The 72,089-nt window shown below is 43.3% G+C and overlaps 1 protein-coding gene and 1 long non-coding RNA gene across 2 annotated transcripts; one reads left to right on the forward strand and one right to left on the reverse strand.

Annotated features, from left to right (window-relative positions):
- Positions 1–7,317: 7,317 nt before the first annotated feature.
- Positions 7,318–56,919, forward strand: efr3b.S (EFR3 homolog B S homeolog). The gene is made up of 23 exons (XM_041565120.1): positions 7,318–7,428; positions 13,153–13,229; positions 14,054–14,181; positions 22,454–22,604; positions 31,408–31,529; positions 31,625–31,774; positions 33,309–33,443; positions 34,939–35,017; positions 35,191–35,326; positions 35,913–36,074; positions 37,997–38,108; positions 38,214–38,265; positions 41,058–41,230; positions 42,123–42,198; positions 42,444–42,605; positions 42,680–42,811; positions 45,870–45,937; positions 47,438–47,565; positions 49,662–49,753; positions 52,798–52,846; positions 53,971–54,077; positions 55,864–55,913; positions 56,522–56,919. The coding sequence occupies exons 1-23, from the start codon at positions 7,422–7,424 to the stop codon at positions 56,625–56,627; spliced, it is 2,454 nt and encodes an 817-aa protein (XP_041421054.1). The 5' UTR covers positions 7,318–7,421; the 3' UTR covers positions 56,628–56,919.
- On the reverse strand, positions 31,374–35,971 carry LOC121394328. The gene is made up of 3 exons (XR_005961670.1): positions 35,837–35,971; positions 33,110–33,190; positions 31,374–31,512 (listed from the first exon to the last, which is right to left on the reverse strand). It is a non-coding gene; the product is annotated as an uncharacterized LOC121394328 (long non-coding RNA).
- Positions 56,920–72,089: the final 15,170 nt, after the last annotated feature.

A 72,089-nucleotide genomic window follows, 5' to 3' on the forward strand; every position in this document is an offset into this window, starting at 1 on the left:
GCCTTGTTTCGCCGAAAAAATGACGCCCATAGACTTGTATGGTGTTGTGCGTCAAAATAAAAAGACATGTGTCCAAAAAATTTCCATCAATTTGCCCATCCCTAATTAGTAATGATACTTTGTATACTATTCCCCTCGTACAGCAGCTCAGACACCAGGTACAGGTGGGGAAACTTACTACATTAATGGGCTTTTATGACTGATCCTATAAATAACTCTTGCACCATATCCCTGCACTACACTGTGTGATCTGTGTATATACTGTGTATATATTTATAGATGGTGTAGTAGTAACGCACTCCCAAACAAAAAACAAGAGCCCAGGATATTTTGCTGGATGCTCTGATTTTTAATGTATGGATATATATTTATTAACACACATTATTAAAGTGGCAACATATTCAGTAGCGCTGTACAATAAATGGGTGTATACAGTGAGCATACAGGTTTACATACAAAGTGGCCGTTCCACTGAGCCAGTATCATTGCCTCTATGAAGTATCACTCAGGAACAATCTGTCACCTCTCCCCAACCCTCTTGCCGAATGTCACACATCATTTTCTCCCCAATGCCTCCCTCACTGCCCTAACGCACACATTCTCTGCTGCTCTATAATAACCCTACATACTCCTCTGCCCCCAGATACATACACAGCTACTCATCTCATTCTCTCATCTCTATAATAACCCCACATACTCCTCTGCCCCCAGATACACACACATCTACTCATCTTATTCTCTCCTGAGCTATAATAACCCCACATACTCCTCTGCCCCGAGATACACACACATCTACTCATCCCATTCTCTGCTGAGCTATAATAACCCTACATACTCCCCCTGCCCCAGATACACACACAGCTACTCATCCCATTCTCTCCTGAGCTATAATAACCTTACATACTCCTCTGCCCCCAGATACACACACAGATACTCATCTCATTCTCTCATCTCTATAATAACCCTACATACTCCCCCTGCCCCAGATACACACACAGCTACTCATCTCATTCTCTCATCTCTATAATAACTCTACATACTCCCCTGCCCCCAGATACACACACAGCTACTCATATCATACTCTCATCTCTATAATAACCCTACATACTCCCCCTGCCCCGAGATAAACACACAGCTACTCATCCCATTCTCTGCTGAGCTATAATAACCCTACATACTCTTCTGCCCCCAGATACACACACAGCTACTCATCCCATTCTCTCCTGAGCTATAATAACCTTACATACTCCTCTGCCCCCGATACACACACAGCTACTCATCTCATTCTCTCCCGAGCTATAATAACCCTACACACTCCTCTGCCCCCAGATACACACACAGCTACTCATCCCATTCTCTCCTGAGCTATAATAACCCTACATACTCCTTTGCCCCCAGATACACACACAGCTACTCATCCCATTCTCTCCTGAGCTATAATAACCCTACATACTCCTCTGCCCCCAGATACACACACAGCTACTCATCCCATTCTCTCCTGAGCTATAATAACCCTACATACTCCTCTGCCCCAGATACACACACAGCTACTCATCCCATTCTCTCCTGAGCTATAATAACCGTACATATTCCCCCTGCTCCAAACACTTTACTTTAGCTGTAGTTCTGCAACAACTTTACCATAAAGTTGAAAAAAGACACACGTCCATCAAGTTCACCCTTTTAATTCTGTTTTAACCTGTCTAACTGCCAGTTGAAGGTGAAAACCCCTATTTGAAGCCTCTCCAATTTGCCTCAAAGAGGGAAAAATTTCTTACTTAGCTTAGTTAATGTCAGTTTAGTTATTTTTTGCGTTATGACAAGCGGCACCATCTGCTGTTTGTATCTGTGCCGTTGGCAGGAGCCAGTTTACTTTCCTTGCCCAGTGCCAGGCCCAGTATCTGTAGAGCTTGGCCATTCAGTAGTATTGGCTGGTACAGCAGAAGGGCATCAGTCCAAACTACAACTTGGCATCAGCTCATATAGCAAGATGAACAGAAGCTTTATGAAGAAGAAAGGAACAATGTCAGGTGTCACCTCTTATATGCAGCACTTTATTAATATACATCCTTCCTAATAATAATAATACTAATAATGCTAATAAATGAGCTCTCTAATATTATCACTGGCTCTTTGAGCGACAGGGCAAGGGAACACAATGTGAGCTCTGTGCAACATAAAGTATTTAATGTATCCCAGCAGGAAACACAAAGGGCCAAAATACTTCTATGTCTTTAATGGAAAGTTCATGTACAAATTTACTACTAAGGAGTAAGTTATACAGTAACAGACGAGTAGCTCACAGCAGCCAATCAGTTTGCTATTAGTAGCAGGGAGAATAATAAGGACAGAATCCCTCTCAAATGGCACATTAGGGGCTGTAGCCCAATGACCGGTGCTTTTATTCTGATCCCTCCCAATGATTATAAATGACAAATGCTGCTATTTGCCGGTTGTTATGTCTGATCCGATTCCTCTCCCTAGAATCTCAGCTGCCATAAAGCAGGGCAGGACAGTTTCTTACAATGGGGATCAGATAGGATCTGTGCAGCCACTGGGACAGAATGTTCTGTTATACAGATAGCTAGAATCTCAGCTGCCATAAAGCAGGACAGGACTGCTGCTTACAATGGGGATCAGATAGGATCTGTGCAGCCACTGGGACAGAATGTTCTGTTATACAGATAGCTAGAATCTCAGCTGCCATAAAGCAGGACAGGACTGCTGCTTACAATGGGGATCAGATAGGATCTGTGCAGCCACTGGGACAGAATGTTCTGTTATACAGATAGCTATTCACCAGGCGGTAATTTCCGGCAAATTCCCGCTATTTGCCACCAGTGAATAAATTTGCAAAACTGACGTGAAAATTCAGCAAAGGAAATTCACCCGCTTCAAAAAAAAAATGGACACCAGTGCATTTTTGCCGGCAAATGAGCTCCGGCGTCCAAAAAATCAGGCGCTGGTGTCAAAATGAGACACTGGCGCCGTTTCGCTAATTTTTCGCCGTTTCGAAATTTGCTAATTTGACAGCGAATCAAAATGCCGCAAATTCACCCATCACTAGGCAGGGGAAGTAAATTTGGTTCCATTGACTGGTCCAATGAGTAACTCTCCTGATGTACATTTATAGTATCTGGGTTACTATCAGCCACTAACACACAATGAGAATCATGTATTGCAAGAATATGTTAACTAGTGATGGTGCAGAGTTTAACATTTGGATGTTGCACCCTCTCCTATATGTTACACCACTTATTGTCCTTCCACTAATGCCTTAGCCCTTATATGTTATATCTCACCCCAGGCAGCCAGAATAAAGCTAACGATACTCAGCTCTTACAATTGGCCTCACACTGTCATTTGTTGGTACATAGTTCCTATGGACAATTCAGTATAACTATATGTATATATAATACTGGTAATAGAGATAATAGGGTCAGGCCTGGGAGTCTGTGTCATAGACAGTCACTATGTATTGGGCTAGTGGGGGGCTCTTTGGGCCTCTGTGTTCCTACAAATGACAGGGCCTGTATTGAATCCCAGTCCAGACCTGTAGTAGTAAAAAGTGATGGGCGATGGCAGCAGATGGGGCAGTTATTGTACAAGTGGGTGATGTGGCAAGAGATAGAGACGAGCAGGTTTATAGAGAGTTTGGGGGAGCAGCAGTAAATACTTTGTATAGAGACACTGATCAATGAGGTACCAGCACTACATATAGGACAGAAGGGTTGGGGCACCAGTAGTAAGGGGGCAAGTACAGGTACAAAGTCTTATCTGGTTGGTCACAGGGGCAAATAGATTTAACAAGTCTGCATAGACCCATGTTATGATCCAGTTGGTGGCTTGGAGCCGGAGGCCAAATGATCTGGTCAGTTTGTCCCAGCAAGTGGTGCCCAGGAGAGTTGACCAGTGTTTCTGAACCCACTGTAATGTGACTGGTGATTTGCTGCCCCTCAAAATCTTTACACAAATCCGGGTCTGGGGGGCACCAGGAGTAGTAGAGACAGGTAGGGACAGAAATAGCTTCAGTATGAGACATTAGTTAGGGGCATAAGTCATTGTAGTAGAGATAAGTGGAAGTCAGTGCCAGGATAGGGGTGTGTGGGTTGTACCATTGGTACATTTAGTAAGGGGGTAATTGTAGAGAGAGGGCGGCAACAGTGATAGAAAGGGGGCAGAAGTACAATGGGTGGCAGAGATGGGAATGGGGGGATCAGAAGAGAGGGGAATGGGGGATCAGTAGAGAGGGGAATGGGGGGATCAGTAGAGAGAGGAATGGGGGGATCAGTAGAGAGAGGAATGGGGGGATCAGTAGAGAGGAATGGGGGGATCAGAAGAGAGGGGAATGGGGGATCAGTAGAGAGGGGAATGGGGGGATCAGTAGAGAGAGGAATGGGGGGATCAGTAGAGAGAGGAATGGGGGGATCAGTAGAGCGGGGAATGGGGGGATCAGTAGAGATGGGAATGGGGGATCAGTAGAGAGGGGAATGGGGGATCAGTAGAGAGAGGAATGGGGGGATCAGTAGAGATGGGAATGGGGGATCAGAAGAGAGGGGAATGGGGGATCAGTAGAGAGGGGAATGGGGGATCAGTAGAGAGAGGAATGGGGGGATCAGTAGAGATGGGAATGGGGGAATCAGTAGAGAGGGGAATGGGGGATCAGTAGAGAGAGGAATGGGGGGATCAGTAGAGATGGGAATGGGGGATCAGTAGAGAGGGGAATGGGGGATCAGTAGAGAGGGGAATGGGGGGATCAGTAGAGAGGGGAATGGGGGATCAGAAGAGAGGGGAATGGGGGATCAGTAGAGAGGGGAATGGGGGGATCAGTAGAGAGAGGAATGGGGGGATCAGTAGAGAGGGGAATTGGGGGATCAGTAGAGATGGGAATGGGGGGATCAGTAGAGAGTGGAATGGGGGGATCAGTAGAGAGAGGAATGGGGGGATCAGTAGAGAGGGGAATGGGGGATCAGAAGAGAGGAGAATGGGGGATCAGTAGAGAGGGGAATGGGGGGATCAGTAGAGAGAGGAATGGGGGGATCAGTAGAGAGGGGAATGGGGGATCAGTAGAGAGGGGAATGGGGGGATCAGTAGAGAGGGGAATGGGGGGATCAGTGGAGATGGGAATGGGGGGATCAATAGAGAGATGAATGGGGGGATCAGTAGAGAGGAATGGGGGGAGCAGTAGAGAGGGGAATGGGGGGATCAGTAGAGAGGAATGGGGGATCAGTAGAGAGGGGAATGGGGGATCAGTAGAGAGGGGGAATGGGGGATCAGTAGAGAGGGAAATGGGGGGGATCAGTAGAGAGGGGAATGGGGGGATCAGTAGAGATGGGAATGGGTGGATCAGTAGAGAGGGGAATGGGGGGTTCAGTAGAGATGGGAATGGGGGGGATCAGTAGAGAGAGGAATGGGGGGGATCAGTAGAGAGGAATGGAGGGAGCAGTAGAGAGGGGAATGGGGGATCAGTAGAGAGGAATGGGGGATCAGTAGGGAGGGGAATGGGGTATCAGTAGAGAGGGGGAATGGGGGATCAGTAGAGAGGGGAATGGGGGGATCAGTAGAGAGGGGAATGGGGGGATCAGTAGAGATGGGAATGGGGGGATCAGTAGAGAGGGGAATGGGGGGGATCAGTAGAGATGGGAATGGGGGGATCAGTAGAGAGAGGAATGGGGGGGATCAGAAGAGAGGGGAATGGGGGATCAGTAGAGAGGGGAAATGGGGGGATCAGTAGAGAGAGGAATGGGGGGATCAGTAGAGAGGGTAATGGGGGATCAGTAGAGAGGGTAATGGGGGGATCAGTAGAGAGGGGAATGGGGGGATCAGTAGAGAGGGGAATGGGGGGATCAGTAGAGAGGGGAATGGGGGGATCAGTAGCGAGGGGAATGGGGGATCAGTAGAGAGGGGAATGGGGGGATCATTAAAGAGGGGAATGTGGGGATCAGTAGAGAGGGGAATTGGGCTAGTGGAGATCAGTAGAGAGAGGAATAGAAGGATCAGTAGAGATGGGAATGGGGGATCAGTAGAGTGGAGAATGGGGGATCAGTAGAGAGGGGAATGGGGGATCAGTAGAGAGGGGAATGGGGGGATCAGTAGAGATGGGAATGGGGGGATCAGTAGAGAGGGGAATGGGGGGATCAGTGGAGATGGGAATGGGGGGATCAATAGAGAGATGAATGGGGGGATCAGTAGAGAGGAATGGGGGGAGCAGTAGAGAGGGGAATGGGGGGATCAGTAGAGAGGAATGGGGGATCAGTAGAGAGGGGAATGGGGGATCAGTAGAGAGGGGGAATGGGGGATCAGTAGAGAGGGGAATGGGGGGATCAGTAGAGATGGGAATGGGGGGATCAGTAGAGAGGGGAATGGGGGGTTCAGTAGAGATGGGAATGGGGGGATCAGTAGAGAGAGGAATGGGGGGATCAGTAGAGAGGAATGGAGGGAGCAGTAGAGAGGGGAATGGGGGGATCAGTAGAGAGGAGAATGGGGGGATTAGTAGGGAGGGGAATGGGGGATCAGTAGAGAGGGGGAATGGGGGATCAGTAGAGAGGGGAATGGGGGGATCAGTAGAGAGGGGAATGGGGGGATCAGTAGAGATGGGAATGGGGGGATCAGTAGAGAGGGGAATGGGGGGGATCAGTAGAGATGGGAATGGGGGGATCAGTAGAGAGAGGAATGGGGGGATCAGAAGAGAGGGGAATGGGGGATCAGTAGAGAGGGGAAATGGGGGGATCAGTAGAGAGAGGAATGGGGGGATCAGTAGAGAGGGTAATGGGGGGATCAGTAGAGAGGGTAATGGGGGGATCAGTAGAGAGGGGAATGGGGGGATCAGTAGAGAGGGGAATGGGGGATCAGTAGAGAGGGGAATTGGGCTAGTGGAGATCAGTAGAGAGAGGAATAGAAGGATCAGTAGAGATGGGAATGGGGGGATCAGTAGAGAGGAGAATGGGGGATCAGTAGAGAGGGGAATGGGGGATCAGTAGAGAGGGGAATGGGGGGATCAGTAGAGATGGAAATGGGGGGGATCAGTAGAGAGGGGAATGGGGGGATCAGTAGAGAGGAATGGGGGCTCAGTAGAAAGGGGAATGGGGGGATCAGTAGAGAGAGGAATGGGGGGGTCAGTAGAGATGGGAATGGGGGATCAGTAGAGAGGGGAATGGGGGGGGGTCAGTAGAGATGGGAATGGGGGGGTCAGTAGAGATGGGAATGGGGGGGTCAGTAGAGAGGGGAGGGGTCGGTAAAGACAGGAGGAGATGGAGCCGGTGCCGGTAGAGAAGTGTGGGGGGGAGAGGAGGGAGAGGGGAGAGAGTTACACAGAGACCTCCCACTCCCCGGGGACACAGCCGCTTCTCTCCCTCATTCCGCACAGTCAGACCGGGATGTGATGTTGCAGCGGCACCGGCTCCTTCTCTGACACTCGGGAGATGTACGGTAAGTAGATCCGTGTCAGTACCGGGCGGTATCGGCTCCGGGGGATGATGAGTCTATAGACGTGTCTGTGCCCCGGGTCTCACTTCCATCACTAGAGAGGAATTGTCTGTGGAAAATACTCGGAGTGTCCGGGGAGTGAGGGACAGTCTGGGTCAGTGGAGATTATAGTGAGACAGTCTGAGAGTGCTGAGTATAGAGACGTGCAGTGTAACTGGAGAGTACAGGGTGCAGGGAGTGTGTGTAACTGGAGAGTACAGGGTGCAGGGAGTGTGTGTAACTGGAGAGTACAGGGTGCAGGGAGTGTGTGTAACTGGAGAGTACAGGGTGCAGGGAGTGTGTGTAACTAGAGAGTACAGGGTGCAGGGAGTGTGTGTAACTGGAGAGTACAGGGTGCAGGGAGTGTGTGTAACTAGAGAGTACAGGGTGCAGGGAGTGTGTGTAACTGGAGAGTACAGGGTGCAGGGAGTGTGTGTAACTGGAGAGTACAGGGTGCAGGGAGTGTGTGTGTAACTAGAGAGTACAGGGTGCAGGGAGTGTGTGTAACTGGAGAGTACAGGGTGCAGGGAGTGTGTGTAACTGGAGAGTACAGGGTGCAGGGAGTGTGTGTAACTAGAGAGTACAGGGTGCAGGGAGTGTGTGTAACTGGAGAGTACAGGGTGCAGGGAGTGTGTGTAACTAGAGAGTACAGGGTGCAGGGAGTGTGTGTAACTAGAGAGTACAGGGTGCAGGGAGTGTGTGTAACTGGAGAGTACAGGGTGCAGGGAGTGTGTGTAACTGGAGAGTACAGGGTGCAGGGAGTGTGTGTAACTAGAGAGTACAGGGATTGTGTGTAACTGGAGAGTACAGGGTGCAGGGAGTGTGTGTAGCTGGAGAGTACAGGGTGCAGGGAGTGTGTGTAACTAGAGAGTACAGGGTGCAGGGAGTGTGTGTAACTGGAGAGTAAAGTGTGCAGGGAGTGTGTGTAACTAGAGAGTACAGGGTGCAGGGAGTGTGTGTAACTAGAGAGTACAGGGTGCAGGGAGTGTGTGTAACTAGAGAGTACAGGGTGCAGGGAGTGTGTGTAACTGGAGAGTACAGGGTGCAGGGAGTGTGTGTAACTGGAGAGTACAGGGTGCAGGGAGTGTGTGTGTAACTAGAGAGTACAGGGTGCAGGGAGTGTGTGTAACTGGAGAGTACAGGGTGCAGGGAGTGTGTGTAACTGGAGAGTACAGGGTGCAGGGAGTGTGTGTAACTAGAGAGTACAGGGTGCAGGGAGTGTGTGTAACTGGAGAGTACAGGGTGCAGGGAGTGTGTGTAACTAGAGAGTACAGGGTGCAGGGAGTGTGTGTAACTAGAGAGTACAGGGTGCAGGGAGTGTGTGTAACTGGAGAGTACAGGGTGCAGGGAGTGTGTGTAACTGGAGAGTACAGGGTGCAGGGAGTGTGTGTAACTAGAGAGTACAGGGATTGTGTGTAACTGGAGAGTACAGGGTGCAGGGAGTGTGTGTAGCTGGAGAGTACAGGGTGCAGGGAGTGTGTGTAACTAGAGAGTACAGGGTGCAGGGAGTGTGTGTAACTGGAGAGTAAAGTGTGCAGGGAGTGTGTGTAACTGGAGAGTACAGGGTGCAGGGAGTGTGTGTAACTGGAGAGTACAGGGTGCAGGGAGTGTGTGTAACTGGAGAGTACAGGGTGCAGGGAGTGTGTGTAACTGGAGAGTACAGGGTGCAGGGAGTGTGTGTAACTGGAGAGTACAGGGTGCACAGGGAGAGAGAGAGAGACTTGCTGATGTGCTGGGGAGAGTACTGGGAGACAGGCTGGAGACTATAATGAGAGACAGCTCTGGATAGTAGGAGTTTGTAGGTGGGAGCTGACAATGCAGGACCAGTTTATCTCCCAGTATACATCACAGTATATCTCCCAGTATATCTCACAGCTAATGGTCGCATTATTATTATTACAGTGGTGTGTTGCTGCCAGTGATGCAGTGTATGGGCAGGTGCCAGTATTTGGGATCTGCAACTTGTGCCCAGTATAGAGCCAAACTCATTTATAGGAATGTGCTGAGGTTTGGGAGGTCTCCTCTGCTGGACTGTGCTGTACTGATACTGACCTGCAGGTGGTGCTGTCACTCCCCATTGTGTGGGATCACTGGCTGGAGCTTGTGCTGAGTGATTGGGAAACACGTTTAGTGATTACTCTGAATCTGAACAACTCAACCCAGTGGGGTCTGGAATGTGGTCTCTGCTGTAAGATGAATATGTTGATATAACAGGACCCCCCTCTCCCCCTTCTCTGCCTGCGGTTGCTGCTTTGTGTTGTAAGGAGCTTAACCCTTCACTTTAATGGCTCAGGTGAAAAGATTGTTTGATTGCTAAACTACAACTCCCAGAATCCCCTGTAAATAGCGATTCCCCTGTATCTGTATAAATTAAAGTACATGGAGCTATAAAAGTACAATACGCAGAGAGTACAGGCATGTTGGAAGGTACAGGGGAGCTGCTATAATTCCTGTATTGATTCCCATTCAGAAGGGAATTCTGGAGTCAAAGTAGTTCGGGAAGTTCCGGTTTTTTATTTAAACGTCCCATATGCAAAATGCACTGCTGGTTCCCAGAGTCTTGATTCAGCCTTTGGGTACATGTTTACTTGAATAGAGATGAATAGAGATCAATGGCTGTGATTGAGAGGGCTCATTACTCAGTGTAAGGTGCATCTGCTGCCAAATTGGGGACAGCGGGTTTATTTATTAATGCAGAGAGTGTGAGTGTTGCAGTCATGCTGTGCTTCGTTACTGTACTGATTGCACCGTGAGCTTTATAATGAAGGGCCCCTGCTGGGACACAGGGCTGATATAAATATATAAATATAAACATGTAGTGATGAGTCTGGCTAAATCCCCGCAGAGCTCCTGCCTTCCACCCTGACAGTGACCTTTCCTACTGGGACTTATACCAACACAGAAACAGCCAGAATAGGAACAGAATTTCCATATGTTGCTGAACTACAATTCCAATAACCCCCCCCAGCAACACATTGTGGAGAGATGCAGGTTGCTCATAATCCAAAAAATACAAATTAAATGTCACATTGAGGATCATTTTATCCTGCTAAAAGTGACTTGCAATTGGTCAGTTTCTTGTTCTTGGTAACCTTGTTTTCACCCGCTAGTTAAAGGAAAACTTTACCCCCAAAATGAATATTTAAGCAACATATTAAAGAATCTTACCAAACTGTAATATATATTTAAGTAAATATTGCCCTTTTACATCTTTTGCCTTGAACCAACATTTTGTGATGGTCTGTGTGCTGCCTCAGAGATCAGCTGACCAGAAATACTGCAGCTCTAATTGTAACAGGAAGAGATCACCTGACCAAAAATACTGCAGCTCTAACTGTAACAGGAAGAGATCCCCTGACCAGAAATACTGCAGCTCTAACTGTAACAGGAAGAGTTCACCTGACCAGAAATACTGCAGCTCTAACTGTAACAGGAAGAAATCACCTGACCAGAAATACTGCAGCTCTAACTGTAACAGGAAGAGATCACCTGACCGGAAATACTGCAGCTCTAACTGTAACAGGAAGAGATCACCTGACCAGAAATACTGCAGCTCTTAAGGTGGCCATAGACGCAAAGATCCTATCATATGAATCGAGGATTCATACGATTTTCAGACCGTGTGTGGAGAGTCCCGTCATTTTTCGTCTGGCGGAGATCGGTCGTTTGGTCGTTCGGACAGGTTTGATTTTGTCCCGACTGTCCCGTTGGAGACCATTGCGCTCGCATCATAATCTGATCATTCGGCCATAGGGCCGAATGTTCAGATTACCCCCGACATAGCCATGCCCGTTAGTGGCATATCGGGGAAAGATCGGCTCGAAAGATCGGCTCTCAGGAGCTGACCAGAAATACTGCAGCTCTAACTGTAACAGGAAGAGATCACCTGACCAGAAATACTGCAGCTCTAACTGTAACAGGAAGAGATTACCTGACCAGAAATACTGCAGCTTTAACCGTAAAAGGAAGAGATCATATGACCAGAAATACTGCAGCTCTAACTGTAACAGGAAGAGATCTCCTGACCAGAAATACTGCAGCTCTAACTGTAACAGGAAGAGATCACCTGACCAGAAATACTGCAGCTCTAACTGTAACAGGAAGAGATCACCTGACCAGAAATACTGCAGCTCTAACTGTAACAGGAAGAGATCACCTGACCAGAAATACTGCAACTCTAACTGTAACAGGAAGTGTGGAAACAAAAGACAGAACTCTGTCTGTTAATTGGCTCATGTGACCTGACATGTATGGTTTGTTTGTGTGCACAGTGAATCATACGATCCCAGGGGGCAGCCCTTTTTTTTTTAAAAGGCAGTTTTCTATTTATGATTACCCAATGGCACATACTACTAAAAAGTATATTATTATGAAAATGGTTTATTTACATGAAGCAGGGTTTTACATATGAGCTGTTTTATGCAATATCTTTTTATAGAGGCCTACATTGTTCTGGGGTATAGTTTTTCTTTAAACATTAACTTTCTGGGAATTGTTTTGTAATCTTCCCATTTTGGAAATGGAAGTTGCCAGGCAGGAGTGTTCTGAAGTCATAAGCCCATAAGTGTCCCTAGTTCTACCCTAAGTCATGAGCCCATGTTCATAAGTGGTTTAGTTGGAGTCCTGATTAATACTGAAAGCTGTGTGTTCATTGGTGGTTCAGTTGGACTTTTGATTTATACTGAGAGCTGTGTGTTCATTGGTGGTTCAGTTGGACTCTTGATTTATACTGAGAGATGGGTGTTCATTGGTGGTTCAGTTGAACTCCTGATTAAAGGATAAGTAAAATTTAAAAACAAATGAATGTAAAATTGATGAGGGGGCTATTCTAAGCACTTCTACAATGTACATTCATTATTTATTTCTTTTAATTCCAAGATATTAAGGGATACATGTACTGTTAATATGAATGAATTTTGTTACAATAGCGCCACCTGCTGGTCATTTAGCCATCAGTCTGACCAGCAAGTAGTCAAGGAAGTTGTCAGGAGAAAGAAAGAGGCTGATGTTCTTCTGCTTAGGAAAGATGTGAGAAAAGATATCTGAGTTTTCTCATTTTATTCCTAAGCAGAAGAACATCAGAGCAGCCTCTTTCTTTCTCCTTTGACTACTTTCCCTACTGTCTTCATCTTGCCCTACTGTTTCCATCTTGACCTATAGTCTCTATCTTGACCTATAGTCTCCATCTTGACCTATAGTCTCCATCTTGACCTATAGTCTCATTATTGCCCTCTACTGTCTACATCTTGCCCTGCTGTCTCGATCTTAACCTACTGTCTCTCTCTTGACCTATAGTCTCCATCTTGACCTATAATCTCAATATTGCCCTCTACAGTCTCCATCTTGCCTTTCTGTCTCGATCTTGACATACTGTCTTCATCTTGACATACTGTCTTCATCTTGACCTACTGTCTCTATCTTGACCTATAGTCTCCATCTTGACCTATAGTTTCACTATTGCCCTCTACTGTCTCCATCTTGAACTCTACTGCCTCCATGTTGTCCTATTGTATTTATATTTTGTCCACGTCACCTGTAACCCACCATTGATATCTTACTCTAGTTTTTGCTCTGCAGATCCCCACTATGTTCTGAGCCCGTTGTAGTGACCCCTATACGCACCCCATGGAGGCAGTTATGGCCGTAGATTGCTCATCCCTGATGTTATCACATTTTTCTTCATTGCAGGGATCTTTTGCTGCTGTGGGGCGCTACGGCCTCGTTACAAGAGACTGATTGATAACATTTTTCCAGAAGATTGCGAGGTAAGACTTCCCTATAAAAACCCTACACATTGCTAAATGAGCACTGCAACTAGAGAAAAGTCTATGAAGTGATGGAAAATGCAACATTGTATCATATTCCTTGTCTACTTTCCTGCATTGTTACCTTTTTGCTCGTCTGTCACGGGGTAACCAGAAATTAAGCATAGACGACCGTTTCACCACTGCCAGATCTAGAGTTTAAAGGGGGCTGGGAGTTGCAGTGTGACAATTGGCAGCTTGTAGCTCCATGCAAAGTGCCCCAAACAAAGCTTTCCATGGCAACTGATACATGATAGGCATAAACAGTTCCTGCCTGTAATCACATTACACCTCAGGGAATAGGGGGAGATACCAACACCTCTGGGGTCTCAGTGATGCCCCTTGTCAGCTGTTGTAGGCCAGGGCAGTAGTGCCGGTTGAATGGTGCCCTCTAGTGGATTTGTGGGCCCAAGTGGTCTATACATAACTGCTTTTACTGTATGTTGGCACACAGAAGTCTTGTGTGTTGGATAATTGCCCCACCGGACTAGGGTAGAGAATTCTAGTACCCCATAAGTGGATTAAATGCCAGGCTACTTTTTCCTCCCTTTATGTTCCCCATCTCATATTTAATTCACTTGACTGGTAATTTAAGGGAAGTTCACTTTACAATTAATGTTATTTATTTTTTAAATGTCAACTAGTTTCTGGATATACGACTCCAAGCAACCAGCTCGCCATTGTAACCACTGTCTGGTTGCTAGGGTAAGAGGTATCCTAACAACCAAGTATAAAAAATGAACATCCCCATGAGTGGAAACTCTGACTAATCTCCCCATTCGCAGGATGGTCTAGTGAAAGCAAACATGGAGAAGCTGACCTTCTACGCTCTCTCGGCACCAGAGAAATTGGATCGGATCGGTGCCTACCTCTCCGAGCGGCTGAGCAGGGACGTGGCCAGACATCGTTACAGGTAAGTAAATAACGTGATTGGCCCTTACTTACCTTGAGGCCCCAACGGGAGAGATGGATGAATAAACGTGGCCAGTGGCGTAACTACAGAGTTAGCAGATCCTGCAGCTGCAGGGGGCCCAGGAGGTATAGGGGCCCTATGAGGCCCTAATTCATATACAATTTCAATGAATATTGGTAAAACCTCTAGACATTTTGAGGGCCTGAAAAACAATTAGCTGTGGGGCCCTGTAATATCTAGTTACACCACTGAACGTGGCCTTTAAAATCTGAACTTTTTGGCAAAATGTCAGCGCAGAGAAGAAGTGAAGCTACTCAGCAGTAGGACTAATGATAAATAATTACACTTAAAAGCTTTTAGCTTGTCCCATGAATAACATTAGTTATTGCAGGGGCCCCAGACACAAAGCCCAGATCTCTCAATGGAATTATCCATTGCACTGGCACACAGCCTGCAGTCATTCTGCTGGAGCCCCATCACTTACTGCTTATACAGTAGCACAGACCAGCCTGTAGCTCCTTCTGCCTTTGTGGTACCACAACTATAATAAGTGCAAGATTTCAGGGTACAGAAGGCTGCTTCTAGTGCCATCTATTGTCTCCATCTTGCCCATCTGTCTCTATCAAACCATACTGTTACCCTCTTACTCTACTGTCCCCATTTAGTCATACTGACATCATACTACCCTTCTGTTCCAATTTTGCTCTTTTATCTCCATGTTACTTTGCTGTCTCCATCTTGCTGTATACGTCCTCTGTCCCCATCTTGATCTACTGTCTCTAACGCTACTGCCCTCATTTTCCTCTACTGTCCCCATCTTGTTTTACTGTTTCCATCTTCTTCTACTCTCTCCATGTTACCCTGTCATTCCAATCTTGCTCTATATTGTCCTGCTGTCTCCACTATTGTCTTCATCTTGGCCTACTGTCCTTATTTTGATCTAACCTCCTCATTATGTCCCTTTGTTTCCATCTTGCCCTACTGTCTCCATCTCGTCTTATTGTCTCCATCTTGCCCTACTGTCTCCATCTTGTCCTACTGTCTCCATCTTGCCCTACTGTCTCCATCTTACCCTACTGTTTTCATCTTGCCCTACCGTCTCCATCTTGTCCTACTGTCTCCATCTTGTCCTACTGTCTCCATCTTGTCCTACTGTCTCCATCTTGCCCTACTGTCTCCATCTTACCCTACTGTTTTCATCTTGCCCTACCGTCTCCATCTTGTCCTACCGTCTCCATCTTGTCCTACTGTCTCCATCTTGTCCTTCTGTCTCCATCTTGCCCTACTGTCTCCATCTTGCCCTACTGTCTCCATCTTGCCCTACTGTCTCCATCTTGCCTTATTGTCACTATATTGCCCTATTTTCTCCATCTTGTCCTACTCTCTTCAACTTACCCTACTGTCTCCATCTTGTCCTTTTGTCTCCACCTTACAGTACTGTCCATGTCTTGCCCTACTGTCTCCATTATATCCCACTGTCCCCATTTTGCCCTTCTGTCTACATCTTGTCCTACTGTCTCAATATTGTCCTACTGTCTCCATCTTGCCCAACTCTCTATGCCTTACATTACTTTCATGATATACTGCACTTTGGTGCAACTGAATAGACTACAGAAGAGTTGACCTAAAGCATCAAGCAGAGATAACTTAGGTGTAGTATCTGGTGGATGAAATTAAACAGTTGTGGGAAGAAATATGCTGTAGGCAGCTGACCCACCATATTCCTGCCTATAATAGAGTATAATAAAAAGTTTGCTCTCCTACAGAAAACACTGCTGCACCCTTTATCCTTCACTCTACAAAGTCAGGCTGTACAAAAAATATTAATAATTGCAATAACAGACTAAACTGGGACAGAGAAGAGGATTTGCTTCCTAACTTGCTGCAGGATGCTATTTAACCCCTGCAGTACCATACTATAAAACAAAGCACGGTCAGGGAATACCTATGCTGCCATTGTTTTATGGGATCTCTCTGTACAGACTATGAGCAAACTTAGGGGCTGTTCCTGCTGAATTGTGCTTAGTACAAGGAATACCTATGCTGTCATAGTTTTATGGGATCTCTCTGTACAGACTATGAGCAAATTTAGGGACTGTTCCTGCTGAATTGTGCTTAGTACAGGGAATACCTATGCTGCCATAGTTTTATGGTATCTCTCTGTACAGACTATGAGCAAACTTAGGGGCTGTTCCTGCTGAATTGTGCTTAGTACAGGGGAATACCTATGCTGCCATAGTTTTATGGGATCTCTCTGTACAGACTATGAGCAAATTTAGGGGCTGTTCCTGCTGAATTGTGCTTAGTACAGGGAATACCTATGCTGCCATAGTTTTATGGGATCTCTCTGTACAGACTATGAGCAAACTTAGGGGACTGTTCCTGCTGAATTGTGCTTAGTACAGAGGAATACCTATGCTGCCATAGTTTTATGGGATCTCTCTGTACAGACTATGAACAAACTTAGGGGACTGTTCCTGCTGAATTGTGCTTAGTACAAGGGAATAACTAATAGCATCCATATACAGTAGAACCTCCCATTTTACGTTTTTCAGGGAACCAGAAGAAAAATGGTGTAAAATACAGGAAAATTTAAAATCATCATCACCATCATGGAGTGACTGGATGTGGAACAGAACACTTCTGGCTGTTCAGCTCTCTTGGTTTCCACTGATTGATTACCCGACAGTAACCAATCAGAGACTTGAGGGGGGTCACATGGGACATATCTGTTGCTTTTGAATCTGAGCTGAATGCTGAGAATCAATTACAAACTCAGTGAACAGTTATGTCCCATGTGGCCCCCCTTATAGTCACTGACTAACTCAGAGTTAGAGAGCTGAAAAGCAGGAAGTAGTGTTCTGACTATTATGTTACACATCCACTCACTCCAGCCTTTATACATTACATTTTTGCCTTACTGACTATATTAGATACATTTTTTATTTTGCACAGCCAATCTATTTACCCAGTTTTATTTGGACACTGAACTATTCCTTTAAATAATAAAGGAACCTCTCAGGTTTTGGACCCCTCCCCCACACACATAAATATGCTTTAAAGGACAACTTTATCCTAATCTAATTTCTGGTGCGTTAGTGCTTTTCAGCCCCTTCTGAATACCCAGTGCATGGCAGTGTCAGATGTGCAACCCATTTGCAGGGCTTATGCTCTGAGGATTAGGTGGCTACTTTACTGGGCTCTCACTTGGCACATCTGCTCGGCCCAGTGAAAAGGAAAGAGCTGATCCTCCTGCTCAGGCATTTGCATCCATTGCTGGGGGAGAAGCTGATGCCCATTGCTGCTGCTGACAGAACGGATCCTTTTCTTGTTCGGTGCCCAACAGAGAGGACAGGACTGGGAAGATGACTTGCGGGTGCAGGTATATGTTATATAGATGCAGAGCATGCAGAGGACGGTTACTCTGTGCTACATTCCCACAGTCTGCTACTTGGCAGGATTCCTGCATTGCAGCTCGTTCTGCTCTTCCCACAGGGTCTGGTGGATTATTTGGAGCAATTTACTGATTCAGTTTTTTTGTCTTTTAAAGGAAAACTATACCCCCAAAATGAATACTTAAGCAACACATAGTTTATATCAAATTGAATGACATATTAAAGAATCTTACCAAACTGGAATATATATTTACATAAATATTGCCCTTTTACACCTCTTGCCTTGAACCACCATTTCGTGACTCTATCTGTGCTGCCTCAGAGATCACCTGACCAGAAATACTACAACACTAACTGTAACAGGAAGAAGTGAGGAAGCAAAAGGCAGAACTCTGTCTGTTAATTGGCTCATGTGACCTTACATGTGGTTTGTATGTGTACACAGTGAATCTTACGATCTTAGGGGGCGGCCCTTATTTTTTAAAATGGCAATTTTCTATTTATGATTACCCAATGGCACATACTACTAAAAAAGTATATTATTATGATAATGGTTCATTTACATGAAGCAGGGTTTTACACATGAGCTTTTTTACTCAGTATCTTTTAATAGAGACCTACATTGTTTGGGGGGTATAGTTTTCTTTTAAGAATGGCCTAGTTCTGTCTAAGAGCATGGACCCTATTTTAGACTAAGAGCATGGGCCCTTCTTCTGGTTAAAAGCATGGGGTCTACTTCAAGCTATGAGCATGGGCCTTACTTCTGACTAAGAGCATGGGCTCTACTTCAGGCTTAGAGAATGGGCCCTACTTCTGACTAAGAGCTTCTGATTAAGAGCATGGGCCCTACTTCTGACTAAGAGCAGGGGACCTACTTTAGACTAAGAGCATGGGCCCCCAATTCAGGCTAAGAGCATGGGCCATACTTCTGACTAAGAGCATGGACCCTATTTCTGGCTAAGAGCATGGGCCCTACTTCAGGCTTAGATAATGGGCCCTACTTCTGACTAAGAGCATGGGCCCAACTTCTGACTAAGAGCATGGGTTCTACTTCAGGCTAAGAGAATGGGTCCTTCTTCAGTCTAGGAGCATGGGCCCTGCTTCCAGCTATATGCATGGGTCTAGTTCTGAATAAGAGCATGGACCCTATTTAAGACTAAGAGCATGGGCCCTTTTTTTTTGGTTAAGAGCATGGGACCTACTTCAAGCTACAAGCATGGCCCTACTTCAGGCTAAGAGCATGGGCTCTACTTCTGACTAAGAGCTTAGGCCCTACTTCTGACTAAGAACATGGGGCCTATTTCAAGATAGGAGCATGGACCCCACTTTGGGCTAGTAAAGTACTTTACTTTCAACAGACATCATGTATGCAGTATATAGTTATTTCCAGTCAGGCCAGGAATTTATGATCTGCAATGTCCATGATCCCAGAACCTGTAGTACAAATTATATAAAGGCTATATAGTAGAACTGTACATGTTACTGTAGAGCAATCCTCATAGAATTCAGTGAAAGTGGATGTATATTCTATCAGGGAATCAGGTGTATCAGTACTGGTGCATACTTCATATGTAGAGGGAGGTGGGTGTACAGATGATAGTTCAGTAGTGAAGTAGTGAAGGGGGTGTAAAGGTACTGTAGGTAAATATTCTCTTAATAACAAGTTATACATCTCTATTTGACCTCTGAGATGTGCTTTCAAAACTATCCAGAACAACAAAATGGCCGTTCTACACAAACATTTTCCTAACTTGCCATGGGCTGCCCCCAACCAAGGCTTTGAGCCCTGCTAGTAAGGGCAACCACCTCAATTTGGGAACAAATGTCCTGAGAGAATTCATTTGATATGAGGGAAGTGGGTGTGTGGATAGATAGGTGCTTTCTTCCAGAGTAAAAATGTATCAGGAGAAAAGAAGTAATTTACAATTTTATGTGTATACTGTAGATCTCATCTGGCATACGTAGGTATGTAGGAAGGTAGGTGTCTTCTGGCAAAATAACAATGTATCAGGAGAGAAGTGCTACTGTACATGTAGATCACCCTAAGAGAACTCATTTGAAAAGAGATGTGGGTGTGTAGGAAGGTAGGTAGGAGTCTTCTGTATAAAGAATTGAGAAGCTACTTCTGTCTATTTACCAGAGATCACCTTAGGAGAAGTTTTCTAACAAGGGAGATGTGGGTGTGTAGGTAGGAGGAATAATTAACCAAAGTAACAATATCTTATCTAACAATGAGAGAGTTGCTTCTGAACATATTACCTGGAGAAGCCATCTGACAAATGGGAAGTGGGTGTCAAGGTAGGTGGGTGTCAAGGTAGGTAGGTGTCTTTTTAGTAACAATGTATCAGGAGAGAATCAGGAAGCTACTACTATATGTTGTATGGAGAACGTACCTGACAAATGGGAGGTGGATGTGTAGGCAGGTTATACCACGTGTTGACAACAGGAGCTGGGACTAACTATTGTATTTTGGAAGAGGAGATCAACAAGAGCAGCAGATGGAGGGGCTGGTTTAATATGCCTCAGATGATGTAGCAGTGAGGCAAGGAGCAGATGGGGGTTGCTAAGAGGATACAAATTCTATATTACTGGTGCAGTCACAGAAGGGAATGGGGTGTGAAGATACTTGTACTGGTAGCGGCAGTACGGCCATACTGTTTGCCCAGTATACTGGAAACCTGCAGTTACTCCATCTGTATTACAGGCACTCCAAACAGCCAAGGGGAAGTAAAGCATAAATGTTAAACTCATGGCATGGCATTTAATGTTCAGCGTATATGTATAAAATATACCCACAAGTTGATTGCTCTCTCTAGAATCAACTATCCTGATGTCAAGGCTCTGGCATCTCACAGCTGTTGCTGGGCATCAATGCCATCTTGAGAGGATGTTATAGTTGGTTTGATGGGCTTTAGTTGCTATGCAGGACTATGGTAGAATTCCAGGGTATTGTGCTGGGATTTCTACTTATATCATTTGCTTTAGAATACTCTCTTTATGCAGGTGATACCTATCCCTCTACCTCCATTCCAGAACTCAAGACTGAAACATAAAAGAGGGACTGAAACATCTTACTTCCAAAATCACCTTGTTCCTTTAGCTCCCAATTCACCTCCCAATTCACAACAGCCACCAGCTCTGGCAGCATCATAATAATACACATAATACACATTCCCTTCTCCAAGGACAAACTCTTCATGTCTCTCATTCTCTCCAATCTAACTACTGTTACAATTACCCTCTATCATCCTTTCCATTAATGGAGGAATTCAGCCTAAATCTAACTTTTTATATGTATGTATGTATATTTTTATTTGTAAAGCGCTCCTCGAGGGCAAAGCACTGTACAGCAAAACAATAAATTAGTAGTAACAAACAAGGGGTCATTGGAATAAAAAGTAACAATAAGTGCATTATTAGAAATACAATTCACATATATATAAAAATATAATTACAATACAGATTAAGTGCTCAGTGTCAAGGAAACAAAAGACTAGAGGACCCTACCCCGTAGGGTTTACAGTCTAAATGGGAGGGTAACATACAGACACAATTCAAAGGGGTATTAAGGAGCTGGGTTACAGTTTGTTACACTGTTATATAAGTGCCAGTTCAGGTGTTAATGAGGTTCTCCCAGAGGTAGTCTTTGAGTCTTCTGCTTAGGAATAAAATGAGAAACCTCAGATAACTTTTCTCACATCTTTCCTAAGCAGAAGAACATCAGAGCAGCCTCTTTCTTTCTCCTGACAACTTCCTTGACTACTTGCTGGTCAGACTGGTGGGAAACTGACCAGCAGATGGCGCTGTTTTAACAAAATTCATTTATATTAACAGTACATGTATCCCTTAATATCTTGCAATTAAAAGAAAATAAATAATGAATGTGCTTAGAATAGCCCCCTCTTCAATTTAACATTCACTTATTTTTAAGGTTTACTTATCCTTTAAAATATTTCTGTTGATCTGTAGCCCACGTTGAATATAAATATCTCCTTCTATATAGGAGGAGATGCAGCACAGCTTTCTTATTTGGCTTTGAGGAGCTTGCTCTTTTTATAGCTACCTGCCTTACACACCAGTCTATTATCATCTGAACTCGATGGAAGTTTGTCAGAGAACATGGATATCCCTGCAGAATCAGCTTGAATGTATAATGGCTACAGAGTCAGGTAGAAAGAGATTGCAGTATCTGTCCCCAAAACCCAGGTATTTAGGTCAGTTGGGTTTGCTAGTTATTTGCCCATCTCCGAGCTCCATGCTTTATTGTATGGAATATGCTAATGCTGAATTGCCGACTCATTGAAAGCTTGATGCCCGCAGTGGCCGTGACTCGTTGCATTGCAGGTGCACTGGGGCGCTTTATACTGGGCACATGACTTGTATTTCTTTGTGTTTCAACAATCCGAATAAAGGTTTTATTTCTAAACCTTGACGATACTGGAGCTCAGCTGCATCCATCTAACTAAGGCACATACAGGGATGGGTATACCAAGTCCTCAAACAGATGCCGAGGAACTAAATGCCCAAGTATCCCCCCCCAGTACCCTAGACAGACAATCTCATGACTTGTACCATGTCCCCAGCCTAGTGATAGAGAATAAAATTCTGTGTATGCAGGTTCCCCTGCGACCCCCCTGACTTGGATGGATTGCTAGCCTTGGTCGCTAGTACCCTGGCCTTGAGGACAGAGCCACCTGCTTGACTGTAAGAGCAGTTCTTTGTCCCAGTAGCCTACATAGACAATCTCATGACTTGAACCATGTCCAGATCTGCCATCCTCCCCAGCCAAGCAAATGCTGGCAGTTGCAAATGACAGAGGATTTGGTGCTTTGCTACACCTGTTAAGCATAATGTGTCTCCATCTGTTTGTCTTCCAGCTATGTCTGTATTGCTATGGAAGCGCTGGACCAGCTTCTCATGGCCTGCCACTGCCAGAGCATCAACCTGTTTGTGGAAAGCTTTCTGAAGATGGTGGCCAAGCTCTTGGAATCAGAAAAGCCAAATCTCCAGATCTTGGGGACAAACTCAGTAAGTTGATTGGGATGGCAGAGCCAGACTTTCAGCGAGAAGCCATGCATTAAAGTGATGTGCAGGCCAGCCCGGTACCTGCGGGTCAGACAGGTTCATGCTCCTGCACACCTTAGCAACCTTCCTGTCTCAGCTGCATCTATTTATAGGCATGCACCTGCCCAGCTCCTCCCCTCTTAGTGACATCAGCAGGATAGGGTCGATGCAGATCCAGAGCAGACGGGTTAGGGTCGGGTGTGGATTTAATATTTTTCAACCTGCACATCACTAATGCATTTGGCTGGGCAAAAGATGTTAGTTATTACTGGGAGGGTAAACTGGCTGTGCAAAAATGTGGGTACCTTTGGAATTTTGCTAATATGAATGCATGTAACTGCTCCATACTGGCAACAACAAATTGGTTGGATTAGCTCGTTAAGCCTTGAACTTCATAGGCAGGTGTGTCCAATTATGAGAAAAGGTATTTAAGGTGACCAATTGCAAGTTGTGCTTCTGTTTGACTCTCCTCTGAAGAGTGACAGCATGGGATCCTCAAAGCAACTCTCAAAAGATCTGAAAACAAAGATTGTTCAGTATCAGGGTTTAGGGGAAGGCTACAAAAAGTTATCTCAGAGGTTTAAACTGTCAGTTTCAACTGTAAGGAATGTAATGAGGAAATGGAAGGCCACAGGCACAGTTGCTGTAAAACCCAGGTCTGACAGGCCAAGAAAAATACAGGAGCGGCATATGTGGAGGATTGTGAGAATGGTTACAGACAACCCAAAGATCATCTCCAAAGACCTGCAAGAAGATCTTGCTGCAGATGCAGGTGTATCTGTACATCGTTCTACAATTCAGCACAATTTGCACAAAGAACATGTGTATGGCAGGGGGATGAGAAGCCCTTTCTGCACTCGAACAAACACAGTCGCTTGTTGTATGGAAAAGATCATTTAGACACAGTCATTTTGGAACAAAGTGCTTTGGACTGATGAGACAAAAATTTAGTTATTTGCTCATAACAAAAAGCGCTTTACATGGCGGAAGAAGAACACGGCATTCCAAGAAAAACACCTGCTACCGACTGTCACATTTGGTGGAGGTCCCATCATGCTGTGGGGCTGTGTGGCTAGTTCAGGGGCTGTGTGGCTAGTTCAGGGACTACTGGGGCCCTTGTTAAAGTCCAGGGTTGGATGAATTCAACCCAATATCAACAAATTCTTCAGGATAATGTTCAAGCATCAGTCACAAAGTTGAAGTTCCGCTGCAGGGGTTGGATATTCCAACAAGACAATGACCTAAACTCACTTGGAAATCTACAAAGACATTTATGCAGAGGGACAAGTACAATATTCTGGAGTCCCCCGACTTGAATATCATGGAAAATCTATGGGATGATTTGAAGCAGACTGTCCATGCTCGGCAGCCATCAAATTTAACTGAACTGGAGAGATTTTGTATGGACCAATGGTCAAAAATAGCCACATCCAGAATCCAGACACTCATCAAAGGCTATAGGAGGCGTCTAGAGGCTGTTACATTTGTAACTAAGTATTCATGTAATATCTCTGTTGAGGTACCCAAATTTATGCACCTGTCTAATTTAGTTATGATGCATATTGTATATTTTCTGTTAATCCAATAAACTTTATGTCACTGCTGAAATACTACTGTTCCCATAAGGCAAGTTATATATTAAAAGGAAGTTGCTACTTTGAAAACTCCGAAGAATTAAGAGGGGTTCCCAAACTTTTTCATATGACTGTATATATATATATATATATATATATATATATATATATATATATACATATATATATATATACATATATATATATATACACATATATATATACACATATATATATATATATATATATATATATATATATATATATATATATATATATATATATATATATATATATATATATATATATATAAATATAAATATAATATATATACACATATGATTTACTTTAGGCCAAATGAGGCGTGGCCTATCAGGTGTCTCCTGTTGGGATAAAAATATTATTCAAATTGAAGCCCAGTTCTACTAAGTTGGCAGGGCCCATTCAGGGTAGGGGCACACGGCGCGATTTCGCAGCGATTCTGCGCTAAGCGAGTTGTCGCTGCGTTTTTTAAGCCGAAATAGCTTTGCTAACTTTGGCGCTGGCGTCAATGCAAATCGCGGCGAAATCGCTGCGCTAATTCACACGCGGCGATTCGTTTTCTATTGTCGTCCGAAGTTGCCTCGCTGGGCGTTTCCGGGCTACAGTAGAAAAAGAATCGCCGCGTGTGAATTAGCGCAGCGATTTCGCCGCGATTTGCATTGACGCCAGCGCCAAAGTTAGCAAAGCTATTTCGCCTTAAAAAACGCAGCGACAACTCGCCCAGCGCAGAATCGCTGCGAAATCGCGCCGTGTGCCCCTAGCCTCACAGGGCTGGCTGAGAAAGAATCCTGTGTACTAAGTAGTATGGGACACCACATTTGTTATGGCAGGTACACACCAACCACACACTAGATTTGCAGAGGATTATGGGATTTGTAGTTTTGTGCTATTGAAGCCAGGCTGCTTGTAATCTAGATCTGCTTTTCTGATGGCAGCGGTTTAGTATCCTTTGGCTGCCAAAAGCTGTTCCATTGTTCCTTATCTGTGATAACAAGCTCTGCAGGAGATCAATGCAACACTATATTCTGTACCTTTCCTGTTGCCCTTTCTCTCTGACCCCAGGAGGGGGAGATTTCCCGTAGGCTTGTTCCCATCGCTGAGGCTTTGATTGCGTCCCGGTTATTGTGAGGAGTCAGCAATGCGCCTGTGCAACATTCAGTGGGTCAGTGGGATCCCCAAGCACCGAGATGTTGCTCTGATCATGGATAATAACTCTGCAGCCTCTGAATTATATATAGAGATAAGAGAGGCGCTTTTTCTCTACTTGCCCTTTCTTCTCTGGAAATAAAAAAAATGATTCATGTAAAATAGTCACCTTTACGGTAACTTTTAGTATGTTAGAGAATGAAAAATTCCAAGCAACTTGTCAATTGGTCTTCATTGTTTATTTTTTTTATAGTTTTATAGCTATTTGCCTTTTTCTTTTGACTCTTTGCAGCTCTCAAATGGGTGTCGCTGACCCCTGCTAAAAAGCAAATGCTCTGTAAGACTACACATGTACTGTTATTGCTACTTTTTATTACTGATTCTATCCTTCTATTCAGGCCCTCTACAATTCATATTCCAGTTTCTTGTTCAAACCAATGCATGGTTGCTAGGGTAATTTAGACCCTAGCAACTAGATTGCTGAAATTGCAAACTGGAGAGCTGCTAAATAAAAAGCTAAATCACAAATAAAATGAAACCCAAATGCAAATTGTCTCAGAATATCTCTCTCTATATCATATTAAAAGTTGTCTCAAAGGTGAACCACCCCTTTAAGTAAACTTTTAGCATGTTATAGAATGACTAATTCTAAGAAACGTTTCAGTTGGTCTTCATTATTTATTTTTCATAGTATTTTAATTATTTCCCTTTTCGTTTTCTGACTCTTTCCAGCTTTCAAATGAGGGGGGTCACTGAGGCTACTGTAAGGCTACTTTTTATTACTTTATTATTCATATTCCAGTCTCTTATTCAAATTAATGCATGGTTGCTAGGGTAATTAGGACCCTAGCAACCAGATGGCTAAAATGACAAACTGGAGAGCTGCTGAATAAAAAGCTAAATAACTCAAAAAACACAAATAATAAAAAATGAAAACCATTGCAAATTGTCTCAGAATATCACTCTCTATACTAAAAGTTAACTCAAAGGTAAACAGCCCCTATAATAATACCAAATAGGAAAACATTTACTATAAATAAATAAATACTAATGTAATATATAGTGCAGCTAGTATAGTTTTTTGGGGAAGGGTAACTTTTCTAGTACCTTTTCAAGGGGTCTCATTATCTTCAAACCATGTTCTATCATTTAGAAACCTCTATAAATAGGGGGAACTACCTCTTACAAATGAATATGGGTCCCCCCCTGCAACCCTGGGGTCTGCCACTGGATGTAGCTTCCCCCCGAAAGTAGAGAGAGACCCCTAAGCAGCAGTCAGAGCTTTTCCCTGTACGGGCGAATGTCACAAGCCCAAGCGAATACCAGCACTTCTCTTACTTGGCTCTGCAATAATTAAAGCTGCTAATTATCTGCTTTCTTGAAGGGAAAAAAACCCATAGATATAATTAAAGCAGATGAGAGCCGGAGTTAAGCTTTTTCTTATTAATTTCTCATTGCGAGGCTTGTCTCCACATTAATCTGAGTCAGCGACAGATTGAAACCCATTGCAGCGTGACTCAGGCACCTGTGAATCATGAGTCGTGCTGAATGCGGCTAAATGAGAAATCGCACTATTATACATCCCAATCTCCCCCTTTTGTTCTGGCTGTGAGTCCCTTCTGTGGCTCTGGGGAAATGGAGAAAAGAACCCGACAGCAAAGAGATGATTCTTCTCTTTACACAATGTATTTGAGAGTAAGGTCGACTATTCTTAAATAATAAATACTGGTGGCTGATTGTTCGGCACCATGAAGCAACCAGATTGGCTCACCCTTTACCCTGGGCCGTTACATCTCTTCCATAATAAACCCAACTGGCCTGTGCTACTGTGCTGCTTTACTTGTCCTTTAATGGCAACATTGAATTCTTTACAGAGAAATACCCCTTGGTTAGGCAGTCATTTTTGCTTTTAATTCCCTCATAGATCAATGCAGGGGAAAAGTGATAGATTTCACATTTTATATGATGTGTAAATGCATTTAGGGGAATTTCGATTCTTGGTGTTACCCAGGGTCGGACTGGGCTGGCATGATACCGGGGAAATACCCAGTGGGGCACGGTCTGCCGACCCAGGCCAGCTCCCTGATGGAAACTCTGGCCGCTTCTCTTGAACCCCCTTGATTGTGCCCACAAAAGAAGGAAGTAAAAGGGGAGTGTTGCTGCAGCAGTTGAATCTCCAGTGTAGGTTGCCACCTCACCCCTTTAAAACCAAACACATAAGGAATCCACAGCCTGCATGGCTTATTAGCAATGAATGGACAGAGGTGGTATTTTCTTCCCAAAATGGCAGCTTGAGGCAAAACTTGTTTAAAAGCTATAAATAATAAATAAATGCAAGAAGACCCACCAGTGACAATCTTGCCTGTTCTGTTGACATGTCCCTAGCTCTGCTCACCCACACAGCATTATATCTGCCCTTTGTAGACTCCATTACAGTGTGATATTGGCACATGTGGCTTGGTGAGCTCAGTATGTTACAGGGGGAATGTCCTAGCACTAGTAGGGGTGATTCTCATTGGACGGTCCTTTTGCATTTGGAATTAAAGGGGCAGTAGATGCCGGTCACACTTAGTAGAATAACCAGAGATAATGAGCTCTGTACAAATGTCCCCCTCCTTTCACCCTTTGTCCTAACTGTTTTGCTTTATCGATAACAGGAGCCCATTATGCAGGGGAATTATCTGTACACTGGGAATCTAATGATCTACCTCACAAGGACCAAACAAGGACCAAAACCATAGATTTTTCATGATTAATAAGGAAAAAGTATCTTCAGCACAAGCCCTATTCATTGCACTCATGTTGCACTGGGGGGGGGTACTACCTTCCTTTTCACAGGTTCACTAACAGGCACACACGGAGCAGATTTACAGTGCAAATATTCATACTATTGGGGTTCAGCACAGAAATCTGCTCAGTGTATTTGTGTAACCCTAATTTGGTTACTGTCTCTTTAAATCGCAATTAACCCTTGGAAATCCAGTGGCCCTGAGTCCCTTTTGCTTATGAAAAGTACTAGGAACTGGGATTTACAGTGCAATGCCTCCACCTAGGGAACACTGAGGAGCACACCTCAGGGGGGTTCCACTAGGACAAATAAAACACTCAGTTTGCAAATGAAACAGATATAAACTTAATAAACACAATAGTGAACTTGGGCAATCTAATACACAATATACTCCTGCACTGGGGACATGTGGGACCTACCTATCTCACTATTACCTGACTGTTTCTCCAACACAGTCCTTTTTATTATCAAAGTCCCACAAAGTTCAGTTCAAATACAATGTCTCTTCCCCAGAGCTCATATTCCCCAGGTAGCGTTACCATTTCCCAAAAGTACCTCTCCCTTTGGCTTAGCAGCCGCTCCCACATAGCAGGTAAATGCACAAGACCTGTCTTCAAATTGGGGCCCCACGTTTGTATCGTGCCAGTATCCTCCCTTGGGTGGCTCACTCACCGGGGTGCTCTTAGAGGCAGTCACACTGGAGATTACAGGCAGCTCTGCAGCAGGATCAATCTCACCAGTGGCACCTTTCACCTCCTGTGTCTCTAGCAGCTTGGCAGGGAACAGGATGGGTTCTCTCTGTATTCGCACAGATTCAAAAGCTTGGACAGTTTCACAAGACTTGGTTCTGGTTGGATCTTTCACCGCAGAACCCCTGTTAAACTCTGTCAGAGACCCTGTACAAAAGTCAGGCACTCCCTCTCTCCCAAGGATGCACTGGGGCGCCCAGCCAATCGGATGGCTCTCCAGCCTTTACCTGGGCTAGATGATGTCACAGACAGAAAAACAGGAGAAGGATTTGTCTGATCCCCTACATGTGTCTGTCAGTGAAATTGTTAAGAGGAGCTGAATTCAAGGAGCTGATGGGATCACATTGGATGCGTAGAAATCCAGGTGGAAAAAAGCCGGTGTACAGCCCCATATGCCACTGGCCTAAATATCCTTTTATACAAGATTAACTTCCCTTTTAGACAGGGCTATAGGCCATTGTTACAGTATTGGTTTCTTTCTATAGTAACTACAAGGCTCCCTCCAGTGGTGCAACAACAACATAGCAATTCCTATCTGCAAACTAGGTGATCTACTAACTAACTGAACTCTGGCTATACGTACTATACTCAGACGATACTCAGACTATACTCAGACTATACTGACTTTGCTCACTCTACACCAGCTCACTGGCAATACTCTCAGCTCAGGGACGCTGCTGCCATGAGGCATGTTGAGAAACTCAGCACCCACGAGTCAGCAGCAAAAAAGCCGCTCCTAGGAGCCGAAATTCAGATTTTTAAATCTGTATTTTGGCTCTGCTAGTGCAGAGATTGCAATTACGCTCTCAATCTACACTAGTGATGCAGCCCCCCTACACCCACTCCGGTGCTGGGAATGGTATGCACCGGGTGGGGGCTATATGGCATGGGACCCCGAAATGCCCCTGACTGTGCTTATTGTGCTCAGACTAAACCCAAACTGCACTGACCATACGCAGGTTATACAGATATAAATAGAGTATGTTTAGTCCGTGTAAGTAATGCTTGAATAGTAAATGTAGCCTCAGAATTGACTAGGGATGCACCGAATCCACTATTTTGGATTCGGCCGAACCCCCGAATCCTTCGTGAAAGAATCCGAACCCTAATTTGCATATGAAAATTAGGGGTGGGAAGGGGAAAAATGTTTTACTTCCTTGTTTTCTGACAAAAAGTCACGTGATTTCCCGCCCCGCCCCTAATTTGTATATGCAAATTAGGGCTCAGATTCGGTTCGGCCTGGCAGAAGGATTCGGCCGAATCAGAATCCTGCTGAAAAAGGCCGAATCCTGGATTCGGTGCATCCCTAGAATTGACTCACTGTCAAGGCTACCATCAGGGGGGTACAGGGCTACTGCAATTGGCCCAGCGGCAACGGGGGACCCAGAGATAGAAAAGGTAAAATTCACGGGCCATGAAAGGGGCTGTCATTTTGGTGTCTGGATGGGGTGGAGTTTTCCATAATCTGGGCATAGTCAGGAAGGATCCGCAGTTATACCTCCATCTCTTTATGTTCTGCATGAATAATATTCAAATGGTAAATGAAAAAAAACAATAGGTTTTCATACCTCCCAACTGTCCCTTTTTCAGCTCAACCCGCAGTCCCTCATTTGTACTGGAAAGTCCCTCTTTTCTCTGCACTGAACAGCCAGAAAAAGAAACAAAGTTTCTCACTTACTGTAATTGGCTTTTGGCAGAGAGGCGACTACAGCTAACAGGTGCAACTAAGATACTTTATAACAATTTTAAGTAACAATAATAAGTAATTTTAACAGTTTAGATAAGGAGAAATATTTTTACATATTTATAACCTGCCAAACTTTGTAAAATGAACATGGTAATTAGGGGGTGTGGCCACAAAATGGGTGTGGTCAAAAAAATTGCTGCACTTCATGCAAAAGAATTTTTCATCTCTCTTTTTATTTCCAAATTGTTGGGAGGTATGGGTTATGCTCTCTAGAGAACCCTACTCACATGAATATACCTGGTGATCCCTGGTTTAAAGGAGTGGTTCACCTTTAAGTTAACTTTTATTCGGTTATAGAACGGCTGATTCTAAGCATCTTTTGAATTGGCCTTAATTTTTACTTGTTTATAGTTTTTTAATTACTTGCCTTCTTCTGCTTTCAAATAGTCACTGACCCTATTTGTAAGGCTACAAGTTTATTGTTATTGCTACTGTTTATATCTCATCTTTCTATTCAGGCCTCTCCTATTCATATTCCAGTCTCTTTATCAAATCAGAGCTTGGTTGCTAGGGTAATTTTGGCCCTAGCAACCAGATTGCTGAAATTACAAACTGGAGAGCTGCTGAATAAAAAGCTAAATAACTCAAATAATAAAAAGTGAAAACCAATTGCTCACAATATCCCTCTCTACATCAAACTAAAATTTTATTTAAAGGTGAAGACCAATTTAACCAGCCTCTCATGGCAGAGTTAGTAATTTGGGCTCTCGCTCTGTTGCAGTTTGTAAAGTTTGCCAATATAGAGGAGGACACGCCATCGTACCACCGCAGCTACGACTTCTTCGTCTCACGTTTCAGCGAGATGTGCCACTCAAGCCACGACGACCTGGAGATCAGGACAAAGTAATTAACTAGTAGGGCTTGTATTGTATACTCATGCCATGGTTTATTCTGCCCGGTTACACAGCACTCTTTCCCCTTCATTTTTTGATTGCAAGGATTCGCATGGCAGGGATCAAAGGCTTGCAGGGAGTCGTGAGGAAAACTGTGAATGATGAACTTCAGGCCAATATCTGGGAGACCCAACACATGGACAAGATTGTGCCATCTCTGCTGTACAACCTCCAGCAAGTGGAAGAGACAGAAAGGTGAGAGCAATATGGCCGCTACTGCGTATTTGTGCCAGTGGGAATTTTATTTCCTTTGCTAAAAGTTGTGCTGCCGCCATATTTCCATTTCAGTGAATTCTGGGTAGTATCTGCTCATATGATTAATATCAGCATTTTACAGCCATATTAGGCTCACAACCCCCTTAATAGTACAGGTATGGGACCTGTTATCCAGAATGCTCGGGACCTGGGGTTTTCTGGATAACTGATCTTTCTGTAATTTGGATCTTCATACCTTAAGTCTACTAGAAAATCATATAAACGTGAAATAAACCCAATAGGCTGGTTTTGCCTCCAATAAGGATAAAAGGAAAACTACACCCCCAAAATGAACACTTAAGCAACAGATAGTTCATATCATATTAAGTGGCATATTAAAGAATCTCACAAACTCGAATATATATTTAAGTAAATATTGCCCATATACATCTCTTGCCTTGAGCCACCATTTCGTGATGGTCTGTGTGCTGCCTCAGAGATCACCTGACCAGAAATACTGCAGCTCTAACTGTAACAGGAAGAGATCACCTGACCAGAAATACTCCAGCTCTAACTGTAACAGGAAGAGATCATCTGACCAGAAATACTGTAGCTCTAACTGTAACAGGAAGAGATCACCTGACCAGAAATACTCCAGCTCTAACTGTAACAGGAAGAGATCCCCTGACCAGAAATACTGCAGCTCTAACTGTAACAGGAAGAGATCACCTGACCAGAAATACTGCAGCTCTAACTGTAACAGGAAGAGATCACCTGACCAGAAATACTGCAGCTCTAACTGTAACAGGAAGAAGTGTGGAAGCAAAAGACACAACTCTGTCTGTTAATTGGCTCATGTGACCTAACATTTATGGTTTGTTGGTTTGTTTGTGAGTACAGTGAATCCTACGATCCCAGGGGGCGGCCCTTATTTTTTAAAATGGCAATTTTCTATTTATGATTACCCAATGGCACATACTACTAGAAAAGTATATTATTATGAAAATGGTTTATTTACATGAAGCAGGGTTTTACATATGATCTGTTTTATGCAATATCTTTTTATAGAGACCTACATTGTTTGGGGGGTATAGTTTTCCTTTAATTATATCTAAGTTGGGATCAAGTGTTTTATTATTACAGAGAAAAGGGAATAATTTTTTGAAAATGTGATTATTTTTTATAATGGAGCCTATGGGAAACAATCTTGTAATGCGGAGCTTTCTGTATAATGGGTTTCCGGATAACGGATCCCATACCTGTACAACATTTGACCCCTTTTCCTTCAAGGTTACAGGTTACCTAGTGTAGACCTGGGCTTACCCCAATACTCACTTTTACTGGCCTTCACTCTGGGCTCCAAGATCCACTGCTTTGGACCCTCAGTTTGGGAACTTCAGCGGCAGATTCACAGACCTGTAAATAACATTAGGAATAATAAAACCAGATTTCTTATGTTATAAAGTTTTGTGTCCCACTTGAACTGTATCCTGCCATATGTGATGCATTTATCAATATCTCATGGTCATTCCAGCCGATCACCGTCTCCACTTCAGACTAGTGAGAAAGAAAAGGAGAATCCAGCAGAACTAGCAGAGAGGTGCCTCCGGGAGTTACTGGGGAGAGCGGCCTATGGGAACATCAAGAACGCCATCAAGCCTCTCCTAATGTAAGTAAATATATAGCCACCATGTTTAACTGTCATCAAACCTAACCCTTCTGTGGCTTCTTATATCCTTATCATTTACAGTAGGGGGTACATTATCCCTTATAATACATGAGTGATACTCAGAGTTCCCTGTATTACTCAGCCTGCAGCCTTGTGCCTTTATATGGTCACAGAACAACCCCTCAGTGACTTCTAATATCCTTATCATTTACAGTAGGGGGTACATTATCCCTTATAATACATGAGTGATACTCAGAGTTCCCTGTATAACTCAGCCTGCAGCCTTGTGCCTTTATATGGTCACAGAACAACCCCTCAGTGACTTCTAATATCCTTATCATTTACAGTAGGGGGTACAATATCCCTTATAATACATGAGTGATACTCAGAGTTCCCTGTATAACTCAGCCTGCAGCCTTGTGCCTTTATATGGTCACAGAACAACCCCTCAGTGACTTCTAATATCCTTATTATTTACAGTAGGGGGTACATTATCCCTTATAATACATGAGTGATACTCAGAGTTCCCTGTATAACTCAGCCTGCAGCCTTGTGCCTTTATATGGTCACAGAACAACCCCTCAGTGACTTCTAATATCCTTATAATTTACAGTAGGGGGTATATTATCCCTTATAATAGACGAGTGATACTCAGAGTTCCCTGTATAACTCAGCCTGCAGCCTTGTGCCTTTATATAGTCACAGAACAACCCCTCAGTGACTTCTAATATCCTTATCATTTACAGTAGGGGGTACATTATCCCTTATAATACATGAGTGATACTCAGAGTTCCCTGTATAACTCAGCCTGCAGCCTTGTGCCTTTATATGGTCACAGAACAACCCCTCAGTGACTTCTAATATCCTTATCATTTACAGTAGGGGGTACATTATCCCTTATAATACATGAGTGATACTCAGCGTTCCCTGTATAACTCAGCCTGCAGCCTTGTGCCTTTATATGGTCACAGAACAACCCCTCAGTGACTTCTAATATCCTTATCATTTACAGTAGGGGGTACATTATCCCTTATAATACATGAGTGATACTCAGAGTTCCCTGTATAACTCAGCCTGCAGCCTTGTGCCTTTATATGGTCACAGAACAACCCCTCAGTGACTTCTAATATCCTTATCATTTACAGTAGGGGGTACATTATCCCTTATAATACATGAGTGATACTCAGAGTTCCCTGTATAACTCAGCCTGCAGCCTTGTGCCTTTATATGGTCACAGAACAACCCCTCAGTGACTTCTAATATCCTTATCATTTACAGTAGGGGGTACATTATCCCTTATAATACATGAGTGATACTCAGAGTTCCCTGTATAACTCAGCCTGCAGCCTTGTGTCTTTATATGGTCACAGAACAACCCCTCAGTGACTTCTAATATCCTTATCATTTACAGTAGGGGGTACATTATCCCTTATAATACATGAGTGATACTCAGAGTTCCCTGTATAACTCAGCCTTGTTTCTTTCTGTTCTGCAGGCATTTGGATAACCATTCTCTGTGGGAGCCCAAGGTGTTCGCCATCCGATGCTTTAAGATCATCATGTTCTCTATACAGGTGGGAATCACTGATTTGATGGCTTTGCTCAGTCACATGAGATGCAGACAAGAGCTTTTAGCATTCTAATGTCAGTAGATTGTTTCCTTGGTGTAACTGGAAGGAGTAAATAGGCCCCATGTTACTACATGACATTCCGGAGCGACACTAATCTTTATTTGGATATATTTTAGCCCCAGCACTCCCATCTGGTAATCCAGCAGCTCCTGGGCCACCTGGACACAAACAGTAAAAGTGCAGCGACGGTGAGAGCGGGGATTGTGGAGGTTCTGTCGGAGGCGGCAGTTATAGCTGCCAGCGGATCTGTAGGTGGGTATCTCAAGTGTCAGATGCGATTAAACACTGCTCCCTGTGCCATATCTTATTTACTGCTCTTCATTGCCCCAAAGAGTTGTACATTGTTGTTCTATATTCATCCAGCAGAGCATTTGCTACACTCCATAGGCCAGGTCTGTGCATCTATCCTCTGATGGCTGCTGGAGTGTACTATATTCTTCTCCCTAATAGAAGTCAGCAGTGACTCATGGGAAATGTATTGCAATTTATATGTATATCTCCTTTACATTCTCCATCCTCCTGCCCCGTAGCTTGATTCCACTATAACTCCCCGTTAGTGATGGGCGAATGTATTCGCGGCGAATAAATTCGCCAAACGCCCGCGAAAATTCCCCCTCAAAAAACGGGCGCTGGCATTAAAAACGAGACGCCGGCGCTGTTTTGCGAATTTTTCGCCGATTTGCGAATTTCACGCGAAATTCGCTAATTTTTCGGCGAAGCGAAACGGCGCAAATTCGCCCATCTCTACTCCCCGTTACTTACCTACTTAACTGCAGACTGATCCGTATACAAATGTATATGACATCACTAACAGCAGGGTCCCTCTCTCCCACCTCAGGTCCCACCGTATTAGAAGTGTTTAACACCCTCCTCCGTCAGTTACGACTCAGTATTGACTACGAGCTCACCGGCACCTACGACTCTGCCGTCAACATCGGCACCAAAATCATCAAGGAGCACGAGGAGAGGATGTTCCAAGAGGCTGTAATCAAGACAATAGGTGCAAAGGATTCTGGGAATGTTACGAATAAGGATTGGGGGCTGCCAGTAGACCGAAGAAGGACAGATATTAAAACATAGTAAAGGGGAACTTGGCCCATTTTGCTAATAATACAAAATGTAATTCTAAGCAATTTAAAAATATCCATCCACTCCTCATTCTCATTGGGTTTATAGTTCTGTATAAATGTAGTTGCTATTGACAGCAGTGTCTGTCTGTCCCTTACTATTGTCTCCACTGCTGGTTCTGGCTTCCAACACCATTGTGTATGTCACACAATTGTGTGTGACAGTTGTCAGGAGAAAGCAAGAGGCTGATGTTCTTCTGTTTAGGATCAGACATCTTTCCTAAGCAGAAGAACATCAGCCTCTTTCTTTCTCCTGACAACTTCCTTGACTATTTGCTGGTCAGACTGGTGGGAAACTGACCAGCAGGTGGCGCTGTTGTAACACAATTCATTCATATTAACAGTACATGTATCCCTTAATATCTTGGAATTAAAAGAAAATAAATAATGAATGTACATTGCAGAAGTGCTTAGAATAGCCCCCTCATCCATTTTACCTTCACTTATTTTAAAGGTTTACTTATCCTTTAATAACCAATGTATCAGGCGCTTTAACTATAGTCAGGGTTCTACTAATTCACAAGTACTCCAGCAGTCGAAAGGTTAATGTACATTCAAACACCTTCTCCTATTAGCATTCCACTAGTTAATTAGCATGACACAAGCATTCATACACGCTATGGGGTCAATTTACTAAGCAGCGAAAATTCACCAGCAACGGCTTCACAGCCATCGCAACACTTCACCAGGCGAATATCCGCTTGGTGATAGAGTGAGAGTAACCGCTAGCGTCCATCTCTTTCGCTAGCGAAGTTACGCCTGTGCCCGTTAGTAAGTTGGCAAAGTGCCTGAAAGCGGTAAACGCTGACGAATAGTCGCCAGCATTAGTCACTTTAGTAAATCTGCCCCTAAGAGTTCTTAGAGCAAAAGGACAAAGCGTATTACATTTTATATTTAATATTACCGCAGTAAACAGTGCATGTATATAAAAATATGTTATAAAGAAGACATACAGTAAACATAGTATTGCAAAAACAGTACATAAAATAAAAGGGAATAAAACACTAGGAAACCCCTAGGTACTTCACCAAGTTTAGGAATTTCCAGTTGTGTCCTCTGAGACAAGAGTTGGGAAACACTGGACATTAAATCCATGGATATGGAACCTCCTTGTATGACATAGGGTTGTACTGGGTTTGTCACCTTTTTATTGTCTGCTGGGACATTCACCTCATTACCTTATGAATGATGGAGGAGTGCCCAGGAACGTGTCATTATGACCTCCTGTAGGGGGTTGTTATTTTCAGGCCAGATTCCCCAATATAAAATTGGTACTTGCCAGCACCCAGTGGGAATGGGAATGCTGTGATCCATATGTGGGCGATCAGAATGATACCAAACACGAGGGGTGTCTCATGTTCCAGTTCCCCAGGAACCGTCCCTCCTAACTGACAGGTATTGGCTGGCCCTGTTTGGTATCATTAGGAAGCATGTGACCTCCTCATAACCAATATGTGGTTTATTAGGGGTGATCCCTATATTAGAGGGGATTTGGATGCCTTCCTATAATCCACATATTTTTCATAACTGCTTCCCCTGCTGCTCTTGGTTCACAGCTCCATTCTTTGATCACCAGGTCAAATAAACCTGCTTTCTTGCCCAAATAGTCTGGCTCCGAATTGTCCTATTGGCCAGATAAGGGGGTCAACTTTCCACAGCCCCCTGCTGGGATATCCAACCCAACCCTCATGATGCCAGAGCAATACTGCTTTGGCGTGACATAAATATATATATATACAGTATGTATATAATGATGATATGTTATTGGATGACTTACAGCTTTCATTTGCTTTAGGTTCCTTTGCCAGTACCCTGCCAATCTACCAGCGATCAGAAGTCATGCTGTTTATTATGGGCAAAGTGCCGCTGCCCTCTCTGCACCACGCCATGGACATTGGCAAAGCCGGGTGAGTCCATCCAAACATTCTTAAGTTTTAAAAAAAAGGATAATTGATCTTAAATGATTCCCTGGTTATTCCTTTATATGAATCGGTGACTTTCTCTGATTTCAGGGAAAACAGGAACCGGTTAACCCAGATCATGCTGCTGAAATCCCTCCTCCAGGTACTGTCTGCCATATCTGCTCCATCACACCACACTCTTTAACTACTTACTCCACCCAAATCAATTTGGCTCCAACTGACTCCAATCTTTAATTTAGCCCTGGAGGTGCGGCCAGATTGACGTTGGATTGAATGACTCCTTCTGTAGGCAGGAGAAAAGTGCCCAACAGGATCTATCCTGGTATCCCATTGGCCAGTCCAACCCTGCTGTCTGCAGTTAGATGGCAAATGCATAGCCTTTATAAAAAAAACTTTTAGCCTTTTATTATCAACTAGACATTAAGCCCGTTAAATTAACGGGCGCTAGAACATATGTAGTCAAACATTTGCCAGAGACGGTAAAGAGGCAAGACGCTCTGTGAGGAGCTGGTGGAAGTCTCTCTCAACCCCGACCCCCCATTTACCTTTACTGACTGCGCCCCGGACTCCCCGGGTCACACATGCCACAGCTCGAGCTGCTCCTCTGTCACATGGTGCCGGAAAATCGCTAGCGCAGGCTTCGCGAGCATTCGCCGCACTTTGCGAGGCGAATTTTTGCCTGCGCTACGCAAATTCACTAAAGTGCGAATTTACGCTCTGGTTGGCGTCTATCTACTTCGCTAGCGTAAATTCGCCAGAGACGTTAGCGGAAATTCGCCAGAGACGGTCCGTGGGGCACATGCGCAGTAGCGCAATTCCACGGACACAGGGACTGGACGCAGAGACACTTGAACTTTATTATATAGGATAGGATTGTTATTGTACCCCCAACAGTCTCCCTGTCACCTGAGACAATGTGTTTATCTCCCCCGATGCTTCCTGCTTCCCCACATCCGCCACTGCTTCTTTATCCCCCTGGTCCTACTATATCCCCTGGTCCTACTATATCCCCCCCCGGTCCTACTATATCCCCCCCTGGTCCTACTATATCCCCCCGGTCCTACTATATCCCCCCGGTCCTACTATATCCCCCCCCGGTCCTACTATATCCCCCCGGTCCTACTATATCCCCCCCGGTCCTACTATATCCCCCCCCGGTTCTACTATATCCCCCCCGGTCCTACTATATCCCCCCGGGTCCAACTATATCCCCCCGGTCCTACCTATATCCCCCCCGGTCCTACTATATCCCCCAGTCCTACTATATCCCCCAGGTCCTGCTATATCCCCCAGTTTTGCTAATCCCCCCGGTCCGGCTATATCCCCCCAGTCCTGCTATATCCCCCCGGTCCTGCTATATCCCCCCCCGGTCCTACTATATCCCCCCGGTCCTACTATATCCCCCCCGGTCCTATTATATTCCCCCCGGTCCTACTATATCCCCCCCAGTGCTACTATATCCCCCCAGTGCTACTATATCCCCCCAGTGCTACTATATCCCCCCCGGTCCCGGTCCTACTATATCCCCCCAGTGCTACTATATCCCCCGGGTCCTACTATATCCCCCCCAGTGCTACTATATCCCCCCAGTGCTACTATATCCCCCCCGGTCCTACTATATCCCCCCCGGTCCTACTATATCCCCCCGGTCCTACTATATCCCTGGGGGTCAGAACGAAAATTTTCCCTTGTAGTGCGCGGAACGTGACCATGTAGCGCCTACGCACACAACACGCGACGACGTCGGCGTCCACACGACGTCACTCAGCGTGTGGCCATACAGTACGCGTCTGTGAGAGAGGATTGAGCACGCCACAGATCGCACAGGGTAATTCTGTCAATCTGACTGCTGCCTGGCTGCAAGTAATCTGCAATTTAAGTCTCTCCCCGGTGTCTCTCCCCGGAGCACAAACTTGAGCGCTAGGAGTGGCGCCTCCCCGGGCACTGGATGCACAGCCGCTGGCTCTTATCAATCATGTGTTGTGCTTCCTGGTAAATGATCATCCAATCCCCCCTTCCGCGGGGCACATGCACAGTAGCGCATTTACACGGACACAGGGACGGACTGGACGCAGAGACACTTGGATTTTATTATATAGGATACATTTTACGAAAGTCCAATGTTTCCTCATTAGGACCTTTCTCAAGGATTTTATTACGGTATATATTATTATATTGTTATCTTTGAAAAAGGTCCCAATGAGGCCCGAAACGTTAGTCTTTGGTACAGAATACATTATCCAGAAACCTGCTATCCAGAAAGCTCCAAATTACGGAAAGGCAGTCTCCCATAGTCTCCCAATACAGTTTCCCATAGACTCAGTTTTATCCAAATAATCCAAATTTTTAAAAAGGATTTCCCTTTTCTGTGTAATAATCAAACAGTCGCTTGTACTTGATCCCAATTAAGATATAATTAATCCTTATTGGAGGCAAAACCAGCCTATTGGGTTCATTTAATGTTAACATGATTTTATAGTAGACTTAAGGTATGAAGATCCAAATTACGGAAAGATCCATTATTTTATATAAAATACACAAAAGCCATGGATATCCTGCAAATTATATCCTTATAAAGAGCTCTTAGTGACGTCATCAGTTATAAACAGAGCTTAGTGATGTCATTTCTGTCACATGACTCACTAAAACTTGTGCATTATAATAAATAAAGTACCTCTTGTTGGAAAATATAAGGATATTAACAGGCCTTCGGCCTCGTGCTTTTACTGTATATGGTCATGGAACTACTCTATGACTTATAATATCCTTATATTTTACAATAAGAAACAATTGAAAGTGCTGCCTCCAAATCACTTGTAGATAATGTACTCCAAAAACAAAGCATTTAAAGAGATTCAGAATAAATGCACATTATTTAGTGCTCAGCTTTCCCTTTAAATGTAGTTTTGATGACATTAGTCTAAACCTCTGCAGGTGTCCATGGGCTTCCAGTGTAACAACATGCTGACTGCCCTGCCCAGCTCCTTCCTGGACCCACTACTCTCCTCCGCTCTCATGGAAGATGCTGAGATCCGGCTCTTTGTCCTAGAAATTCTCATCTGCCTCATAGACCGACATGGGAACAGACACAAGATCTCCAGCATCAGGTAAAGGAGATGCCATTTAATAACACATGGACCCGACGGAGGGACGACAAATTAAGGCTTTAAAAGGGAACTTCACCCCAAAAAAAATGCTTTTTTCTTGGCACAATTAAAGAGAATGTAATTTAAAGGGGAAGGAAACCTAGTCGGCGCAAACCCCCCACCCCCCCTCCCGTTTGTTGCCCACCCTCCCTCCTCCCCCCTGGCCTACCCGTCCCGCTGGGCAAATGCCCCTAACTTGTTACTTACCCTTCTGCGCAGGTCCAGTCCATGGAGTTCACAGACGACATCTTCTTCCACGCAATCTTCTTCCTGCTGTGAACGGCGTTTTGGCGCATGCGCAGTAGGATCATTTTGCCGGTACGGGCCTACTGCGCATGTGCCAAAAGTCACGCAGTAGATCGTACCGGCGAAATGATCCTACTGCGCATGCGCCGTTCAAAGCAGGAAGAAGATCGATTGGAAGAAGATGTCGTCGGTGAACTCCCTGGACTGGACCTGCGCAGAAGGGTAAGTAACAAGTTAGGGGCATTTGCCCAGCGGGACGGGTAGGCCAGGGGGGAGGAGGGAGGGTGGGCAACAAACGGGAGGGGGGGGTTTGCGCCGACTAGGTTTCCTTCCCCTTTAAGCCATTCTTATTTGCCCCATTCTGCACTGTTTGTTCTGCTCTTGACATGATGTAGCAGAAGTCATCTCTAACCTACCCATGACTTGACATTTCTGTTAATCAGCTGGAGTCTGCTCCATTTTTACAAGTCAACCAGCAGGGTAGGGTTCCCTGTATGTTATTATTTTACCTCTTGGCCCCTGAATGCCTCAGTGATAAGGGAGCGGTGGGAGTTGCCGTGCACAGAACACTGACAGTTTGGTGTCTGATTCTGATTTACGGTTACAGCACAGAACCCGACATTGCCGTGCTGAAGCTGAAGGTCGACAAGTGCTCTCGGCAGGACACACTCTTCATGAAGAAGGTAAGTCTATGCCCAGTGATAGGATTGTACCAGTATGGGAGAAGTGGAGTCAGTACCAGCTTCTGCTCCTAACAATAGGGAGTGATTGGAGTTTAATATCATCCACATGGAACCAACTGTGTTCTATACTAGACAACCCAACCACTGGCTATCCAGCTGCTGCTAAACCACAACTCCCAACATTCCAACAGAGGAATAGCACCCATTCCAACTGACAATGCTCTTCTCTCTGCTTCTGTTCCCAGCATGCTCAACATCTGTACCGGCACATCTACCTGAGCTGCAATGAGCCGAGCAACGTACAGACTCATTACGAGGCCCTTTATTTTCTGCTGGTCATTATCAGCATTGAGTTGGCCAATGAGGACGTGGTGGTGGATCTCATCCGCTTGGTGTTGGCAGTGCAGGTGAGGATAAAGGATTGCCTGGATTGGGCATCATGTCTCTAACTATAAATGACAGTTTCTCTCCTGTGTTCCAGGAGATGGCTCTAAACAATGAGGACAATCTCCCTGCGTATTGTCTATCTGCCGTGCATGCCCTCTGTGCCGCTTACCTCAGTCTGATCAGCAACCTGACCACTGTACCCGCCTTCTGCCAGCACGTTCATGAGGTCTGTACTCTTCCCTCATACAGTTTGCTTGTCTTAAAGGAAAACTATACCCCCTAAAAAATGTAGGTCTCTATAAAAGATATTTCATAAAACAGCTCATATGTAAAACCCTGCTTCATGTAAAAAAAAAAAATTCATAATAATATACTTTTTTATTAGTATGTGCCATTGGGTAATCATAAATAGAAAACTGCCATTTAAAAAAAATAAGGGCCGTCCACTGGGATCCTATGATTCATGGTGCACACAAACATACCATACATGTTAGGTCACATGAGGCAATTAACAGACAGAGTTGTGTCTTTTGCTTCCACACTTCTTCCTGTTACAGTTAGAGCTGCAGTATTTCTGGTCAGGTGATCTCTTCCTGTTACAGTTAGAGCTGCAGTATTTCTGGTCAGGTGATCTCTTCCTGTTACAGTAAGAGCTGCAGTATTTCTGGTCAGGTGATCTCTTCCTGTTACAGTTAGAGCTGCAGTATTTCTGCTCAGGGGATCTCTTCCTGTTACAGTTAAAGCTGCAGTATTTCTGGTCAGGTGATCTCTTCCTGTTACAGTAAGAGCTGCGGAATTTCTGGTCAGGTGATCTCTTCCTGTTACAGTTAGAGCTGCAGTATTTCTGGTCAGGTGATCTCTTCCGGTTACAGTTAGAGCTGCAGTATTTCTGGTCAGGTGATCTCTTCCTGTTACAGTTAGAGCTGCAGTATTTCTGGTCAGGTGATCACTTCCTGTTACAGTTAGAGCTGCAGTATTTCTGGTCAGGTGATCACTTCCTGTTACAGTTAGAGCTGCAGTATTTCTGGTCAGGTGATCACTTCCTGTTACAGTTAGAGCTGCAGTATTTCTGGTCAGGTGATCTCTTCCTGTTACAGTTAGAGCTGCAGTATTTCTGGTCAGGTGATCTCTTCCTGTTACAGTAAGAGCTGCAGTATTTCTGGTCAGGTGATCACTTTCTGTTACAGTTAGAGCTGCAGTATTTCTGGTCAGGTGATCTCTTCCTGTTACAGTTAGAGCTGCAGTATTTCTGGTCAGGTGATCTCTTCCTGTTACAGTTAGAGCTGCAGTATTTCTGGTCAGGTGATCTCTTCCTGTTACAGTTAGAGCTGCAGTATTTCTGGTCAGGTGATCTCTTCCTGTTACAGTTAGAGCTGCAGTATTTCTGGTCAAGTGATCACTTTCTGTTACAGTTAGAGCTGCAGTATTTCTGGTCAGGAGATATGTAAAAGGACAATATTTACTTAAATATATATATATATATACCTGTTTGGTAAGATTTTTTAATATGTCACTTAATTTGATATAAACTACCTTATATGTTTATAAGCATACCTCCCAACTGTACCGTTTTTAGAGGGACAGTCCCTCTTTTGACAGCTCAACCCGCAGTCCCTCATTTGAACTGGAAAGTCCAGTTTTTCTCTGCACTGAACAGCCAGAAAATAAAACAAAGTTTCTAACTTAATTGGCTTTTGGCAGAGAGCCCAGAACAGCCATAGCTGGAAAAAAGATACTTTTGTAACAATTTCGAGATAAGGAAATAAGTAATTGTAACAATATAAGATAACAGGTCCCTTGGGAAAAGTTAAACTCACAGTTTAAAGGGCAATTCACCTTCATTAGCAAAACTGTAAAAAAATAAATAAAAAAAAAACCACAGAAATATTTTCAAACTTTCATAACATGCCAAATTTTCTAAAATGAACATGGTAATTAGGGACCACAATTAGGCCACAAAAATGGGCATGGTCAAAAAAAAATTGCTGTGCTACGCGCACCAACTTTTTTGTCACACTTTTTGTTTTCAAAACGTTGGGAGGTATGGTTGTCCTATAATAAAATGGTTGCATAGGGTTCCCGAACCCAGTGTTGTTAGAGCCCAAGAGTAAAACAACTGCCAGTTACAGTAGTTTGGCAACATTTACTGACTCAAGACTAGAGATTAAAGGGGTGGTTCACCTTTAAGTTAACGTTTAGTATGTTATAGAAGGGCCATTTCTAAGCAACTTTTACCCCAGTATACAAATAAGAGAATATCAAAAAATAGTTCTGCGTGGGTTGAGAATTTTATAACTTGTGCCCACTCCAACCTGAGCTCAACTTTTGTTATTTATTTTAATACCACTTGAGAGGTGCCACTGAATGGGGCAGGATATGTCTTGTGATGTGACTGAGGAGGGGATAGACACCCCCCCTTAAAGGATAAGTAAACCTTAAAAATAAGTGAATGTAAAACTGATGAGGGGGCTATTCTAAGCACTTCTGTAATGTACATTCATTATTTATTTATTTTTAATTCCAAGATATTAGGGCAGTGATCCCCAACCAGTAGCTCGTGAGCAACATGTTGCTCCCCAAACCCTTGGTTGTTGCTCTCAGTGGCCTCAAAGCAGGTGCTTATTTTTGAATTCCAGGCTTGGAGGCAAGATTTGGTTGTATAAAAACCAGGTGTAATGGTAAACAGAGTCTCCTGTAGGCTGCTAGTCCACATATGGGCTACCAAAAGCCAATCACAGTGCTTACTTGGCTCCATCCAGGAACATTTTTTATGCTTGTGTTGCTCCCCAATTCTTTTTACATCTGAATGTTGCTCATGGGTGAAAAAGGTTGGGGATCCCTGTATTAGGGGATACATGTACTGTTAATATGAATGAATTGTGTTACAACAGCGCCACCTGCTGGTCAGTTTCCCACCAGTCTGACCAGCAAGTAGTCAAGGAAGTTGTCAGGAGAAAGAAAGAGGCTGATGTTCTTCTGCTTAGGAAAAAAATGAAAAACCTCAGATAACCTTCCTCACATCTTTCAAAAAAAAAATGCAGAAGTGCTTAGTTTTGCCCCCTCATGAATTTTACTTTCACTTGTTTTTAATGTTTACATAACCTTTAAGTTGTGAAATGCTTGTCACTTACAATAATTGCCCCTTTAAACACACACTTGGCTTGGCTTTCACCCAGTCCATTCATTCCCACAGCAAAATCAGCTCAAGTCATTGGATTCACAGACTGCTCTTTGGATTTCAGTAGCACAAATTATTAGAAAAATATGTATTTTCTTTAATGCAGGTGATCGAAATGCGACAGAAGGAAGCTCCGTATTTACTCCCAGAAGATATATTCACGGAAAAACCACGGTAAGTCCCGCTGGCTGCAAAGTAGAATTTACATTCTCTGGGTGGTAGAATATAAATCCCATGTGCATCACATTGGTCTTTTTAATACTTAAAGGAATGAATCATTGATTCTGTTTAATTGACTCGGCATATGCAGTGTTTATCAGCTCTTGCTGTATTTTATTAGATATATATTCTGCACAGTCACCCTTATATATCTGCATATTCATGTTTATATCAGTTCAAGCTGACATGACTGCTACTCTCAGCCATAAAGCAGGACAGGACTGCTGCTTACAATGGGGATCAGATAGGATCTGTGCAGCCACTGGGACAGAATGCTCTGTTATACAGATAGCTAGAATCTAAGCTGCCATAAAGCAGGACAGGACTGCTGCTTACAATGGGGATCAGATAGGATCTGTGCAGCCACTGGGACAGAATGCTCTGTTATACAGATAGCTAGAATCTAAGATGCCATAAAGCAGGGCAGGACTGCTGCTTACAATGGGGATCAGATAGGATCTGTGCAGTCACTGGGACAGAATGTTCTGTTATACAGATAGCTAGAATCTCAGCTGCCATAAAGCAGGACAGGACTGCTGCTTACAATGGGGATCAGATAGGATCTGTGCAGTCACTGGGACAGAATGCTCTGTTATACAGATAGCTAGAATCTCAGCTGCCATAAAGCAGGACAGGACTGCTGCTTACAATGGGGATCAGATAAGATCTGTGCAGCCACTGGGACAGAATGTTCTGTTATACAGATAGCTAGAATCTCAGCTGCCATAAAGCAGGACAGGACTGCTGCTTACAATGGGGATCAGATAGGATCTGTGCAGTCACTGGGACAGAATGTTCTGTTATACAGATAGCTAGAATCTCAGCTGCCATAAAGCAGGACAGGACTGCTGCTTACAATGGGGATCAGATAGGATCTGTGCAGTCACTGGGACAGAATGTTCTGTTATACAGATAGCTAAACAGTTTACTGTAAGATGTTTGTTTATAATAATAATAATGTTCCTTATTATTCTTCTTCTATATAGTAGAGATAAAGCAGATGAAGTGTAGCTGTATGGTGAATATAATAGTTAACAGAAGGCAGAACAGTGAGACAAACAAGCTGACAAACACTGATTCATCTGGTATTGAGCACAGATAGAGCAATAGTCAGTAATGATTCAGATGCTTTTACAGAAGGATCCAGCCCACTCCTCCATTTGTACCGCAGCTCAGACATTTTATCCTTCTCCTCATATAATGGCAATACAGCAGCATTCCTCCACACCCCATATCACTTTCTATTTCTGTTAGAGTCCAAATAACACCCTGTATATATGGCAGCTTACATCCATATTGTCAAATGCAGAAAGGAGGAATGTTTTGTCCCTGCAATAATATCTAACAGAAGCTATATGGCAGCTCCCATGTAAACATATGCAGAGAAGGAATGTTTTGTGCTCCAGTTTATTTGCATATATTTGCATATGCAGATTTTGCTCCTTCCATCTGTAGGTGGCCTAACAACATGGATTGCATAGAAACACAATTGCTGTTTCTCCAGAGCAAAATCAGTGAAGTGCTGGGAGGAAGCGGGTATAATTCGGACAAGCTCAGCACCCCATATGTGCCCCAGCTAACAGGTAATGTACCCCGTGCCTTGGGTTTCTATGTGCTCACAGCTGGCTGAGTGCATGAGCCCCAGACTAACATAGATATAGTAGGGTGCATGAGCCCAGACTAGAATAGATATAGTAGGGTGCATGAGCCCAGACTAGAATAGATATAGTAGAGTGCATGAGCCCCAGACTAACATAGATATAGTAGGGTGCATGAGCCCCAGACTAACATAGATATAGTAGGGTGCATGAGCCCCAGACTAACATAGATATAGTAGGGTGCATGAGCCCAGACTAGAATAGATATAGTAGGGTGCATGAGCCCCAGACTAACATAGATATAGTAGGGTGCACGAGCCCCAGACTAACATAGATATAGTAGGGTGCATGGGCCCCAGACTAACAAACATATAGTAGGGTGCATAAGCCCCAGAGTAGCATAGATATAGTAGGGTGCATGGGACCCAGACTAACATAGATATATTAGTGTGCATGAGCCCCAGACTAACATAGATATAGTAGGGTGCATGAGCCCCAGAGTAGCATAGATATAGTAGGATGCATGAGCCCCAAACTAACATAGATATAGTAGTGTGCATGAGCCCCAGACTAACATAGATATAGTAGGGTGCATGAGCCCCAGAGTAGCATAGATATAGTAGGATGCATGAGCCCCAGACTAACATAGATATAGTAGGGTGCATGAGCCCCAGACTAACATAGATATAGTAGGGTGCATGGGACCCAGACTAACATAGCTATAGTAGGGTACATGAGCCCCAGACTAACATAGATATAGTAGGGTGCATGAGCCCCAGACTAACATAGATATAGTAGGGTGCATGAGCCCCAGACTAACATAGATATAGTAGGGTGCATGAGCCCAGACTAGAATAGATATAGTAGGGTGCATGAGCCCCAGACTAACATAGATATAGTAGGGTGCATGGGACCCAGACTAACATAGATATAGTAGGGTACATGAGCCCCAGACTAACATAGATATAGTAGGGTGCATGAGCCCCAGACTAACATAGATATAGTAGGGTGCATGAGCCCCAGACTAACATAGATATAGTAGGGTGCATGAGCCCAGACTAGAATAGATATAGTAGGGTGCATGAGCCCCAGACTAACATAGATATAGTACGGTGCATGGGACCCAGACTCACATAGATATAGTAGGGTGCATGAGCCCCAGAGTAGCATAGATATAGTAGGATGCATGAGCCCCAGACTAACATAGATATAGTAGGGTGCATGGGACCCAGACTAACATAGATATAGTAGTGTGCATGAGCCCCAGACTAACATAGATATAGTAGGGTGCATGAGCCCCAGAGTAGCATAGATATAGTAGGATGCATGAGCCCCAGACTAACATAGATATAGTAGGGTGCATGGAACCCAGACTAACATAGATATAGTAGGGTGCATGAGCCCCAGAGTAGCATAGATATAGTAGGATGCATGAGCCCCAGACTAACATAGATATAGTAGGGTACATGAGCCCCAGAGTAGCATAGATATAGTAGGGTACATGAGCCCCAGACTAACATAGATATAGTAGGGTGCATGAGCCCCAGAATAACATACATATAGTAGGGTACATGAGCCCCAGACTAACATAGATATAGTAGGATGCATGAGCCCCAGACTAACATAGATATAGTAGGGTGCATGAGCCCCAGAATAACATAGATATAGTAGGGTACATGAGCCCCAGAATAACATAGATATAGTAGGGTGCATAAGCCCCAGACTAACATAGATATAGTAGGATGCATGAGCCCCAGACTAACATAGATATAGTAGGATGCATGAGCCCCAGACTAACATAGATATAGTAGGGTGCATGAGCCCCAGAATAACATAGATATAGTAGGGTGCATGAGTCCCAGACTAACACACATATTGTAGGGTCCATATAGACAGATTGACCATTAGGACAGACATAGTTCAGTATTCAGTACTGCTGACTCAATGAAGTAGCACAAGTCAGGATGGCATTGTGCCCACTGACCTGTGGCTTCATCTAACAGGGGCCAGCGCTGGTTCTGTGATCACTAAAATCTCATCTTGATCTCTCTCTCTCTCTCTCTCTCTCTGTTTGTCCCAAGATGAGGATCGCTTGTCAAAGAGAAAAAGTATTGGTGAAACCATCTCTCTGCAGGTTGAGGTGGAGTCCAGAAACAGCCCAGAGAAGGAGGAGGTACTGTCTCTAATAGACGGCCGATCCTCCCAAATGGACCGATACCATATGAGTAACCAAACATGTGCATGCAAACCCAGCATCCTTACACACCCACTGACCCCTCCATAAACTATATATAATCATACACTAACCATAGAGTTTAGTATCACAATAGCCTTTGTATTATGTCTGTCCAAGAATTCATCCAAGTCCCTCTTATAGTCATTAACTGAATCATCACCCGGCAGTGCATTCCCCAACCTCACTGTCCTCACTGTGATGAACCCCCTACTCTGTTCCTTTAAATGAAACTTCTTTTCCTCTAGTCTGAAGGGGAGGCCTCTGGTACGTGATTCTCTTTATGGGTAAAAAGGTCCCCTGCTATTTGTCTATAATGTCCTCTAATGTACTTGTAAAGTCTAATCATGTCCCCTCACAAGCACCTTTTTTCCCCCAGAGAAAACAACCCCAACCTTGTCAGTCTCCCCTCATAATTTAACTCTTCCCTCCCTCTAACCAGTTTAGTTGCACTTAGTCTCTGCACTCTCTCCAGCTCATTTATATCCCTCTTAAGGACTGGAGTCCAAAACTGCCCCCATACTCCAGATGAGGCCTCACCAGGGACCTATAAAGAGACACAATTATGTTTCATCCCTTGAGTTAATGCCCTTTTTTATACAAGAACTTTATTTGCTTTAGTAGCCACAGAATGACACTGCCCAGAATTAGACAACGTGTTATCTACAAAGACCCCAAGATCCTTCTCATTTAAGGAAACTCCCAACACACTGCCATTTAGTGTATAACTTGCATTTATATTATTTTTGCCAAAGTGCATAACCTGCATTTATCAACATTGAACCTCATTTTCCAGTTTGCTGCCCAGTTTTCCAGTTTAGACAAATCACTGTGCAAAGTGGCAGCATCCTGCATGGAACCTATAGTTCTGCACAATTTAGTCTCATCTGCAAAAATAGAAACAGGACTTTCAATGGCACCTCCAGGTCATTAATAAACAAGTTGAAAAGCAAGGGACCTAGTACAGAGCCCTGCGGTACTCCACTAACAACACTGGTCCAATTAGAAAATGTTCCATTTACCACCACTCTTTGTAGTCTATCTTTTAGCCAGTTCTCTATCCAGGTACAAATACTATGTTCCAGGCCAACATTCCTTCATTTAACCAATAACCTTCTGTGTGACACTGTATCAAATGCTTTACCAAAGTCTAAGTAAATCACATCCACTGCCATCCCAGAATCAAGGTCTCTACTTACCTTCTCATCTCATAAAAAGAAATTAAGTTAGTCTGGCAAGATCTATTGCACATAAAACCATGCTGGCACACACTCATAGGGGGAAATTCACAAAAGAGGAAAGCCCATTTCTGGAGTAAATGTGGTGGTAAACTGGTGTAAAATACTTTCTCGATATTCACAAACAGAAATCCGCCTAAATTCCAACTCAACCGCCACTTTTCATTTTTTAGTGAAAGAAAGACAGTTTACAGACACTTTTATGAATTTTTCTATCAAACTACATAAAAATGGTGCAAACAACATTTTAAACGACATTTTCTCCAGACATTTTAAAAATGGAGTAAAGCTCAGTATAACTCTTCCCTCTGTGTCAGATCAATTGCAAAATCACTTTTATACTCAGGGCACAAGTTTGTGTCTAATCCTATAGGTGTAAAAGCCTCATTAACAAAACAAGTAAAAAACTCATTAAACAAAAAAGTGTATTTTATACAATTTTATATGTAAAAAGTTTTTAATTCACACTTGCGTTATTTTACTAGTTTTAGCTTAACGAATGAGGCAATATTAGTAATTTGAGTGAATATTATATTATCTAAAGGAAAAGTAAAGCCTCCCAGCCATTTTTTTAGTTTTGGCAGCAATTAGACACAAGGGACCTAATATAATAAAATAGATTTCTGATACAAATCCCTATATTATGCAAAATAGCATTTCTTGTATTTAGACCCTTATATCTTGATACAGAAGTGGAATTACACAAACACGTAGGCAGATTTAGAAAGCCCAAGCTATTCTTTTTTTTTAATTTTCCTTGGTAAAATAAACTCCCTCTCCCGGAAATTCCACTTTGATGGCTGACTGACAGCTAAAGACAAATACAGAAAAAAATGTTGTTAAATGTTGTGCAAAAGACAAAATCTGAAAACTGTCTGTTTAAAAGACAAATTCACAAACGTGGAGATAGAGGTTTGCGAATTTGGTGGCAAATCTGATACTTTTATGAAATAAAATATGAACCCAAGTATCTTATCCGTTAATACCCCTTCCAAAAGCTTTCCTACCACTGACATCAGACTAACTGGCCTATAGTTTTGAGGCTGAGAACGGGATCCCTTTTTGAATAGCGGCACCACATTAGCAATTCGCCAGTCTCTCGGCACTATGCCAGACCTCAATGAATCCTGAAAAATTAAGTAAAGAGGTTTGGCAATCACAGAGCTAAGCTCACTAAGTACCCTGGGATGAATACCATCTGGCCCCGGACCTTTGTTTATCTTAACATGTTCTAGTCTCTTTTGAATTTCATCGTGTTTGAACCATACATCATTAGTTGTATTACTAGAATTGAGACTATTGAGAAGGAAACCTACATTAGCTGGTTCCTCATTTGTATAGACAGGATCATGGGACATTGTTTTGAAACTGACTCCTAAATGGACATTGAATCCCAGGCAGTGGGGCATTATGGTGGAAATTCAGCCAAACTAAACATGATGAGCCCCCTGATGATTTTTGTGCCACGGAAAATAATTTTTGCGCTTGATAAATCTTCCCCTTGGCCATTAGATTCCTTAGTTTCTCATCGTCATTGAATTGTCTTACAGCCCCCACAAAACCCCCCATGTATATTAATGATTAAATGATTCATTGTGATGAATACAAAGGACAGTTATTATATATAATGTGCCAAGGACATACAATCTGTAGTTCAGCTGAAGGTTATCACAAAAGGCCCCCGTCATATACAATGTGACCCTATTCCTTATTTTTCTATAACTCACATTTTCCATTTGTCAACAGAAAGCTCCTGCAGAAGAGATCACATTTGAGACACTGAAGAAAGCAATTGGTGAGTGTTTCTGCATTACAGATATAATGAGGGGAGTTACAGGTTCTCTTGAAGTTACACACTTCTAGCAAATTCTGTCTGATCCCCATTGTAAGCAGCAGTCCTGCCCTGCTTTATGGCAGCTGAGATTCTAACTATCTGTATAACAGAACATTCTGTCCCAGTGGCTGCACAGATCCTATCTGATCCCCATTGTAAGCAGCAGTCCTGCCCTGCTTTATGGCAGCTGAGATTCTAGCTATCTGTATAACAGAACATTCTGTCCCAGTGGCTGCACAGATCCTATCTGATCCCCATTGTAAGCAGCAGTCCTGTCCTGCTTTATGGCAGCTGAGATTCTAGCTATCTGTATAACAGAACATTCTGTCCAGTGGCTGCACAGATCCTATCTGATCCCATTGTAAGCAACAGTCCTGTCCTGCTTTATGGCATCTGAGATTCTAGCTATCTGTATAAAAGAACATTCTGTCCCAGTGGCTGCACAGATCCTATCTGATCCCCATTGTAAGCAGCAGTCCTGTCCTGCTTTATGGCAGCTGAGATTCTAGCTATCTGTATAACAGAACATTCTGTCCCAGTGGCTGCACAGATCCTATCTGATCCCCATTGTAAGCAACAGTCCTGTCCTGCTTTATGGCAGCTGAGATTCTAGCTATCTGTATAAAAGAACATTCTGTCCCAGTGGCTGCACAGATCCTATCTGATCCCCATTGTAAGCAGCAGTCCTGTCCTGCTTTATGGCAGCTGAGATTCTAGCTATCTGTATAACAGAGCATTCTGTCCCAGTGGTTGCACAGATCCTATCTGATCCCCATTGTAAGCAGCAGTCCTGTCCTGCTTTATGGCAGCTGAGATTCTAGCTATCTGTATAACAGAACATTCTGTCCCAGTGGTTGCACAGATCCTATCTGATCCCCATTGTAAGCAGCAGTCCTGTCCTGCTTTATGGCAGCTGAGATTCTATCTGTATAACAGAGCATTCTGTCCCAGTGGCTGCAGCGATCCTATCGGATCCCCATTGTAAGCAGCAGTCCTGTCCTGCTTTATGGCAGCTGAGATTCTAGCTATCTGTAGTTCATACTAATGTGGGTTCCCCTTTTACTCCCTGTGTTTCAAACTATTAGTTGACAGCGTGGCCGTGGAAGAGCAGGAACAAGAGCGGAGGCGTCAGGTGGTGGAAAAGTTCCAGAAGGCTCCATTTGAAGAAATTGCAGCACATTGTTGTGCCAGGGTAAGTAAAACTCCACTGATTATTTTAATGGAGCAATTTTAGGGTCAAATTACTGAATTGCTTGTCAAGGAGAACTAAAGCCTAACTAAAGAAGTAGGTAGAAATGTTGTACATGATGTTTTGTGTTTCTGTACCAGCCCAAGGCAACCACAGCCCTTTAGCAGTAAAGATCTGTGTCTCCAAAGATGCCCCAGTAGCTCCCCATCTTCTTTTCTGCTGATTCATTGCACATGCTCTGTGCTGCTGTCACTTACTGAACTTAGGGACCCACTCACAATATACAGTACACATAGAATAGAAATGTTACAATATAAGGCTGATTAGTAATGTAACCCTGTTTTGGTCACCCCCTTCTGTGCCCAAGGTTATATATCACATTTCACCACTTACAGGTCCGCAGTCCCCTTTGCAAGGTGAAAGGGTACTGGGAATGCTTCTCTGGCAGTGCCTCCCCCTAATAGGATCTGGGAATACACCTGGGTTGGCCCCATTAGGAAAACAAATCAATCACACACTGTATTATATAACAGATATAACTTTTATGCAAGTTTAAAGGGGAAGTAATACTTTACATTTTCATTAATCAAAGAGTACCAGTTCTAGGTAGCACTACCTGCCCACGTACTTTCCAGCTGGAAAAAATTTGCTCCCACATGGCAGGCACACAAACAGCTTGTTTCCCCAAACAGGAGATCGCTGGATCCTTAGGCTTTTCCTCTACCCTCCCACAGGTAACACTCACCCCAAGGGACTCACACAGACGGTTAGTCTCACACAGAGCTGGCAGGCATCCACAACGATGAAATCTTTAACTCCAGGCTCTTCTAGCCAAAAATATAACAAGGCTTAAATACTTCAGGTATTGGCTCACAACGCTGTCTATAGCATGAGAACTTCCATTGCTAAACTGCAGCTCTCAACACTCTCCATAGTGTAAACACGGAAATCCTGCAATCCAAACTTTAAACCCTCCTGGTTGAGCTTTCAGGCACTGGAGGATCCTGCTCAGCCTTAGCAGGCCTATCGAACTCCCTTTTAACCTACATTTTGCTGGATAGGATTCACTATCTCCACAGTTAAACAATGTTCAGCAGCAATCCAGTAATGATGCAAGATCAAGATCCAAATCAAGATGGATCTGTGAGCACATGACATTCTCCTTTTATATTGCGGTACAGCGACACCTTGTGGCTTCCTTTGGGATCAGCCATGCTGCACCAATCCAAGAGCTCTGCCCCTGGAAACTCTAGGAAACCCCACTCTCAAGCCAAACAGGGGAAATCCCAGACCATGAGGTCTTAGACTGTAGGATTAACACTACGGGTCCCTACAGTAATTAATACACATAATTACTCATGGCAGCACAGAAACCAGTGCAATTAGCATCAGAATTGAATAATCAGCAAACCTGTAGCATCAGCTTATATTACAGCCAGGGAAGCTCATTTTCTGCTGGATAATTAGTGACGAGCCCTAAGCTTAGCTTCTCAACAGCCAATCAGAGCCCACTGAGCATGTGAGTGTCACAGACACTTTCCAAGATGGTGACCCCCTGTGACAAGTTTGAAGTCCTGGATCATTGCTGCTATTGACAAGCTCAAACTTTAGCCCCGTGCAATAAGTTCACTATATAAAATATGACATTTTTAGCCACATTCATTTCAAGGGGTTAGTTCTCATTTAAGTGGAATGCTATACCTGCCTGCTAATATATGGAGTTCTACATGTGCACAATTATCCCCCAATACTTCCCTTATTCATAACTATACTTTTGTTTCTTTTCAAGGCAACGTTACTACAGAGTAAACTTAACCAAATCTTTGAGCTGACGATTCGGTAAGTGGCCGTATTCCCCTATGAGAGTGATATTTAGTGATTTGGTCTAAGGATTTTGACCTCCTGTAGCATCCAAAATAAGTGACATCCCCAGGGTAATGGGACTTGGAGACATCCCATCACTTTTAGTGCACTGGCAGTATGTCCAGGGGCCAGTATAGACCACCAGGGGCCATGGAGCCTTTTAAAGGGGAACTACCGCAAAAATGAAAATTCAATACAAGCTTCAGCATACCGAAATGATAAACTTTCTAAATACAATCAATTAAATATCCTGCATTGTTTCTTAAACAATCAGGTTTATGTTCACTATCTCTCAGCATCTGTTTCTCTTCATTCTGTCTTCATGCAGCAGTTGGGTGTCAGATATTCACTGACAGTTAGATCCAATATATCTTATAGGGCGGCTCCTCTTGCCTAGAAGATGTTGCCCTATAAGGATTTCAAGTGAAGCTAAAGGAGGATTATATGTTTCTGCTATTGGGGATGACAGCGAATGGCTGTTTGGCTTAAGGCGATTATAATTTTTGTGATAATAATAATGTATATATAAATTTATATATTTCTTCTACACAGCAGATCCAAATCATCACCCTATTATTTTGCAGGCCGCCCCCCAGCCCTTCTGGTACTATTACGGCAGCGTATGGACAGTCTCAAAATCACTCCATCCCTGTGTATGAAATGAAGTTCCCAGATCTGTGCGTCTACTGACAGCTGGAGCCAACTGTCGACTAAGCACAAGGACTCTCCATGTTTGTCAGCGGCAGTACCAGGCAACAGACACCCTATACCTCTTCCCTTTACTTCTTCCACCCAAGCTGAATCCCTCAGACTGTTCCCAGCACTTGAGAGACACGGCGGTTCTCTTTGTATAGCACCCTTATATTTCTCCAATGAGCCGTAGTGTTCAGTTTGAAATACAGGTATGGGACCTGTTATCCAGAATGCTCGGGACCTGGGTATTTCCGGATAACGGATCTTTCTGTAATTTGGATCTTATCATATAAACCCAATAGGCTGGTTTTTCCTCCAATAAGGATTAATTACATCTTAGTTGGGACAATTTTTACACGTGTGCCTATTTTGCCCAAATGCATTAAAGGGATCCTGTCATCTGAAAACACGTTTTTTCAAAACTCATCAGTTAATAGTGATACTCCAGCAGAATTCTGCACTGAAATCCATTTCTCAAAAGAGCAAAAAGATTTTTTATATTCAATTTTGAAATCTGACATGGGGCTAGACATTTTCTCAATTTCCCAGCTGCCCCCAGTCATGTGACTTGTGCCTGCACTTTAGGAGAGAAATGCTTTCTGGCAGGCTGCTGTTTTTCCTTCTCAATGTAATCTGAATCAGTCTCAGTGGGACTTGGGTTTTTACTATTGAGTGGCAGCTGTTATCTTGTGTTAGGGAGCTGCTATCTGGTTACCTTCCCATTGTTCTTTTGTTTGGCTGCTGGGGGGGGAGGGAGGGGGTTTATATCACTCCAATTTGCAATACAGCAGTAAAGAGTGATTGAAGTTTATCCGGGCACAAGTCACATGACTTGGGGCAGCTGGGAAATTGACAATATGTCTAGCCCCCTGTCAGATTTCAAAATTGAATATAAAAAAAATCTGTTTGCTCTTTTGAGAAATGGATTTCAGTGCAGAATTCTGCTGGAGCAGCACTATTAACTGATTCATTTTGAGAAAAAAACTTTCGCGACCCAATGTTTATGCACGTGACTATTGTGACGTGCGCCGAAATTTTTCCAGCTGCCGGATTTCTCGCCGCAGTTTCACAAATTTATTTGCCAGCTGTGAACGGAAATTCGCAGCGGATTTGTGCCTGGCGAATATATTTTTATTTGTAATTTGATCCATTATTAAATGTATTTATGCTATTGACTTGCCTATAACTCCTCCAGGGACTGGATCTGGATAAAAAATACTTGTCCCATGTTTGGTGCCAGTTGGTGCTGCATGTTTTTGGCAATACCAAACTGCTGCTGTAGGAGCCCATACACACAAGTATAATATACTGTAACCATTTCTTTCCCTATTCTTTCAGCTTTTCAGTTGGTCTATATGATCCAGTTATGAACGATTAGAATTCATTTTCTGCAGCTGAAAATTTAATTGATGGACCCTGGCGACGAAAACTTGTGTGAATTCAATTTTATTGTAATTCTTATTTTTTTTTTTTTACTACGTACTTGCTTCCTGGTTGATCAGGTAAATAGTCCCTAGCTAACAGTTTCAATAGATTAAGAGCTGCAGATGTTTTATTAACAGTTAAATCTTATTTTTTTTTTTTAAATGCAGACCAACTGCAAGCTGTCTTAGAATTCTGCTGTCTATGCCATACTAAAAGTTTATTTTAAATATGACCTTCCCCTCCAAGATCTATTCCTTTTTCCACCTTAATAGAAAGGTTGGATTGTTGACTTCCCTATAGGGCAGTAATTGTCTCCGTATAATAAATATATATATATATATAATAGGTGCTATGGCCTTGGGAAGCAGATACATAATGTAGCGGTGGGTCACTATGGGGGTAAGTGCATATTGAGCGGATGGAGTGACCGCGGACACAAGGAGTCTGTATAGAAAGTGCAGCCTTTGTTCCCTGCATATAAATGAACGTCTGACGTATTATACACACACACATCATTGACTTATAAAGATTTGGACCTGCCGGGGCCACAGCTGCCTCATGTAGTTCAACATCTTCACTCTTCTACATGAAAGGAACTGGGTGGCAAATGGATTTCAGCAACACAATGACACTGACATAGAAGCATCAATGACAGGGAATAATCCAAACTCCGATATTCCACAGCTCAATGTAAATCAATTGCACTTCTACTAATGGCACAAACCCTTGTAATGAATTGGCTCCCGAAAATCTGCTCACTCTTCTATTACTGCTCAGCAGCTCTATTTCTTTCTATGTAGCACCCAGTTTGGCACCCCCCGTGACCCATAGTAAGGACTGGACGTCTATGCACTCACCGGACAAGTTAAAGGATAAGTAAACCTTAAAAATAAGTGAATGTAAAATTGATGAGGGGGCTATTCTAATCACTTCAGCAATGTACATTCATTATTTGATTTATTTTTTATTTCCAAGATATTATTAAATTATTGCGATAATGGCAATTTAATATAAGCTTCCTCATACTGAAGTAAGAAACTTTCTAAATAAAATCACTAAACAACTAAAACTTGACTCTTGACTCTATGGGTCGAATATCGAGGGTTAATTAACCCTCGATATTCGACCATCGAAGTTAAATCCTTCGACTTCGAATATCGAAGTCGAAGGATTTACCGCAATTCGATCGATGGAACGATCGAAGGAAAAAACGTTAGATCGAACTATTTGAAGGATTTGAATTAGATCCCAAATTGCTAGGAAAGCCTATGACCTTCCCCATAGGTTAACATTGGTGCTCGGTAGGTTTTAGGTGGCGAAGTAGGTGGTCGAAGTTTCTTTTTAAAGAGACAGTACTTGGAATATCGAATGGTCGAATAGTCGAACGATTTTTAGTTCGAAAAGGTTGATTCGAAGTCGAAGATGTAGTCGAAGGTCGAAGTAGCCAATTCGATGGTCGAAGTAGTTTATTCTAATCCTTCACTCGAGCTAAGTAAATGTGCCCCTTGATCTAATTACACTTAATTCAACACGCTTCCAGAGTTACAAGACTCAATATCAGCACTTCACACTAAGGGGCTGATTCACTAAGGGTCGAATATCGAGGGTTAATTAACCCTCGATATTCGACTAGGAATTGAAATCCTTCGACTTCGAATATCGAAGTCCAAGGATTTAGCGCAGATAGTTCGATCGAACGATCGAAGGATTATTCCTTCGATCGAATGATTAAATCCTTCGATCGAACGATTAAATCCTTCGAATCGTTCGTTTCGAAGGATTTAATCGTTCGATCGAAGGATTTAATCATTCGATCGAAGGAATAATCCTTCGATCGTTCGATCGAACTATCTGCGCTAAATCCTTGGACTTCGATATTCGAAGTCGAAGGATTTCAATTCCTAGTCGAAAATCCAACGATCGAAGGAATATCCTTAGATCAAAAAAAGTTAGCCAAGCCTATGGGGACCTTCCCCATAGGTTAACTTCGGTAGCTTTTAGATGGCGAACTAGGGGGTCGAAGTTTTTTTTAAAGAGACAGTACTTCGACTATCGAATGGTCGAATAGTCGAACGATTTTTACTACGAATCCTTCTATTTGAAGTCGTAGTCGAAGGTCGAAGTAGCCCATTCGATGGTCGAAGTAGCCCAAAAAAACCTTTGAAATTCTAAGTTTTTTTACTTCGAGTCCTTCACTCGAAGTTAGTGAATCGGCCCCTAATAGTGGTGGATTGTGTCCATAAAATAACATGTATATTAAAACCTCTTAGTGTGGATCGGTGGGGAAGTCTTAACCTGATAACTTCTCAAGTGCATAGTTATATAAAGGTATTAATAGAGTGCGGGAGCCTGCATTCCTTCTAAATTTATTCTCCCGTTTTTAGTCACCCTTGATCCGGATGAAGCGATTGATAGGAGCTTCCACACATTCCAGGGTTAAATTCTCCCCAGCGTTAGGTTTGTGGCAACGAGTTTGCAGCGCGCAAGTCATGGTGCTAGGCATTATATAAATAAGCCGGTTCAGTGACCCGTGCCTCCCTTGCCCTCCCTTCCACTCGTTCCCCGTCAATTCTACTTGTCTACGTAGGACGCAAGTGGGGGCTGGTCCACCTATGCCACCCAGTGTGTTTCGCCAGCCAAGCGGCTTCTTCGGGGCATAAGTGATCGGCTACATTACATTGTACAATGCCCCTGAAGAAGCCGCTTGCCACCTCAGCAAACCCATTCTGTGGGGACGTGGCTCTGTGCATGGGGGGATTATTTTGCTGAAACACACCTTTCCCAAATTGTTCCACAAAGTAGGAAGCACTGAACTGTCATGGCACTTGTATTGGGGTGTCCCCATACTTTTATCCATTTAGTGTATGTGTGGAGCATTCCTTGCAACTCTTCATGGGGATATTAGGTTTTTCTAGTAAATAAAGAGACATCCAGCCTGTTATTAAACCTCTCAATAAGAATCCTTCCCATGCTGATGGCTAAAGCCTCATCCGCCCTAGTCTCAGTCTCAATACTCCTGTATAATTCTACCCTCCCCCCCAAAAAAATATTTTACTGCTCAAAAATAAAAAATTCTATTTTTCTTTTATCAATAACGGTCTTTTGCGATATTTTTATATAAAGAAGGATATACAGTAGATGTTGTTATTGCTATTCCTGTGCCCCAATCTAAGTGTACATTTATAGCTCAGGAATGCAGTAGAGTTCATTGTGCAGATGGATCCCATTCCTGATGTAGATACAGCTGTACATAATAAATTGTAATCATTGTTCATTTGTCTGTGTCACATGATGTAATTAATAAAATTCAGTACAGAATGACTTGTATTATAACCTTGGTTTCCATCATATTTTACGCCATTAAACCCGAGGCATCTGTAGTCTTGTTACAGTATCACAGATGATATTGGAGCTGCAGTTTTGAAGCTTATTGGGTTCAAATCTCCCCCCTTTGTTGTACAAAATTTGGCCATATCCAAAGTTACAGATATGTGACTATTCATTATGCAGTAACAATGCAATACTATAGTTGCCAAAAGTCATGATTAACTTGTTGGGTTTAACTGGACGGGAGTCTGTAGGCTGCTGAAAAACAGTGGCAGTCTGTCATATTGGAAGAGATATCATGGTGGAATGGGACAGAGTCCAGAGCAGATGCCAGATGTTGGGTAGACCTCAGGAACAAACACAGTCCAACATACAGGCCAGGCATGAGGGCAGGCAGAGGGCACATACAGAATCCAACATTGAGGACAGAGCCATGAAATCCACAGAAACCAAGAGAAGAACAAGATAGAGACTTAAGAACCTGGCAGGGACTCAATAACAAGACAAGAGTTGGGAAGTATCTGGTAATTCAGTGATGTCCAACCAATGGCTCCTGAGCAACATGTAGCTCCCCATCCCCTTGGATGTTGCTCTCAGTGGCCTCAAAGCAGGTACTTACTCCTGAATTTCAGGCTTGGAGGCAAGTTTTAGATGCATGAAAATCAGATGGACTGCCAAGAACCAGTCCGTATAGGAGGATACCTACCAAATAGCAAATCACAGTCCTTATTTGGCACCCAGGGACTTTTTTCTTGCTGCTATTGCTCTCCAACCCTTTTTATATTTCAGGTTGCTCCAGGTTGGACTTCAAGATATATATAGGAAAGCAAAAAAGCATTGGCCCTAAATGTTACCCCCATCTGGCCAATCTCTTGGTTCCACTGTTTGGAAACCTCAGCTTTAGGAAGAATGTAATACCTACTGTTAGAGAATTAAACTCTTAAGACACCATCGCTTATGCATTATCAAAAGTCTGCACTCAGGATCTACTGGTAGATCGCAAAGAACATATTGGGTACTGCTGTTTTATGGGGGCAGCAGCTTGGTTAATGCTCAATGAGTGCCCCTTCATATTTGTAACCTACACTAGGGAAAGAATTGGGGATCCATATCTCTCCATGTGGTTGGATTATGCTCACCATGAGTATTGATCCTGCCTCATAGGAGGGTTTCTGAAGCTCTGGGCATTATATTCCTGTTTGTCTTACTGGGGGACTAACATTATGAGCCATGGGTAGCAAACCAACAAATCTGATAAAAGAATGGAGCTTGTGACAAGTCTACATAAGTAAACGGCAGTACCGTAACTAGAGGGGGGCGGGCCCTAGTGCGTGACGCGCAGCCGGGCCCCTGCCCCCCTCCGTATGGCCTGCATTTCAGTGGCACGCGGGCTGCCGGGGGGGCCTGAGGGGGTACGGGCCCTGGCCCACTCGCACCCCCTGCTCCCTCGGTAGTTCCACCACTGGTCAACGGATAGAACAAACAATAAGCAGCTTTGGTTGCTCCAGTCTTTCCAAGCTGGGAACCAAGAAGAGAGCAGTGCCAACTGAAATAACCCCCACTCTCTGAGAACAAAACCCATCAACTCCCACTATCCCTAAACTAACAGCCCATCTAGTGTTAAAATACTGTTCAGAAACAAAAATATTTTTTTAAAAAAAAAAATACTGTGAGTATATAGGACATCACAAAGTAAGTGGAGGTACAACTGCCCAGGCTGTACTTTCATCTGCAATTCCCTTCAGCAGAATTCATATCCCTCCAGCATTATATATATATATATATATATATATATATATATATATATATATATATATATATATATATATATATATATATATATATATATATATATAAATATGTGTGTGATATGACCTACATGGTTATGCCCCTTCATGTGTATCTAGGTCCTTCCAATAGTGTGCTCTTCCAGTAGAACATATGCCTCTCCATCAGTATTTTCCTCAAGCACTACCAATGTCCCTCAAGCAATATCATTTTCCCTCAAGCACTACCAATGTCCCTAGTTTCAATGTCCCTCAAACACTACCAATGTCCCTAGTTTCAATGTCCCTCTGGCACTATCAATGTTCCAGGTTTCAATGTCACTCAAACACTACCAATGTCCCTAGTTTCAATGTACACAAATACAAGATTCCTCTGCACTCAACCCATTATCAATATATTTAAGACAGAGACATTTTGTGCATACTGCTACTGAAAAATGCCTTACCCTTTAAACAAAACAGGGATTGTTTGTCCATATATTGCAATATATTTAAGCTGGCCAACTACGTCAAAGTCATCCCATATCTGGCCAGTCCTACGCTTAATTTTCATCTGATTCATTAAGAATTCTATTGCTTCATTATACATTTTACAAAGGGACTAGGTTTTACCTGCAACTTACTAGCTGCTTTCAAAGTAAACCTCCATACTTGGCTGCCCTTTTATTAGACACCAGTGGGATCACCTGACTATAGTTGGAGAGGGTGGGAGCTACAACATGGAGCTGGTCACTGCTCTTGTAGAACTATAACAAACAAGGGAAAGTTGTGCTCACCACTAGTTTTTAAAAATCATTAGGCGGGGGTGCAATGAGGGTGTGACCACAAAATACATATAGACAAATACAAGATTCCTCTGCACTCAACCCATTATCAATATATTTAAGACAGAGACATTTTGTGCATACTGCTACTGAAAATGCCTTACCCTTTAAACAAAACAGGGATTGTTTGTCCATATATTGCAATATATTTAAGCTGGCCAACTACGTCAAAGTCATCCCATATCTGGCCAGTCCTACGCTTAATTTTCATCTGATTCATTAAGAATTCTATTGCTTCATTATACATTTTACAAAGGGACTAGGTTTTACCTGCAACTTACTAGCTGCTTTCAAAGTAAACCTCCATACTTGGCTGCCCTTTTATTAGACACCAGTGGGATCACCTGACTATAGTTGGAGAGGGTGGGAGCTACAACATGGAGCTGGTCACTGCTCTTGTAGAACTATAACAAACAAGGGAAAGTTGTGCTCACCACTAGTTTTTAAAAATCATTAGGCGGGGGTGCAATGAGGGTGTGACCACAAAATACATATAGACAAATACAAGATTCCTCTGCACTCAACCCATTATCAATATATTTAAGACAGAGACATTTTGTGCATACTGCTACTGAAAAATGCCTTACCCTTTAAACAAAACAGGGATTGTTTGTCCATATATTGCAATATATTTAAGCTGGCCAACTACGTCAAAGTCATCCCATATCTGGCCAGTCCTACGCTTAATTTTCATCTGATTCATTAAGAATTCTATTGCTTCATTATACATTTTACAAAGGGACTAGGTTTTACCTGCAACTTACTAGCTGCTTTCAAAGTAAACCTCCATACTTGGCTGCCCTTTTATTAGACACCAGTGGGATCACCTGACTATAGTTGGAGAGGGTGGGAGCTACAACATGGAGCTGGTCACTGCTCTTGTAGAACTATAACAAACAAGGGAAAGTTGTGCTCACCACTAGTTTTTAAAAATCATTAGGCGGGGGTGCAATGAGGGTGTGACCACAAAATACATATAGACAAATACAAGATTCCTCTGCACTCAACCCATTATCAATATATTTAAGACAGAGACATTTTGTGCATACTGCTACTGAAAAATGCCTTACCCTTTAAACAAAACAGGGATTGTTTGTCCATATATTGCAATATATTTAAGCTGGCCAACTACGTAGTTGGCCAGCTTAAATATATTGCAATATATGGACAAACAATCCCTGTTTTGTTTAAAGGGTAAGGCATTTTTCAGTAGCAGTATGCACAAAATGTCTCTGTCTTAAATATATTGATAATGGGTTGAGTGCAGAGGAATCTTGTATTTGTCTATATGTATTTTGTGGTCACACCCTCATTGCACCCCCGCCTAATGATTTTTAAAAACTAGTGGTGAGCACAACTTTCCCTTGTTTGTTATAGTTCTACAAGAGCAGTGACCAGCTCCATGTTGTAGCTCCCACCCTCTCCAACTATAGTCAGGTGATCCCACTGGTGTCTAATAAAAGGGCAGCCAAGTATGGAGGTTTACTTTGAAAGCAGCTAGTAAGTTGCAGGTAAAACCTAGTCCCTTTGTAAAATGTATAATGAAGCAATAGAATTCTTAATGAATCAGATGAAAATTAAGCGTAGGACTGGCCAGATATGGGATGACTTTGACGTAGTTGGCCAGCTTAAATATATTGCAATATATGGACAAACAATCCCTGTTTTGTTTAAAGGGTAAGGCATTTTTCAGTAGCAGTATGCACAAAATGTCTCTGTCTTAAATATATTGATAATGGGTTGAGTGCAGAGGAATCTTGTATTTGTCTATATGTATTTTGTGGTCACACCCTCATTGCACCCCCGCCTAATGATTTTTAAAAACTAGTGGTGAGCACAACTTTCCCTTGTTTGTTATAGTTCTACAAGAGCAGTGACCAGCTCCATGTTGTAGCTCCCACCCTCTCCAACTATAGTCAGGTGATCCCACTGGTGTCTAATAAAAGGGCAGCCAAGTATGGAGGTTTACTTTGAAAGCAGCTAGTAAGTTGCAGGTAAAACCTAGTCCCTTTGTAAAATGTATAATGAAGCAATAGAATTCTTAATGAATCAGATGAAAATTAAGCGTAGGACTGGCCAGATATGGGATGACTTTGACGTAGTTGGCCAGCTTAAATATATTGCAATATATGGACAAACAATCCCTGTTTTGTTTAAAGGGTAAGGCATTTTTCAGTAGCAGTATGCACAAAATGTCTCTGTCTTAAATATATTGATAATGGGTTGAGTGCAGAGGAATCTTGTATTTGTCTATATGTATTTTGTGGTCACACCCTCATTGCACCCCCGCCTAATGATTTTTAAAAACTAGTGGTGAGCACAACTTTCCCTAGTTTCAATGTCCCTCAGGCACTACCAATGTCCCTAGTTTCAATGCCCCTCAAGCAGCTTGTCTATCTAACCATCTGTAGCTATTGCAGCTCACAACTAGATATGTCTTCACTCCAGCAGTGTTTGTGTAGCTTCAGCTGAGCAGTCCTCCAGCAGAACATGGTTCTTCCTCAGTGCATGTGCCTCTAACATTGTTTCCCTACTCTATTCACTAAAAAAATCACTTGAACCACAACAATTAGAAAAGATAAAGCTTGTTCCAAAACAAAACATGACCAGGAAACATAATGGGCAGATATAAGAAGTTGAACCATAGGTGCAGGAGGGCCTCATTGCCTTCATCAAATATAGGAGAGGCCTAATTTGGGATATTCATGGTAATTTTTCCTTCTGGCAACAGTCATGGGATACAAAGAAACAGACAAGTGATTGTTCATGGAAGACAGAAGAGTGCAGATCTTCTTGGGCTGTTGGAATGAAAACCCTCTATAAATCTCATTACAATTAGAGAGAAAATACAAGATGGGTGGAAAGGTCCCGTGTTGTGTTTTAGATGTCCTTCCCCTCTGCGTCGCATTTCTGCCCTTTTCAGAGTAAATGTTATGGATGTCATATATAAATATGAAGTCTTATTTTCTAAATGCAAATCCAGCATTGTTTCACAGATCCGGAGCGGAATTATGAGCAACTCCTTGTAGGGCAGAGCCTTGGGGGGGGGGGGTTAACTGCCTCGTCAAAGACTTGCTTCATTTATATGAACCAGTGTATCCGCCAACGTGGTCATTGTATGGCTTCTGGGATAAAATACGAGAAACAGGGGAAAGTTGTGTTTTATTGTTGTTAGAATGTAACAATATCTGGTCAATATTGGATCTGATAAGAGGGACTTATATGCCCGGGGAGACATGTTGTGCCCCTCCAAAGCCCACCCGTACCACCCTGGTAACCATGACAGTAACCCAAGTGGTAGACCTCCATTAGGCTTATTTAGATCCATGGAAATAAGGGGCACAGAAACAGTAAAAAGGGGGGCAGGGCTTGATGGGATGGGGCTTGGGTGGGTCAAGGGCAGAACCAAGGTGGGTCAGGTTCAATCAGGACATGTTAGGGGAGGGGCAGCATATCACCCCATTCATAAGGGATAATATTTTATTTGGGGCTATTATTAATAGAGTTACAAGGGTGTCAAAACACTTAAAACGGCAGTATAGCCCCTTTGTTTAACATAAATAGGGCTTTGACTGAACTGACTTTTTGCCACTTGATTTAATGACAAAATAAATCTATGTTTTTTGTTATTTCTTGAGCTAAATAGGGAAACTCAAGCAGCTCCATACTTAGCCCTTGTGAGGTAGACAATTACATTTTACTGATAATCCCCCTGCATAACAACACGGTCACCACAAAGGGTGAAGGGACATTATATGTTTTGAACACGGAATATTAGAAAGATCCCATGACGGCTTCAGGTTGGTAAAGCATGTTTACTAATGAAAGGTTAGTGTGAATGTTCAAATACATTGGGCACAAAAAAAAGTAAATTCCACATGTTTCATTTGGGGCAACAGTTCCTTCAAATTTAATTCAATAGGAAGATCCCCTCTTTAAGAGTGCCTAGCTGATGATGGTCTTGCTGCAGAGATGAACTTGGAATCTTGATTTTGATAATGGAGATAATTCCTCTAAAAGTGCATCACTTAGACAAATTATCTCATTTTGCAGAAATGACTTAATAGCTAAAGTATGCAATCAGCCTGCAACATATCCTTACAATTAGTTACGTATCCTTATTCCTCCATCTGACCAACATCATACATCTCCTAAATGGAACAAATACACAGAACAACATTATACGCACATCTATGTGTGTCTGGGCTTGTACACATCTCAGTGTATGTATGTGCATGTGGGCAGTTGTATCTGCACATGGACAATCTGCTCACACTTCATTTGGGCAGCTGCTTATTCAATATCAGGCGTTTGGCTGCAGTTTGCACTAATGACATATGGAAGGACTTGAGGTTCTCTATCACTGCTGTGAAAAAGAGGTGCAAGTCATCAAGAGGAATGTGAGTATTTGGAGTGTCAAGTAGGTCAAAGGGAGGAGGACCACAAGCTGGACCCTGGTGCTTGAAGTGTAGAGCCCTGGTATATTTGGCATTTCAATATCTGGGTGAGAGTTGGCTTGTCAATGGATACTTAAACTGAAGCTGCCCACATGTGTAGGACATTTGCACCAAGTACCTTTGATATGATGAGTAGGAGGAACATGGCCAGGACTTTCCCACTAGGGATTGCCCTTGTTTGTCTATACATGGAGATGGTAAGAAATATCCCACTGCTATGGGGTGTCTCTGCTCTGTAATACTTGCAGATAGATTACCTTGGACTTAGCCAGTCAAATTACAACTCGCTGCAACTCCTGGTACAGCACTGGTTACATGGCGGGCTCTTTGTAGGTTCTGTTAGATGGTATAATTATTGATTATTTAATGAATGCTAGGCAATGCTTCCAGTGGTTCTTTACCCCAGAAATCTCAAACCTGACCGCTTGAGTCCCTAAGATGGTGAGTGACACCACAGGGTATTAACCCTTTATTTACTTCTCGCTGGAGCCTGTGACTGCTCTGATAATGACCCTGATCCTGCCCCTCACTCATAGGGTTTCCTGGTATTTACTTCTTTTACTGGAACCTGCCTTTGCCCCAGGCCCTTCAGCACAGAACCTCCTCCAGCAAGTTGGGATCACAGAGACAAAACATGCAGTGGCTCCCCCTTATAAAAACTAGGGAACCCTGACACCCCTGGGCAGTTACTAAATTGACAGGGCAATTCTTTAACCAAGGAATGGAACCCCCCCAACTGTATATCAATCTCCGCTCTTAGCTGTTCTTCTAGGGGACTACCTGAAAAAGGTTGTCAAAACAATTGCCCACTTACAATTAAATGGAGGATGCCTATCCTATTCATACGCATTACCATCATGGCACTGAAACCCTCTATGCACTCTATTTGCCCAAACATCTATCATTTAATCTGGACCTGCCCTGTCCTTGTTGACTATTGGACCAAATTCAGACATGATATACATAGTAAGTTAGGTTGAAAAAATGACACACGTCCATCAAATTCAACCTTTTAATTTTTTTTAACCTGCCTAACTGCCAGTTGATCCAGAGGAAGGCAAAAAAAACCCATCTGAAGACTCTCCACTTTGCCTCAGAGGGGGAAAATCCCTTCCTGACTCCAAAATGCAATGGGACCAGTCCCTGGATCAACTTGTACTTGTCTTTCCACATAGCTAAAAATTTCTTCTTCTCGGTACCCTCTTTAATACAATAATGTCCTGTTTGAGTGATGGAGACCAAAACTGTACGGCATATTCTAGATGGGGCCTTACCAGTGCTCTATACAGTGGGACCCCCTCCTCCCGTGACTCTCTGCCCCATTTAATACAAGTCAAGACCTTATTTGCCCTTGATGCTGCTGACTGGCATTACTTGCTACAGACAAGTTTATTATCTACAAGGACTCCAAGCTCCGTCTCCATTATGGATTTGCCTAGTGCAGTCCCATTAAGGGTATAAGTGGATATTGTTACATCCCAGGTGCAGGACTTTACATTTATCAACATTGAATCTCATTTGCCACTTAGCTGCCCAGATTGCCAGTTTGTCAAGATCCTGTTGCAAGTGCCACATCCTGGATGGAATTAATTGGGCTGATAGTTTTGTCTCATCTGCAAACACTGATACATTACTTACAACACCCTCCCCTAAGTCATTAATGAACAAGTTAAATAAAAGTGGCCCCAATACTGAGCCCTGGGGGACCCCACTAAGAACCTTACTCCAAGTAGAGAATGTCCCATTAACAAACACCCTCTGTACCTGATCCTGTAGCCAGTTTCCTATCCATGTGCAAACGACTTCATTAAGCCCAATCTTTTCACATGTCTCACTGGACCCTACTGGCAGTTACATTATTGGACCTGAAAACCAAACCAACTAAATTGTTGAAAAGCATTAAATGAAGTACCTTAATTTCCTGTGGGGCCTCTTAATTTTCAAGGTATAGCTGCACTTGGTTGTACCAAGTGGATAAAATACATGGGACCCCCACACATATAGGAGGAAGGTATTACCCATGGGAGGGGACTGGGTGGTGCTAATACTAAAGAAAGTATGCTGTAGGTTTTTATGGCCGGGGTAAGGTATTGTCTTGCCCTCAAGTTAGGTGGGAGAACTAATTGAGAACTAAACGGTGCCATGTATTTGGAAAAGTTTCACCTTTCTGAGGGTTACTAGCAGGTTCCTCTTTTACCTCTACCCCCAGATGGCTTATTCCAGCTCACAGTGTTGCCTTTCGGGGTACCTGGAGCTCCTGCCACATTTCAGAACATGCCAGATATAATTCTCTCCAATCTATGCCTCTGTTTCTTTTTTGCATATGTTCTGTGTGGAAAAGGCATTGCTGCTCCTGCCATTTAATTGCAATGCCACGTGCCTATAATATATTTATCCCCACGTCCCTGAGGTATAATTGTGTTGCTGTTGTGCCTCTCTCCCGTTAGGTAGGAGCTCAGTATAATTAGTTTGTAGACATAGAGGTGAAAAGGCAGGGAATGGCTGAATAGTTTGCAATTGTGACACAAAAGCTGCATAGAGGCTATTTGGTTAATGTTCCATACAATAAAATTCCAGTTACACATCTTCTCCATTACATGTGCTGGAATCCATGAATGTGCCGGCTTGACATATGTGAAGCAAGAATTCGCTGCTCAGAATATATTGCAATGCCCTTTTCTCTAGAAGTCGCATCTTTGGGTACAGCAAATGTACAACTTCAACTTCCACTGGATATTGTGGGGTCTGAAGTAGCTTGAGGGGGTTCAGGGTGGGTTTCAGACCAGCAGTGAACATCACATCAGGCCCCCCTGCTAAAAATCTCTAGCACACACCCCCAGGCCCCCAACCACCCCATTGCTCCTGAACCCCAAACTGCCTGTTGTAAATAGGAGCAGGCACAATGTCTAAAGCTTAAAGTGGAGAGAGAACTATCATACAGCCAACCTTGTGATTGGGATCCCCTCGGTACATCATCATTCTAAATATGTAGAAAGTAAACCTGATTCCGCTGCTATTATTGGGAATTAATAAATAAACATAACTGTGGTGTTTAGGAATGGAGAAAGACTGGCTGGGCAGTAAACTGGCACAAGGGTGGCAGCAAAAGGCACAGGGAAATGCAGGAAAAAGTCTGCCTATAGAACATCTGTCATTTATATCAAGTGCTAACAAAGCTTATTTCTCATTATGCCATCAAAAGAATTTGAGTTGGTTCCAAAATTAGAGTCTGAAATAAATAGGACAAATTGCATGAAACCAAAAAGTAGGGCCCTTATTCTCCAAGCTGCCTAAGTGACATTGCCCCCCATTCACTATTGAACTGATTGTGTTGTATTAAAGTGCTGTGGGGGTCAACTCTTGTTTCGGGAAGCTGTTTAGTAAAGGATAATGGTCGGGCCCCCGCTCATAAGCACATGTTGTGCAGCGAAGGTTATTGCCTTCCAGTGATGCCTTTAATGAGAAAGAATAGAGTGAATCGCAGGTTTGTGGAACAAATGTACAAAAAGAATGAAGTATAATCAATGTTTTTCCCTCTGACCTCAGTGTAAAGAAGAGGAAAAGTGCAGGGTCTGTATGTACAGAATAATATCTCTCTCTCTCTATACCTATATGTGGGTATTATATATATTATGTGGT

This window comes from Xenopus laevis, chromosome 5S (genome assembly GCF_017654675.1).
Source record: "Xenopus laevis strain J_2021 chromosome 5S, Xenopus_laevis_v10.1, whole genome shotgun sequence".
Taxonomy (NCBI): Eukaryota; Metazoa; Chordata; class Amphibia; order Anura; family Pipidae; genus Xenopus; species Xenopus laevis.

Excerpts from the sequence above, each read along its gene's own strand:
- efr3b.S (XM_041565120.1), top strand. Across the intron at positions 35,018-35,190 it reads TCATCATGTTCTCTATACAG|CCCCAGCACTCCCATCTGGT; the intron begins GTGGGAATCACT and ends GATATATTTTAG. Across the intron at positions 38,266-41,057 it reads TGCTGAAATCCCTCCTCCAG|GTGTCCATGGGCTTCCAGTG; the intron begins GTACTGTCTGCC and ends AAACCTCTGCAG.